This window comes from Mytilus galloprovincialis, chromosome 7 (assembly GCF_965363235.1).
Source record: "Mytilus galloprovincialis chromosome 7, xbMytGall1.hap1.1, whole genome shotgun sequence".
Lineage (NCBI taxonomy): Eukaryota > Metazoa > Mollusca > Bivalvia > Mytilida > Mytilidae > Mytilus > Mytilus galloprovincialis.
In genome coordinates this window covers 36558984-36631072 of record NC_134844.1, presented here as the reverse complement: position 1 = coordinate 36631072, position 72089 = coordinate 36558984, and the positions used below count along the sequence as shown (strand labels likewise).

The 72089-nt window shown below is 31.8% G+C and overlaps 2 protein-coding genes and 1 long non-coding RNA gene across 3 annotated transcripts; all 3 read left to right on the top strand.

Moving 5' to 3' along the window:
• The first annotated feature begins 14949 nt into the window (after positions 1 to 14949).
• LOC143082884 (uncharacterized) lies at positions 14950 to 23289 on the top strand. The gene is made up of 4 exons (XR_012980495.1): positions 14950 to 16033; positions 17535 to 17604; positions 20710 to 20786; positions 22846 to 23289. It is a non-coding gene; the product is annotated as an uncharacterized LOC143082884 (long non-coding RNA).
• A 4216-nt stretch (positions 23290 to 27505) lies between these two features.
• Positions 27506 to 41344, top strand: LOC143084194 (uncharacterized). The gene is made up of 8 exons (XM_076260606.1): positions 27506 to 27751; positions 31374 to 31503; positions 35902 to 36027; positions 36288 to 36629; positions 37859 to 37930; positions 38605 to 38748; positions 39477 to 39506; positions 41301 to 41344. The coding sequence occupies exons 1-8, from the start codon at positions 27506 to 27508 to the stop codon at positions 41342 to 41344; spliced, it is 1134 nt and encodes a 377-aa protein (XP_076116721.1).
• A 19097-nt stretch (positions 41345 to 60441) lies between these two features.
• LOC143081668 (uncharacterized) lies at positions 60442 to 68177 on the top strand. The gene is made up of 5 exons (XM_076257425.1): positions 60442 to 60632; positions 62592 to 63292; positions 64042 to 64132; positions 66314 to 66412; positions 67521 to 68177. Exons 2-5 carry the CDS (start codon positions 62765 to 62767, stop codon positions 67883 to 67885), a joined length of 1083 nt encoding a protein of 360 aa, XP_076113540.1. The 5' UTR covers positions 60442 to 60632; positions 62592 to 62764; the 3' UTR covers positions 67886 to 68177.
• Positions 68178 to 72089: the final 3912 nt, after the last annotated feature.

The window sequence follows — 72089 nt, the reverse complement described above, 5'->3', positions numbered from 1 at the left end:
GTTTAAATTTAATCTTTTATAAAGTATATAAAACCGAAAGTAAGAAAAAAGTAAAATATTTATAGTCGAAGTGCATCTTTTTTCTAATTGAGTATATCAATGTAAATTCCTTTATTATGCCTCAGTGTCGTGCTGTCACTGATGCATTACTCTGATAATACAGTTTGTTTTCAAACAGAAATTTTATTTAAGCCAATTGATTTAATTTGAAATGTCATTACACCACGCCAGGCGAACATATAAATCCTATCTGCATAGAATTCTTCACACAAATGTACAAAGTATATGTCGTGGAAGATATGTTTTAAGTATACTGTGATAATCGCCCTTTAATTATAAAATGGCATCTAATGAATCATTAAATACTACAAAAAGCTGGATAAGTATGGTAGATAATAACAAAACAATAACGTCACCAATTTATACTGGAAACGAAACTTTGTCGGAGCGAAATTTGTTGGTACCAATGTTTTTTTTAGGATGTTTGTCGGTAATTGGCGTTCCTGGAAATGCACTGATCCTGGTGGTATTCAATTTAAAACACAAACCAAGTGTTCATAGAACTATTATTCTAACATTAGCTACATATGATTTCCTTTTGTGTGGAATTACTCTTCCGTTTGAAATTTACGACATGAACAACCAGTTCACATTTCATTCAGTATGGGTGTGCAAAATTTTCAGAACAATAAATTACTTCTTTGCTTTCAATTCGGGATATACATTAGTTTTGATGACCATTGACAGGTATCGAAGAGTTTGTAAACCAATGAATATTCAAATGACGATAACTGTCGGAAGGATCTGCATATTTGGAATCGGTTTCGCCTCAGCAATAGTAACAAGTCCAAATCTTTTTATTAGAGGAATACATGTCATTCACATAAATGCAAATTTAAGTGGATATGATTGTACTATATCAGACGAGTACATTAACAGCAAAGTTCCTGCAATTTATCACGGGATTATTCTTATTTTATGTATGTTAGGAATTATAGTAGTTATATTTTTATATGTTTGGATAGGACATGCAATATTGGTTCATCTTCGGTATCAAAAAAGATTCAAAATTGATCGACGCCCTTCAACTTATTCCGTTAGTTTTGTAACTTCAACTTCGTTTACAGACATAACGAACACTAACAACAGTACTACAGAAGACAGGGAGACAACTCCTCCAAAAGTGAATCAAAGTAAACGTAGCACTGGCAACGAGAGAACAGACATACCGAACACGAACAACAGTCCTACAAAATACAGGGAGACAACAACTTCAAATGCGAATCATATAAGACGTAGCACTAGAAACGAGAGAAAAGAAAAGATAGATGCAACAAGCTTTAAAATAACAAAAATTGCCATAACCATCAGTATTTTCTATATTGTGAGTTATATTCCAACTCTCGTAGAAAGCATACTAGAAGGCATTTATGGAGATGTCGTAATGTCTGCATACTTATCGGTACCTGTAATGTATCTTATTCAGAAAACATTCGCCATCAATCACGTGGTTAATCCGATAATATATGGATTCATAGATACCAAATTTCGAAATGATTGTAAAGTGGTATTTTTTCAGTGTTTTAAAAAATGTAAATATTAAGCTTTGCAGTTGTTGCAGATATTTCTCTTTACAATTCATCTCAATGTTGTTTAAAGAAACTTTTTTAAAATAAAATATCGAATGATATTCAAATGTACAAAGAGGCCAACAAGAAATGGCTTACTCAAATCAAATATTGGTTCTGGTAAAGGGATTGTCATTCGATATAGATGTACGTATGTGGTCAGTAGAATGTCATATTTTAATTTGCTTTAACTGTTAAATAGAAAAGATCAATATAAACAATTCAAAAATACTAATATCAACAATTTTTGAGAAAGAATTTAAAAAAAATCAGCAACGCAAAATTTGCTGTCATCATACATTGTGATAAGAGGAAAGCTGTATTCGTCTGTGGCTTACAATTGATAATTACATAAAAAAATCATAAATATTTAAACGTCGTTTAAAAAGGTAAACGGTGAAATAATTATCGCTATCTGAAAATGAAAACACGACATTCGGGGTAATTTTAAAGTCGTTGTTGCTAATATAATATATATGGGTTCTATAATGGTATGATTCTAAACTCCTAGTAGGAGGGATTGTGCCAGATTTTCATATGACGAAGACATAATCTTTTATTCAGTTCAATTGAGGTCTGAGGCTGGCACGTCAATACCTGCCAGTAGTCCTTTGTTAATGTATGTAAGATTGTCATTTTGATAAATATAGTTATCAAAGGTACCAGGATTATAATTTAATACGCCAGACGCGCGTTTCGTCTGCATAAGACTCATCAGTGCTGCTCATATCAAAACAATTAAAAAGACAAACAAGTACAAAGTTGAAGAGCATTGAGGACCAAAAATTCCGAAAAAGTTGTGCCAAATACAGCTAAGGTAATCTACTCCTGGGATAAGAAAATCCTTAGTTTTTCAAAAAATTACTGACTACTGGGCTGGTGATACCCTCGGGTCCACTATAATGCTTAGTTACTTTTGTTTATACCAATCCTAACATCGGACTCGGATTTCTTTGAATCATAGATTTACTATGCGCATTGCTGTGTATTTGTTTATTCTACATTGGCAAGATGTATAGGGGAGGAATGAGATCTTATTGAACATGTTTTATCTCTCTAGCTTTATTTAGTCTTATATTTTTTTTATTTTGGTTTTAGTTCATTTCAATGTTTTGGAGTTAAGTGTGACGTCGATATTCACCGAACTATTTAACTTTTTTGTTAAGGGTCAAGCTGTAGTCCGACTACGGCTGCGGGATTTTCGCGCTGTGTTAACGACCCATTGGTGGCCTTTGTCTGTTTTTTCTGCACTTTGGTCGGGTGATTGTCTCTTTGACACATTCCCCGTTTCCAGTCTCAATTTTACTTAGCCAAACTTAAATACCAATAATGCATTGATTGTATTAAGATAAAAAAAAGATTGATGCATTTCTATCATGCTTTATTTACAAGATTTTGACATCCAAGGTTTGAAACTTAATGTTTCGTTGTGTTAAAAATCTATCTGCTACATGTAACTGCCCATATGAATTCATATTTTTCTTCAAATTTTACCGTTACGAATATCGACAAGAGTAAATGAATCTACTGTAGATACATATTTTTAAATTTTCATTGTGATACACTAGCTAACAGTTTAATAAAAATCCGCTTAAAGGGTAACTCACACAAATATCTCAACAATTAAAAAGACAAACAAGTACAAAATTGAAGAGCATTGCAGAACCAAAATTCCAAAACGTTGTGCCAAATACGACTGAAGCAATCTATGCCTGGGATAAGAATATCCTTAGTTTTTCGAAAAATTCTAAGTTTTGTAAACGAAATTTATAAAAATGACTACATAATTGATATTCATGTCAACACCGAAGTACTGACTACTGGGCTGGTGATACCATCGGTGACGATACGCCCACCAGCAGTGGCATCGACCCAGTGGTGTAAATCGTTATCAAATGTACTAGAATTATTATTAAGTACGCCAGACGCGCGTTTCGTCTAATTAGACTCACCAGTGACGCTCATGTCAAAATAGTTATAAAGCCAAACAAGTACAAAGTTAAAAAGCATTGCGGATCAAAAATTCCAAAAAGTTATGCCAAATACGGCTAAGATAATCTATGCCCACGATCTACGTTCTCAAATACACGGGTAGTGACCTCTTCATATCGAGGAGCGTTTAGTACAGTGATTTAGTCATAGTTTGGTTAAGTTGAACATGGTTAAGTTAAGGATGTTTTCTTGTGACGTTTCAGTCTCGTTGAAATCTCGTTTTGGAATTATTCTCCAAAACATATGATACTTGTGCATGTTGTGGAACAAGCGGAAAATATCAATGAATTTTAAAAATGTTATAATCAAACTTGCCTCTGTGAAAAAATGTGCATTTACGATAAGTAGTTTTTGAGTAATATTTTTTTCAAATTTTATTACCAATCATATTCGTCTTTTAAGCCAAAATTTTGATGAAATGGATGAGGGGTACATGTAATGATTATACCAGAAACATGTACATCCAATAACACATTTTTCTTTTTCAAATGTCTTAGATATGTATTTTTTCAATCATTTAAAAAGAAGTTGAAATAATATGCATTTTTTTCTTAAAATAAAGAAAAATCACAAATTTACAAAATTGACAACATGATAAATTTGACACGAAAAAGCATTAAAATAGAATTAAACATTCTTATATTATGACCTACCTATATTTTTTTAAGTTAAATTTATTCAAATTGGTCCACTTCGTAGCTATTGAAAGAATGAAAAACTGGGTAAAATTGATGAAAAATGAGAAAATCATCAAAACTGGGTACTTTATGAATTTGGTGAATTTAAGTCTATATGCAAATCTATTTCTATAGTTATTTTATATTTTTAAACATTGATCAGATGCTAAACTGAATATATCAAACAAGTATAATTTTACAATCTTTAATACATGGTAGATAGCTCCATTCATGTGAAAATTGTTGGTTGATCAAAGTTTTAAAATGTGGTGATTTAATAGTTATCCCATAAGGACGCGGTGTGTCAGTGTAAGATCACCCCGATGGCCGGAGGCCAGAGGGTGATCTAACACTGACACACCAAGTCCGACTGGGATAACTATTTTACATCCCAGCTGTTTTAGATTTTAAATCTAGTTTAGAACGCCACACAACCATAACAATATACTTTATATATTACTATATGAAGTATACCCTTTTTGACCCCCAAACACGATGAGTAGATATCAAACAATGTCAACTCGCCCCACTTGCCAATCGGCCCACGCTATATCGCCACTTTATAAAAATATCGTCCCAATCTTGTTTACCGACTTGCCCCACTTTGAAAAAGTTTAAAATCAAATTGAACAATCAGTCTGAAAACTTACAAATTAACGTAAAAGGTTAAAACCCCACTGAATAAAGGTTTGACAACTCGCCCCACTAATAAAAATATCTTGCTTCCTTTAAGTATGTCAAATTACTATTATTTCGTATCAAGTCATCCTGCTGTAGTGGTATGTGTCGTGGCTTGATATGCTAAAGGTCTTGAGTTCGAATCCCAGCATATCTACTGGATTTTTTCTACGTGAATTTTGATAGATAGTCTTTTCCGTAAAATTAATTATAAGTTTTATAGTGGATTTGACATTCCCGCCAAAATGTTACAGAACAAAGGAAAGCATGCATAACAAAGAAACTCAAACTAGGGTGATCTGGCAGGGGTGGTCCGGCTCAGATCACTCCTGTTAGAACAAAGGAGCTGGGATGTAACTCTTGTTACATGAAAAATCAGGCGTCATCAAATTATTTCTAAAGTGTTGTGGTTTCATGTTACATGGTTTTATAATTTAAAATCATTACTTTTGTTTTTTATCGTGTTCATGTGCCTGCAAAAGAAATATCCTACACACCGCCAAAATTTATAGCAATGTTTTTCCAATTAAACAAGTTCTGGCCTATCCACTATACGAATTAAATAAATAGATCATCCTTTAAAATATTTACACAAACAAGTGCTTGCCCCGTCCCATTTTGCACCGGCCCATCCATCGAATAAATATTTAACTCTTCTTACGTATTTCACAACTTAGTTGGTCTTAAAAGACCACATCAAACTTATGGCGTGATATACAGTTCCAGCACAATTTAATTCAGTACAATTTTTAAGATATTGATGAAAATAAATGTACGTGTAAATTATAACGTTTAGTTGAAACAAAGAATTAAATGAAAAAAACATTAATGTAAACATATTTCAATCTTTTTATAAGTGTTAATCAGTTGTATGCTAGACCTTAACATCTGGGTGAAAAATGTAATGTCTTTCCTCTAGTCATACATAGAACTCACATCTTGAATACCTGGTGTCTAAGTATTTCTACAGCAATATTTATGAAAAGTCTTTACATTGAAAACACTTGACCCTTTGTTAGGCCAGACATCAGAGGAGCTTATATTTGACAAATCATGGTCATATACGTATTGCTCATAAAAGCATAAAGAAAAAAACATTTTTCTAAGTGTAATAGATGTGTTTGTAATATTTAACCAATAACTGGATATATAAAATAATTAAAAAAAGACTTCGACTCATGTTTAGCACACAGAACCAATTGAACAATCTTTAGACTCGATACTGGATAATTTACACCTGTCATTTACTAAAACATTCTTAAATTAAAAGACCAGAGGTCAATAGGAATATTTAACCAAACAGAGGAATACCTATTAGAGAATTTTAAGTTTTAAACAAAACTTACGTAGTAGCTATATATAGGTAAACGCAACTAGAAGTAACTTAGGCTTACAAATATATTTTTCCTTTGATCTTCGAGTGAGTTTACTGTTAGGCAGCAACCATTTGATTTTCTGGGGGGGGCTATGGTTTTTTTTGGAAAAAAAAGTTTGTTTCCAGTTTTTGGAGAAAAAAATAATTTGTTTTTGATTCTGAGAAAAAAAAATTGTTTGTTTCACCCTCAGCTGCCACTATATGTAATGCTAAAATTGAAAGAAAAAAATTGTTTTCGACTTGTCGCGAAAAAAATAGATTGTTTTTCGCCGCAGGCGAAAAAAAAAATTTGTCCAGAAAAAAAAACCATAGCCCCCCCCAGAAAATCAAATGGTTGCTGCCTTATGTTTGAAGGACTGCGTTATATGAATAATGTTGAGTTATTACACCCTCAGTTTCCGCAGTGTGTCGCTTGTCAGGGGAAAAGCAAAGAATAAAAATAGCCAAGACCAGTTCTCTTACTTCCATATAAAGTTTGTTATTTCACAGTCAGCTCCGTATCCTTGGTATAGTTAACCACGACATCAATGACAATAAAATGTCTTAATAAATTCATACAGAATACATAAACAGCAGTAAATGCAAAAAAAAAAACAAAATTGTAAAAGGGGAAAGTAGGGGAAGGCTTTTACTAGCCAAACATGTAAACCTGATGCCTAAGGAAAGCTACAAAAAGGAAGAGTTGCTACAAGTTCACTATCATGCAAAGTGCACAACATTTTTGTGGTATCAACTGTCCTACAGTTTTATACTGTAGAACAATTGTACGAAATATTTTTTTTCAGTACTTCTTATTTTACATATATTGTTGAGATTCATCGGCGTCTATTTCAGAAATGTCTTGCATTGTCAGTAATATGTCTCCCACATACCGTCTGCTCGATCATATACTTGTACAACACAAATCCTATGTGATATATATAGCTTTTATTTCAAGCTCTATACCTTTGCATATGAAAATAAGGTTTTCAGGAATATCTGTAGACATAGGTTCCTCGAAAAAATATACAGGTATGTGATCTCAATTTGTAACACACGTATGGTATTTAAAAACAGTAAAACAATGTGGCAATAACATAGATTTGCTGATCAAATGTTTGCCATTTTGCTGAACATATCCAATTATTGCGTCATAGTATTATATACACAATATATTGCCATGTTTCTAGGTTTGGTGTCTATGACCGCGCAATTTCTTTGAATTTTAAAAGCCTGTAATAAATGTGATCATATTTGTCTGCAGAAATGTGTTGGAATATGATCTCAGTTTTGTCTAGAAACAGGTCGTAGAAATACAAAACAAAAATGTCAGAATTATCTATTTGTTCCTTTAAATAAAAACCAAATACAATCTACTCCCCGGTAGAAAATGCCAAACAAGTTGAATATAGTTATTTTTATCATGTCATGGTAAGAATGCCAACAGTTTGGTATTAAAACCATTAAGCGCGAAGATCATTCATTTCAAATTTAATAGAAACTTAGATTGGTGATTTTCATTGCAATTCTAAATCTCGTTTCGGTCAATTGTATTTTTTTATGTCCTTCACCATTTCGTACATTTTGTAGTTGTTTGTTGCGTTTGTACTTTTTGTGCATGTAGAAAGTACAAGCAGTCCAGTCAAAAGGTGTGGACATTTTTCTGGTAAGAACAGACTAGAAACAACATGGTTGATCATCGCCATGAAAAGTATATGTATATTAAAAAGGGAGATTTGTTATGATCGCCAATGAGACAACTATCCACCAGAGTCCAAACGAAGATCATGTGAGCAATCATAGACAACCAATACCGTATGGTCGGATATAAAAGTATAAATATATAAAATATGAAAATTGAAACAATTCAATTGAGAAAACCTACGGCCTAATTCATATTAAAAAAAAGTTTGCGAAAAACAAGTATATCAACCATATGCTCTTCTAAAATATCCGGCTGTGTTAACTTTCCATATAAGTGTATGCTTAATGATAGTAGGTGGGAAACATCCTCTTTTCTTGTTTCCACATAGACAAAACACGATTTCAGATGTAAATCGGATACATAATTGAAGACTGATATATTTATTAAAACAGGAAAGGCTACTACCGGGCAATAAGGTAAGATAAAGGTATTAGCTTTACATTTTTATTTTTAGTCTTTATTCTGCTGTTTTATGATGTAAGTGTTTAACTATCCCTGACATGTATACAGCCCTCACACGGTAGGTAGTACAGATTCTCTGCAGTATATTGTCATTTTGGATTATAAAAACACAAACTGTGTTGTTGTTGCCCAAATCTGCAAATTTGAGAAATATTTGCATTTTATGTAATTGAATATTTATTTATGTAAAGAAAAATGAACTATTTCTTACATGATCCAAATTATTTAAGCAAATACCAAGTATTTGTATTTTGTAGAAAAAACTTTTTTTTAAAATTTAGTGATATAAGTGGAGATGACTCTGAAAGTAAATTTTCAAACTTGATTGATAGTCAAAATTTATTTTTCACGTGTTGCAAGAAAACAATTTCGGTGACTCCTTTTTTTATATTTCTTAAAGCCTCTTATAAAGCTATCATCTCATACCATATTTGAAAACTGTCAGATGAAATATATACCGATGATCAATAATGATCAGGCGTCGTAGACGACTGTAATAATGACCAGGCTTAGGACTGAGAGAAACACTCTCTCTCCATACAGATTTAAATATGAACAAATTCAAAGCTTGTATTTTGCAGTTAAATCTATCTACATCAAAACGTGGTTTCTGTGGTTGTCCTAAGGGCCGCAGCTGCATTGAAGCTGGCCTTTAAGTCGTCAAGAGCGGTTGAGTTGGTCACCATTGTTTGCAGCTGGTTCCTATTCTGAATAGTGCGTGGATAGGGGGATTGTTTGTACTCTTCTGTTTTGATGTAGATCTGCCACAGTCTGTTAGCACCCTTGGTTCTATTGTCACTTTTGTTGATGATGCTATCGGATTCTGTTATAGAAGTCATTGATGGCATTGTGCCTGACCAAAATGCGATGTTCCTTACGTCGTGCTTGCAGCGATTCCTAGTTCAGAAGCTGAATCATGTTGGTGACACACCCAAGAGTTTTTCTGTAGTAATTACTCACATAACGACTCGGGCTCCCCTTCTTTGTACTTGTCTAGTCGGTTTTTGTCTACGACTTTGTATGGTTTCCATACAGCAAACACGTACTTCAATGTTGATCTGTATGATCTTTCTCGAACTGTTCAGTTACAATCTCTTATGTTGCGGCGCAAGACTCCTAATGTTCTTGAGGCTTTAGCTGAAGTTATCTTTGCTTTTTCCAAGTTAAATATCTGCTGAGAATAACGCTTAGATATTTGCCGCTGTCCACAACTTCGAGGTGGTATCCATGCTGATTGATCAGTGTTAAAGCTCATCTGACTTACATATTCCCGTTGCTCCAGGGCAGCCATATCTTGTTAAAGGTTAATTGCATCTGCTTGGTTCCTGATGTGCTCGTCAATAAACTGTTATTAGTAAAAAGGAAACTGCGGAATAATTATAGTGTGTCAGGCAGGTCGTTACTCGGTATTGTATACCAGGAACATGAATTGACCTAAAACGGTGCATTAGGGAAATCTAGAAAAAAACATCTAGTTTTTTTTAGGTTAAGCTTTCTACTTTCACTTTTTTGTGTCCGAGATAACAAAAATGATGATATCCATTTTCGGGTGCTTTCTCTAATCCTATAAAATTCTAGCTTGTAGAAAAGTCGATTGTGTGGCACTTTGTCAAAAGCTTTTGAAAAAGTCGAATATTGTGATATCAACTGATCTTTCCCTGTTATCAGTTTTTCTGTTATTCCTTGGATTGTTGATATCAGTTGTGATTAGCCTGATCTTTCGAAGCGGAATCATTGTTGACACGCCACTGGTACTATTTAAATTGTGTAATACAGTTGTTAATTTCCAAACTTTCTAAATTTCAAAAGGTTTAAGTCATATGTATTTTCAATAACATATTCCTAAATACCGAAGTTTGTTGTTCTGTTCTATAACTTTCCATTACTTTACTTTTACGACTGTTTGTCTTCACTGAATTATTACACTACATATCATTTGTCAAATTATGGATTAAACGCATAGATATTTAATATACATTTGATTATTATTGATATATTGTACACTTTCTCGCTGATTAATAAATTATAAATATAGTGAATTGTAAATTCCTGGATAAACAAAATGAAAATAAAGTATTAATAAATACCAGGATTAAATTTTGGATCTACGCTAGACGCGCGTTTCGACTTCAAAAGACTCATCAGTGACACTCGAATTCCAAAAAAAAAATGAAAAGGCCACTTGAAGAGCATTGAGAACCATAATTCCTAATTTTGCCAAATAAAGCTAAGGAAATATTTTCCTGAGGTAGAAAAGCCTTAGTTTTTCAAATATTCAAACGTTTGGTAAACAGTTAATTTATAATATGACCCTTTCAATGATAATTCATGTCTGCACAGAAGTGTTGAATACTAGGCTGGTGCTACCCACGAGGTGAAAACTCCAACAGAAGTTGCTTTGACCCAGTGGTTCTCCAGACAAACTATGTCTATTTATCTTCAGTTCAGTGTTTGTGTTTATAGGTCTTTTATAATTGATTTAATCGTTTATCTGAAATAGTGCTTTACTGAAATTTTTTTTATAACCGTCTTTTGTATACCGACCGATAAGGATTGGGTGCTCAACAACTAATAAAACAAAACACTCATACTCATAGACCGGGACCACATTTGCTTCCCACATTCATATTCTAATATTTCAAGTATACGTATCTAAAGTATTATAATAGTAAAGTGAATATGTATATTGTTGTAAGCACAGTCTTTGGGTATTATCGTAGTATGATCGCGATAAATGCGTGCTTTAGAAGTAGTAGAAGCATAGTAAGATCGTGTTATAATCGGATAAATCTTGGTATGGTTGTAGTGAGAACGCAATGAGCGTAGCAAGATCGTGATAACCGTAGAGAGGTCTCAATCATAGGTACTTGGGGATAGGACAATTTTTTGTGTCTATATAATATATCAGTAACTGCTGTGGATAGTAAACTTGGAATTGATAGAAAATACAAGTTATGTGTAGTTTATTTATGCTCTAATAATATAGAAAAAAACGAAAATAATTGAAATTAATAGAAAACGAAAAAAAAAACCCAGATTTTGGGAAAAGGCAAAAAGTATTGTCCTGTCCCTTAGTACATATGCGCAGAATAAGCGTGGTAAGAACGTTGTATGATCGAAGTGGGATCGTTATAGAAGCGTAAAGAGGAACTAGTAGTATCGTGAAAATAAACGACATTTTCATGCCACTCATATCACGACCTCACCACGACCGTAATTTATTAGTGAGTCATAAGGTTAAATTTAATGTACCTCTCCTTTACATCTATCTAATTTGAATGAGGTTAACTTTTGATGAAATGTATAGATTTATGAAACATTAGGATTATCCATATTTAAATAGTGAAAGTTTTTATATCCTAAAACTGGTCTCGATGTAGCGTACTCGCCTAAAGTGTGAGAAATTGTTAGTTAGACCGGCCAGGTCAACCTAAATTACATTTTTTTAAAATTTTATATGTCTATGTTAAGCCTGCGCTATCTATTAATGAGGAGAAAACACTTCTAGGCTTGGAGTCAGAATAATTTGATCTTATAATGTGACAAATCTTTACCGCAGGGTAACACCTTGTGAACTAGCACGTCAAAAGCACACTCGGTGTGTCGATCTAGTATAAAGAAGGGTTAATATTCAACATGTAACATTATGACTACTAGCAATTACTAACATGCCAGCTCCAGACCTCAATTAAAATTATCTAAAGATTATGTCTTCATCAAATAAACATGTTTTAGCCATCCTAATTTTTTTAATTTTGTATTTACATTGTATATTCAATGTATAATTTCTTTTGTTTGCTTTGCAATACCTCATTATTTTGGATAGTAATGTAACCTCTCCTGTAGGCTTACTAGCATCATTTCTGATGCTAAATTACTGAAATCTTAACAATTTAAGCATTTTAGTTACATTTTAGGCGTTTTTCTTCCTAACTGAAAGTGGCCGCATTCGTTTAATTCATAATATTGAAATGTAAGTTGTATTTGATAATATTACAAATCATTTATAAAGGCTGAGGATGAACACGGATGCGGCCACTTTCATTTTTGACAAAATCATCTGAAAAGCGACGTTTTTTTGGCATATTTGATAGATATTTCATATTCAAGCTTGAGTCAGTTAAACTCTTTTACATAAATTAATCGAATCTATTGAAATAGACACTTAAGTGTTTAAAAAGTGTTCAAAATCTTTCGTTAGATGAACCTGAAAATTGAGGCCAAATACGGCCCTTACCGGACATACTCCTTTTCTATTGTTGAGGCAAAACTGCAATAGCCCCAGAATTACTGTTTCATGTACATTAAATTCCGGTAAGTGGAGATGTTGGCGGTTTACGGCGATGTCCGGTACGTATAAGAGAGTTTAATGAGGACTGAATTGTACGATATTAACTAAACACAATCGTATATCCGCGCTTTAGTGTCATTTTGTTTTTTTCTGCTGTGAACGGTTTTTTTTTTGCACCAGTGACAAATATTATAACTTAATACAGAGTTGAAAGTAGATTAATTTGATAATTTATTGATAACTTTCAACACGACTATACAGTTCACGGGAAAAAGTCAACAATATCAAAATTTTCGGAACCAAAGGTTACATTAATTTTAATTAAACTTTTAATACATATTGTTTTATTCGTCTGTAATTTTAAACGCTTTTTAGTAACCTTGGGCCTGTTTATCGAAACTGTCCTAAGATCGGTCCTAAGAATTTCTTAGCACAGAAGTTAGGATAAAGTAAGGACCGTTACGACACGTCTCAGCATGAACTTCGAAGCTATCCTAGGATTATCTTTGCTAGGATGTCATTACAGTTTGAGATACGTAAAACATGGGCGTAAAATTGATTACTAGAATACACATGAGGGGTGGGGTTCTTCGTGTTCTCCTAAGTGTGATTAATGGGTTATAATATTTAATCGATAAATCTTTTGTAATGTAACCTCTCACATGTACCACTGGGTCGATGCCACTGCTGGTGGACATTTCGTCCCCTAAGGGTTTCACCAGCCTAGTAGTCAACACTTCGGTGTAGACAAGAATGTCAATAATGGTGGCTTTTTTTTTTTTTATAAATTTCCTGTTTACAAAACTTTAATTTTTTCGAAAAACTAAGGATTTTCTCATCCCAGGCATAGATTACCTTAGCCGTATTTGGCACAACTTTTTTGAAATTTTGGATCCTCAGTGCTCTTCAACTTTGTACTTGTTTGGCTTTATAAATATTTTGATATGAGCGTCACTGATGAGTCTTATGTAGACGGGACGCACGTCTGGCGTACTAAATTATAATCCTGGTACCTTTGATAACTATATATGACATTCGCATTAAATGTCATTATATTTACAACGATGCGTGAACAAAACAGACATTGTTTGTAAAATTGTCAAAATACTGGTACAGCAGCCATCACCATGTCACAATTTCAAAACAAACAAATATTTAACAAAGGAGTACAAAAAGAATCTTTCAAATTTAACAACTACATTTCATTGTTTCGCTTAATTCACGTCAGAAAATGTAGAAGGTAGGTTGGTTCTGATACAATTCGGATTTAACGGGTTTTAACAGAGCTTTTTCTATTTTATTTACCCTTAATTATATTTGCTTAATGTTTACAATACCGAGAAAGTAAATGCTATAAACGGTATGTTTTATCAGCAACACAATCTGGTTTTGTTGTCGTTTACGTCAAATTTACTTTATACACGTTGTTTTTTTTGTTGCCGTCTAAGATAGTCTTTTTCATTTAGTTGTGTTGTATATCAGAGATGTATGTCTTAACAGTTTTGGCTGATGGATTCTAATTATGGCTATATTAATTTCACATTTCAAATAAAGTTAAGATGTGGTATGATTGCCAATGCGACTCACTCTACACGAACCAAAATGACATAGAAGTCACTTCATAAATCTATAATTTTGAATGAAAGCCAACGATAAATCTAACGGGGTTACAGTATAAGAGTTTGCTTGGATTACTTACCCAATTTCGTCAATAAAACGAACCCTTTGAAAGGTTGGAGGTTCACTTGCTATAATAATAAGATTAACCAATCATTTTGTTCGGCAAATGCCTTCACCAAGTCGGAATAAGACAGTTGTTTATTTCTTATTGATTGATACCGTTACGTTTATTAGTTGTTACATAGTTCCATATTTTAGTTTCCCTTGAGGATCGATGTTAAAGTTATACTTATTTGGAAACGATTATTTAGAAAAAAATTGAAAATGTTAAAATAAGTTTTATTGATAATGGTTGAAAATTTTAACAACTTGATGTGTATTATATCTAAATAAACACTGTAATATTATATTTAAAGTTACCTGGTGCATAATTTAACCCATGTTGTCGCTGGTTATTGTTGAATATTATGTAATGGATATTGTGTCATAGATCTATTTATTCGTTCAGCGTACGTTAACTTGGTTTAGCTAATATTTCTTAAGAGCCATTCTCTGTAAGGACCAAAATTAGTGTTCACACCTATGTCACAGATTTTTACCATTCTTTGTACACATACTACATAACTAATATACTTAACAACTAACACTTTAAAAATTGATTTTGGGCTTTGTTACTATGGAAATGGCGGCCATTTTGATTTTGGGTTTTTTTTTCAATGAAAATTCTAAAAAAAATCCTAAATATCAATGCTTATTTTCCCGTTATCCTGACAGTAATTGATGCAGACACTTATCACATCTCAAAGCTGTTACCTTTGTCTTTTTAAAAATATATTACATATTTGGCTGACAATTGCGTACATATGCTTATTTTCTATTGGAGAAGGGGGTGATTCTGACATTTAAATGAAAACCAGATTTCACCAAAATTCATTGAAGCTTTGAAAAAATTTCCAAGATAGTTTTTTGAAAAGATTGTCAAAATCATAAAGATAAACCCCCCATTTAAAAATTAAAAAAAAATTCAGGGATGTGTTTTTTGATTTAAGAAAAAAAATGTGGATTGAAAACTTGAAAAAATCAACTATGTGTCTATGAATTATCTCCCCTTTATTGTTCTTCTTCATTGAAAACATAAAGAAACAACAGGAAGTACAAGGATTAATGCCCAAAATAAAGTGCAGACGAAATGCAGACACTGATAAAACCATTATAATGTTGGTAAAAATAAGATATTTCAAGGTAGATAGTACTATGGAGTGCAATTTCTCTCTAAAGTTTGTGGATTGTGATAAACTCATTTGATGAACCTCTTGCCAAACACTGAAACAGTGAAACACAGGCAGTACATACATGTACCAAATGTTTGCTATTTTTTCTGAGAATGGTCTTAAACCATCAGTAGCTCTAGATCTTCACATCAATATTGTATTTCAATTAAATGAAGAAGAAAAAACAATTCAAATTGTGCACGTCGCATGTTATGCCAACAAAAAGTTTTCATCCAGATATTGACCACATCAAGGATTCTGGACTCAAGTCGTTACCTTACAGAACTAGCCTTAAACTAGCAAGTAGTGGACCGAGGGAAAAGGATTTTATTCATCTTATTAACTAGACAAGAATGTGAGTAATGAAAATAAAATGAAATTGTCATGCCCCCCCCCCCCCCCTTTCCCCCTTTTATAGTTTGGATTAGTTTATGTAATATTTAGATTTTCATAATTATCATTCATCATTGATTATTTGTTAAACATTCTCAATTACGAAGACAATGCAAACATTTATTTAGTTTCAAAACAGATATATAATTTACAATGTACCTCCTTTCATGACTTTCATGAGTGTAAGAATTGGGGTCCTCTAATTTTTATGTATTATTTACTTTTTACACATTTTCTCAAACAAATACTTATTCTGTACAATTCTAAGGAAAATGATATTATAATCAAAATGTAGATTTCTGTAGTAATTTGATTTCTTTTTAATGTTTGTCCTTCATTCTGAGATTTATAATCTATCTTGTCAGTGGCAGATCCAGAGTGGGGCCCACTGACTGACCTAAGAGTGGGGCCAGCTTCAGTCAAGCTTCAGTGATTCCCTAGACAAGCAACTATTTTTTTTCCTAAAAAGGGGGGGGCGGCCCCCTGGGCTTCCCCTAAATCCGCCTCTGATTGTATTACCTTATTTTGTTTTCCACAGTTATTCTTCTTACTTTTGCATCCCATTATTCTCTATTTTAATTATGATCAATTATGTGTGCTTATTTACAAAATGTATCTCCAATTATTATGTTCATATTTATTTTTTAATTCAATAATTTGCTTATATTAATTATTCTTTGTTTGAAGCTTCTTAAATGATGTGTTCATGGTTTAATCTATTATTTTTACAATTTATGAATTATTTGTTATTGATTTCAAAACAGTACTTTAGCTGTAAAATTGTCAAAACTTTAAAACTCCTATTTTCATAACACCATTGTTGTGAATATAAATATTTGATTTGCATTTAATATCAAGCTCCCCACCCCCTCCCCCAAGATTAAATGTGAATTCTATATCCCTCCTCCCCATCTCTGAGATTTGATCAGGTTTTTAAAACATCCTAAATAATGAGTATCTTTTAACAATGGTTTGAAACTGTAAATAACCGGCTTCCCCCAAAAAAATATATTGAAAAAAAAATTGTATAATGATAGAAAACAGATGAGTACTCTGTTGCAAATAAAATCTGTGTATGGTTTATTACCTTTTACTTTAACATATGAATAATTGGTATGCAATATTACAGCTAATTTCTTAATGCATGTAGAATAAAATTTTGGTTAGCCTGCTTGCTTTGTTTGTATATTGTACACTCATAAGGATAACACCCAATTAAATTCAAATATGATATATAGGTTTAACTATGCCAATATAAATTGTTTAAAGATGTCATTCTTATTTATAAAGCTTGTATAAACAATTATACAAACAAAGCAAGCAAGAAAATCAAAGTTTTACTTTGTAAGCATTAGGAAATTAGCTGTAATAAATCTTGAACAGCAATACATGTATAGACTAACACAGAACTTGTTTCAATGTTTAACTATAGTTTTATAAATAATTGCTATCATTTTTTCCAGCATGTTGTACTTTGTTTCTGAAGAAAATAAGAATAGATGTCAATGATGCAGTACTTGAAGGTGAAATGAGGTAATAATAATATATTGTTTAAAAGTAATCCTTGTTTCTTCACCAAAGGTTCAGCATGTGTTTAGCAATAATACTATGATATACAGGTACATATTTGTCATACAAAGTCTTCACAAACACGGATAGAGACAGGTAGGCTAGAAAAATATATATTAGAGAGTCTTGTCCTTTTCACAAATTGCACCTATTTAAATTTATTTAAAAAATTATACTTAACTGTATCATAGTAAATTTTTTTGTCTATGAAAAACTAATCATTTTAACAAAAATTCAAACCTTATTTGCTGTTTATATTGCTGATTCTTATTTTTATTCTCCATTTATATACGCTGAATCAATTTAATTGTTGTGTAAATAATTATCATTCTTTAAAGAAGATTCTATTTATACTAAGAACTATAATCAACTTTGTATTTTATGCAATTGTTGAGCAATGCTAACTTACATCAAGACAGATTCAGATTCAATATTTTATTATAGTCTCACTACTTGGAATTCATATACAGTACATACAGAGTATATAAACAATATAAGACAGCCAATATACAAATATAAACCAGATGCTCCGCAGGGCGTAGCTTTATACGACCGCAGAGGTTGAACCCTGAACAGTTGGGGCAAGTATGGACACAACATTCAAGCTGGATTCAGCTCTAAATTTGGATTGCGATTAAATAGTTGACACAGCATAGGTTTCTGACAAAGAATGAATGTGTTCTAATGAACTTAAAATTTTTGTTTTCTCTTAGAGCAATTCACTATGCTGTTGAATATTAATCCTCTCAAAAAAATGTTTGAAGAAATTTTCTTTTTTATTTATGAAATTTCAAATGAGAAAAATTGAACCCAATTTTTTTAATCACATCCCCCTTTCCCTTATTCCAAAACTAATCTCAATTAAGATTTCTAATGGAGTTTGCAACAATAACTACTCATTTAAATACATCATAAAATATTAAGATGTAAAAAAACTGCTTGTTATCACTGAATGGTAAAGATTATTTTAATTTATCAGTTGGTAGTAAAAAGTGAATATACATTGTATATTGTATATAACAAAGATTTAAGTTGATTCTGGACAAAGAAAGATAACTCCAATTAAAAAAAAATCTTGCTATTGCACAATATTTTGCAATTAGATATTTCTTGCTTACTATTCTGGACAAAGAAAGATAACTCTAATTAAAAAAAAAATTGCTATTTCACAATGCTGTGCAATTAGATATTTCTTGCCATTGCGCAATACTGTGCAATTGAAAAGACTTGCTATTGCACAATACTTAATATAATAATTTTAGATCCTGATTTGGACCAACTTGAAAACTGGGCCCATAATAAAAAAATCTAAGTACATTTTTGGATTCAGCATATCAAAGAACCCCAAGATTTCAATTTTTGTTAAAATCAGACTAAGTTTAATTTTGGACCCTTTGGACTTTAGTGTAGACCAATTTGAAAACAGGACCAAAAATGAAGAATCTACATACACAGTTAGATTTGGTATATCAAAGAACCCCATTTATTCAATTTTTGATGAAATCAAACAAAGTTTAATTTTGGACCCCGATTTGGACCAACTTGAAAACTGGGCCAATAATCAAGAATCTAAGTACATTTTTAGATTCAGCATATCAAAGAACCTAACTGATTCATTTTTTGTCAAAATCAAACTAAGTTTAATTTTGGACCCTTTGGACCTTAATGTAGACTAATTTGAAAACGGGACCAAAAGTTAAGAATCTACATACACAGTCATGACAGTTAGATTCGGCATATCAAAGAACCCCAATTATTCAATTTGGATGAAATCAAACAAAGTTTAATTTTGGACCCTTTGGGCCCCTTATTCTGTTGGGACCAAAACTCCCAAAATCAATACCAACCTTCCTTTTATGGTCATAAACCTTGTGTTTAAATTTCATAGATTTCTATTTACTTATACTAACGTTATGGTGCGAAAACCAAGAAAAATGCTTATTTGGGTCCCTTTTTGGCCCCTAATTCCTAAACTATTGGGACCTAAACTCCCAAAATCAATACCAACCTTCCTTTTGTAGTCATTAACATTGTGTTTAAATTTCATAGATTTCTATAAACTTAAACTAAAGTTATTGTGCGAAAACCAAGATTATAATGCTTATTTGGGCCCTTTTTTGGCCCCTAATTCCTAAACTGTTGAAACCAAAACTCCCAAAATCAATCCCAACCGTTCTTTTGTGGTCATAAACCTTGTGTCAAAATTTCATAGATTTCTATAAACTTAAACTAAAGTTATAGTGCGAAAACCAAGAAAATGCTTATTTGGGCCCTTTTTGGCCCCTAATTCCTAAAATGTTGGGACAAAAACTCCCAAAATCAATACCAACTTTCCTTTTGTGGTCATAAACCTTGTGTTAAAATTTCATAGATTTCCATTCACTTTTACTAAAGTTAGAGTGCGAAAACTAAAAGTATTCGGACGACGACGACGACGACGCCGACGACCCCAACGTGATAGCAATATACGACGAAAATTTTTTCAAATTTTGCAGTCGTATAAAAACAAGTAACAAGACATCTAACATGAGCGATATTTTCAAATTAACAAAGTTCCATAACTCATCAGTTAAAAGGTAAAATTTGTCACAATCAGAAGTGCTGACATCCATTATTCCTGAGGTTGTGTAATCATTGTTATAAATCTTCCTTTCTCAATTTTATTCTTTAAAGAAATTTTATCAATGCAGACTGTTAATGAAAAGGTGTACAGAAAGCAAATGTTATATAAAAAATAATCATAAAGTGATTGCATAGAATTGAACCCCTAGAAACTATTACTAGCAAAAATAAAAATATATTTTTGCTGAATTATTGCCAATGAAAATTATCTCTACTAGAGATCAAAGAACATAGAAGTAAACAGTATAGGTCAGCTATGATCACTCAAAAATGTCAGAGTCAATATTTTATGTGCCCATAACTGAGTTATATTGTAGTAAGTTACAAATGTTCCTCATTTTTTTTTTTTTATCTTTTCAAAGCCAGATTTATTTGACATATTCCTTAGAATTAACCAGGGGAAATAGCAATTCAACATGATGTCATCAGAAACCTTATATTTTTCAGAGTGATGTAACACAGGCAAGAATTTAAGTGAATGAAACAGCATCACTTCTAAAAGTAGCATGGAATTTTTATCACAGGTATTATTTAGACAGACAGATTAAAAAGTGTTTTGCCTTGTAAATCAACAACAACAGTTTCTCAATCAATATTTTAAAATTGTGTTTAAACGTTTTACTAAACCCCTTCAAACTAGCTATATATAGAATCGCCCTTTTTTTTGGCAAAGGGGGGGAAGGGGGGTATTTATCTGATAAACAATCTGTTGTCCAGTTCCAGTCAAAAACATTTGGGAATCTAAACTTAATACCAAAATGTTAATGCTTACAAGTGATTATAACATCAATTGGCCAAAATTAGAGCCAAATTTTTCTTTTAATTAGAAATATCTATGCAATTGGGAGAAACATGACTCAGAAACATTACTTTTCTATAACTTTTTATAAATTGCTTATTTTTTGACCCATTTCAATGCGATTTTATTCTTGTATTTCGGGGCTTCTTTCATGTGCTGAATCTAAACATGTATTAAGTTTAGGGATTTTGGGTCCCTTTTTTTAAATGGGTCCATTGAGGGTCCAAAATTTAACTTTGTTTGATTTTATCAAAAATTGAATTATTGGGGTTCATTGATATGTCAAATCTAACTGTCTATTTAGATTTTTAATAGTTGGTCCCGTTTTCAAATTGATCTACACTAATAAGGTACCAAGGGTCTAAAATTAAACTTAGTTTGATTTTATCAAAAATTTAATTCTTGAGATTAATTGATATGCCCAATTTAACTGTATATTTAATTTTTAATTTTGGGTCCCGTTTTAAAATAGGTCTACATTAAGGTCCAAAGGGTCCAAAATTAGACTTCGTTTGATTTTTACAAAAAAATAATGTAAGGGGGTCATGCTGAATTTAACCATGTATTGTGATTTTTGGGCCCTGTTATCAAATTTGTCCATATTGAGGTTTAAAGGTTCCAAAACTGTTTAATTTCATCAAACCATTGAATTCCAGGGGTTCTTTGATATGCTCAATCAAACTGTGTATTTAGATTTTTGATTTTGGGTCCCATTTTCAAATTGGTCTACATTACGTTCCAAAGGGTCCAAAATTAAACTTAGTTTGATTTTAACAAATATTGAATTCTTGGGGTTCTTATATATGCTGAATCTAAACATGTGTTTAGATTTTTGATAATGGGCCCAGTTTTCAAGTTGGTCCACATCAAGTTTCAAAATTTAACTTTGTTTGATTTCAACAAAAATTGAAATCTTGGGGTTCTTTGACATGTTGAATCTATTTAGAGTTTGGATATTGAACCATTTTAGCTTAATTGTCAAATGTTTATTCACAATCCAAATTCAGAGCTGTATTAAGCCTGGTTCTGGCTATGCAAATTGGTTAAAAAGAAATTATATGCCCAAGACCTATTATGGTATACAAATGTCCTCCGTCTATCTGTCCAGCGTAAACATATCGCACCATAACATTAGAAGGACTTTTCCAAATTTCATGAAACATAATGTAGTTGTTACTTATAATGGTCAAAATGATCTGTATACGTTTTGGTAAAAATAAGATTAAACCTTTTTGAGTTACAGGACTTTGTAACTAAAAAAGGGGTGTGTTTTTTTTCACATGTCCCGCCGTATCTCAAAAATGATTTATGATGATTGCTTAAAACTGTACAAACTTCTTAGTTATGTTAATCTACAGATCTGTTTACTTTTTGGTGATGATTCAAAATGTTTATATTTTAGAGTTATTGAGTTTTCTGGTATAAAAGGGTTATTTTACACCTGTCGCGCTGTATCTCAGACAGTGTTGATGATTATTGCATAAAACTTACACTTAAGACAAAGGGCGTATCATACACTCATGGCGCAGCAGTTTATTGAGTTCATGTCTGACATGTTGATGACGGATAGACAAACGGACAACAGTATGCCATAATAGTCCTGTAAATGATGTATAAAAAGTGCATAAATAATGCACTCAAAAGTTAACCATGAAAGACACAAAACTATCTTTTGAATTTTGTGTAAGCATCAATCATTAGGAAAAAATTATTTAAACTAGTAAAAATTGCTTATATCTAATATTTGATTAAGTTTTTAAAATAAAATACTTTCTTTTATTTAGAAATAATCCAGCAGTTTCCAGATTATGAATTTCACCATGTTAATGAGTTTTACAAGCAGTTAGAATGAGGTGTTTTTCAGAAGAAGAAATGAGTTCCAAGAATATATATTCTAAAAGTTCCAAATCTGTTTATTGTAATAGATTACTTGAAATAATAAAGAACATTATTACAACTGTTTTTCCACAAAATACAGAAGATGTCCTTCATTCACTGACAATGTAATTGAGTTCTAATAACCAGGAACAGAAACCTCAAGCATTACCAAAAGGTTCATTTTGTTCTTTTGTTGATTCATTGAAAAAGGCTGAATCTTAGCACCACAAAAAAATACTGTCATTCTAGACACAGACCATGTTGTATAATCAAGTTTATCAGATGCTTCCAGACATATCTGAGAATAAATATTATGTGACATCTAGCTGCAAAATAAAACTGATTTCAAGTTTTCTGTTAATCTCTTTTGTTAATGCCAATTATTTTGTCATAGTCGCATCTCAAGTTGCATGTTTTACCTGTAACCTCTAGAAATGTATCCAACTGTTATACAAGTGAGTGGTTTAACTAGCTATAAACCAGGTATAATCCACCATTTTCTACATTAAAAAAAGGTCTGTACCAACTCAGGAATATGAGAGCTGTTATTCATTCTTTTGACATGTTTTAGCTTTTCATTTTGCCATTTGATAAGGGATTTTCCATTGTGAATTTTACCTTACTTTCATTGTGACCAAATCACTACTTTCACTTTAAACAATTTGTTTTTTTCAAATGTTTTACTTTTTCAATATATATATGCAACTGATAGGACCAATTAAATATTAAACATTTCAAAGAAAACAGTAGCCAGAATACTTAGAAAGAAATACCCCATATAATAATTGGGAACTATATTCAAAGGCCATGGAAAAAGGGAATTAATTGTGGTCTAAAGCCAACTGCAATGTTCTTTGTAATGTGTTTCCATAGCAACTGTTATTGATATTCATTTTGAATAATATAAGTTGTGTATCAAAACAATTCCTTATCAGTATGGTTTTACAAAGTTAAATAAGAAAAATTTTGAAATTGACGAATATAACCACTTACTTTCTTTTAATCTGCACAATGCAATTTCAAGTTTTGCCAAATTTCAGAAAATTTTGAACATTTTTTTTTTAAACAACAAAAAACACACAGCCAATTTTTTTCTTGGTAAAAGAGTGATATATGAAGATCATTTTGGGGGAATAACAAATATATCTGACGTTGGGATAAAAAATAAAATCATTTTGAAATTCACTAAAAAATGCCTTTTTCAGCAGTTTGAAAAAATGCAAAATCAGCACTTTTCAGATACAAGTTTTAATGTTTTGAATTGGTTCAAGACAATGTCTGTTTACTTTAATGTGTTATTTCAGACCTTTACTTGTTCAGTATACCTATGATTTAGGCTAAAAATGTATATTTGTTAAAAATAATGAAAGTTGAAAAATGATGCATTTTGAGATTTTGTTACTCTGTTTCTGGGCTTATATATATGGGACCTGTAACCATATCAACAGAAACCCCAAAAACAAAAATGAAAGTTATTTTTGTTATCAGGGCATCATATGGGCTTAATATTGAAAAGATATCGAAAATCTGTGACATTGGTGTAAACAGTCCCTTGAATATCTTTTGTTTTTACAGAGAATGACTCTTAAATATTGAGTTGAGCTTTTTTCAATTTATATTTTATAGTGTGCCTTTAACAAAATCGTCCGTAAATTTATCAAGGGTTTAAAGGATAACACGCAGGTAAACTATTTCTCTCAGGGTAAAACGCCGGTTAGCCATGCCTCTCAGAATATAACGCAGACTAATCTTTCCTCAAAAGAAAAGACGGAGGTTAGCCTTGTCTCGCAGGGTAAAACGCATATTTTTGGTTGTTTTTAAGACCTGACAAGGTTATCTGGTAGAAAATTCAAATGAACGAGAAATGTATTCACGCCAAAGGCAATCACACTGCTACTTACGTTTCGGTGTTAAATATTTTTTTTCAATCTTGAACTGATTTCAATAGTCTCGAATTTATAAAAACACAATTACAAGCTTAACTTAGCTGAACTATTAATAAAAACAGTTGTTGCCTTGAGACAGTTCAATAAGTCTTTTAATCCCGCTGCAAATGTTTGCACCAGTCCTAAGTCAGGAATCTGATGTACAGTAGTTGTCGTTTGTTTATGTAATTATGTACTCGTTTCTCGTTTTTTTATATAGATTAGACCATTGGTTTTCCCGTTTGAATGGTTTTGCACTATTAATTTTGGGGCCCTTTATAGCTTGTTGTTCGGTGTGAGCCAAGGCTCTTAGTTGAAGGCCGTACATTGACCTATAATGGTTTACTTTTTTAAATATTTATTTGGATGGAGAGTTGTCTCATTGGCACACACACCACATCTTCCTATATCTATTTTGCATGATATTCATACATAACGAATGACCCACAGACTAACATTCTAAAGGACGTCTCCGTTACAAAATAGTAAATGTTCGTTTATTTACGGTTAGAGAGAAGCCATAGTAGCACATGTATTATACCGCAGTTCAGTATAAATCTACGAATAAATGCGAATTAGTCATTTAGAATAAAAAGGGAAAGATTTGTTATAGTATAGGGTTATTGCATGAATATTGGGGAATATTGTCCCGAGTAGAATTTTATATTGCACGAGCTTGCGAGTGCAATATATGTTCTACGAGGGACAATATTCCCCAATATTCATGCAATAACCCTTTTATTGTATAGCAATATAATATTTTAAAGTAAAACTTGGTTTAAACTATAATTTAAACGTTGATGACGTCATGAATTTTGAAGATTTATTGCACTAGTGCAATATTAGAATTTATTGCACGCTAACTTTTGGTTACGTTCTGTGGGAAATATTATATTGCTATACAATAAAACAAGTTTATTGAATTAAATTGTCTCCTTTAATATGAGTTTAAGTATGTATACACATATTTGTGAAAATTATCTATTTAAACTCTGTGAAGCAGTTCATTAAGCACGATTTAAAAATCACTTTTCATGTTACCTATCAAATTTCCTAATATATGCTTTAGTTTTTTCCGACTAATGGCTATACCGTGTTTACATATTGAAATAATAAACAACAAAAAAACACAATTGCCAAATATTTGTATTGGAGTAATTAGTGGAGGAATAAAGAAATAGGTAATGTGTCAATATCCTTATATATATAAACCAACTAAAACTATAAAATAAAAATTTATTTCAAATCCGAATTCATTATTCCACTTTCGTTTTTAGAAAATCACAACAGTGAGCTTGACAATATATATTTTATTCTTTACGTTCAGCAGATAATTATATGTATAAATTATTAATTATGAGAATTTAAATATTATTTTTGATTTTTTTTTTATATAAAGTCACTTTCATCGATATTTAAAACCAAATTGAATCCGTATTTATGCGACTTTATAACCTTTGTTGGATAAACTTCGTATATGAAAAGCATGTCCTGCGATTGAAACAAACGTCACCTTAAAGGAAATGAAACTAGAGACGCGGCAACAAACATATACACACCATTATGTGATAATCCGTTTATTTAGATGAAGATCAGAAATATACACTATTTGTTGATACTTTATAGCAACCCCAAATTTTCCGTACTGCTTGATATCAAACTTGTAGATTCTAAATTACGTTTTAGTATATTTAGATCAAACGTTAGCAATAATGTATTGAAAACAATACATGGTCATACCTTTTGCAGCTACTGCACTATTGAAGTTTAGTTTTGATATCTGTCTCAGACTTAACCTACTATTTCCAAGTTCAAATATGATAGTTGTTTTTCATTTTTTTTGGTTGGTTGATACTATCTAACGTTTGATAAGTTCTACAGAATTCTCCTTTATGAAGTTTACCTTAAGGTATGACTTATGGCCCGGTGAGTGATATTGTTAATACTTTTATTCAAATGTAAGCAGTAACCTCTTTGTCATGCCTTGAAAGTTAGTAGTTATATTATAAACGTAAACATAAATTGTTTGAATTAATTATGATAAGTTTGTATAACTTTTTTGCTTAGGTATGGCCATATAACTGGAGACATTAATTGCTTCTAATTTGCATGTGGATAAACATATGCCCGTATAATGACTGTCTGCTAACATACCATACAACTTGTAAGATGGAATGGAAAATAACTTTCTCAAAGTGAACGCGAGGTTTACGAAATAACTCTGATCATGGGGGATGTTGACTCCGACGAACATCTACGAATATTCAAGTGTCTTATTGATACAGGATCCCATGTTCTAAGGAACGCTGTAGTGATTAAACTATTAAACAATAACTCCATCGGATTTGTTCAGTATCTAGAAAACAATAAGCATCAATTCTATCACCAGTTTGAGAAAAAAAGGTGGAGAAAATGCTGTCTGCGTAGCCCACATGGCTGTGTTTTCCCCGGAACCATGGATAAGAAAATCTTCAATAAAATGTACAATAAGACAGCAGAACAAAACACACAAGATTGTCTGGATCGATTTGAAACTAATGCTGGGATTTCTCTTGATGAATTAGATCTAAGCGATCTCAATTTTTTCTTATGGAACAGCAGTTCATTATCAACACTGGAAGGAAATTCACTAATGAACATAATGTCTATCAGAAGTGCAATTTGTCATCCATCATCATCACACAGTTACTCAGTAGATGAATTAGAAAAATATTGGAGTGATTTGGAAAGTGCAGTCGTGTTGCTTGCAGAACCAAAATGCTACAAAGACATTGTTGAAATGCAAGTTGAAACATTAAAGAATTGTAAATTAAATGGAATAGAATCTGCAAAAGTTATTGAAAAAATGAAAGCAGAGTCAAATAAGATCCTCCATGCCATTCAGACGGTAGGTTTTTAATTATTGGCGGATCGGGGGATGGGTTTGGGGGTTCCGGGGGTCGGAACGATCAATGCATTTAACTAGATCGATACCTCATTTTAAAACCTTTATCAAACTGATACATGTAAGCACTTTGGGTTATACTATTGCCTTTATCTTTTGTCTCGTCTACCATTTCCAACGCTTTTCAAAACATGTCGTCAAGTTTGTGCTTGTCCATTTTAAGTATGTAAAGGACTATGCCATGAAGCATTGTTGTTGTGATAAGAATACACGTAACCCTAACCTTGACCTTCTGATCCATATAAGCACATGGAATCTACAGAGCCTAGATTGCTTATTATGTTCTAGGATGTATTTTATAACAATTGCAATAAAATTAATGAAACTAACTATGTCGCCCTTTCTTTGAATATTAAACTTGGTAAAACAAAAAAATCCTGTGCACATAAATGCTTTAAACTAAAAACATTCAAATGAATTGAGTGAATAATTATCTTTACTTTTACATACGAATATAAAATAAGAAATAGAATCACAACTACAAACGATCTGACACAATCCAATATCAGAATTACATATAAAACTTTGTGATTAAGTATTACACATTAACGTTTGATACCAGCATTTCAATCAGCCCGATCATTCCATCGTTTCTATGACAGTTCGCATTATCAAAAAGATAAACCATAGCTCTAACAATCCTAATCTTTCAACGACCCTCCGTAGACAAAAAGAAGACTACTGGATTAGACAATTGGGAACTGCAACACCGTATGGCTGCAATGACAAAATTGATGGTACAGGTATTCTATCTAGTCCTTCGTGTAACTCGGTGAATGTGATGAATATTTTCAACTCGACTCCTCGACGTTGACGCAGTCATGGTCATCGTCATTATACATCACCTTCTCTGCATGATGTCTCTATTAATGACTTGCTGTCATTCATACAAAAGCCGTTAGGTATTCATCACATTCGCACGAAACTTTATTCATTACCCCTTTCAAAACTTCATTCTCTGTTCAATTTATGTTTGGAATCCACTGTTACAAACCCTCATTCAAACCAATACAAACTTCAAGCTATAATTTCGGATATTGAAAGTCACAGACTTTTCAAGCCAGTTCGCATTGGAAAAGACGAAAAAGAGAAAAGATCTTTTCTAAATCTTTCCTTTGCCAACAAAGGTCTCGATGGCGTCAACCTAGGCAATATCCTTCATCATAAATTAGTTCAATCGAAAATACCTCCTTATTTCAAAGACCAGTCTGTACCAATAATTTCTTATACCTATACCAAACCTATTGCAACTAAAATTTTCAATTACAAACGCGTTTTGCAGAATCTCGATATTGACGACTTCAAGTCTAAACCTCCTGATTGCACTTGTGCTAGTTCCCAATTCACATATAATCCTGCTGGCCACGTTTTTACCGGTGACCTTAACATTGTTAATAACACTTCTCTACGAAATGTGTTATCGAAAGGTCCGAAATATCGTGAGCCTAAATCCATCAATTGGAAATACAACTTTAAAATTTTGATGGATTCAGTCGAGGATTATGCCAGGCAATGGGCTAAACGTGAAAAGGAAGATGTAGACACTCTATCCGAATGGATTAAGGCAGTGAGGTCGTTAATACAAATCAGAATTAAGAAACTGAATGGGTCTATCAATGCCCATGCTACGTCAATCTGTAAAGACCCAAATGTTGCTAAACACTTATCCGACCTCCATGATAAATATGTTATTGTCCCCGCAGACAAAGCCCCAAATAACATCGTTTTTGTCTGTAAAAGTCACTACATTAATTGCTTGATAAACGAATTAGGTATAGACAATTCACTTGGAAATTCAACATATACCCTCACGACACTTACCAAAGAGGAAATCCTGGATAATCATAGGTCTGTTCTTTGTTCCTTTGGTATTTCAACCAAAGATGAAGAACTGGATCTTCCATCACTGTATTGGATACCTAAACTACATAAGTGTCCTTACAAACAACGGTATATTGCTGGGTCTTCCAAGTGCTCCACGACACCTCTTTCTAAATTATTAACATCTATTTTATCAGCAATCAAAGACGGGCTTCAAAGTTATTGTGAAACTGCCTATTCTAGAGGTGGCGTGAATCAGATGTGGATACTTAAAAATTCCAAAGCTCTTTTAGAGTACATACAATCTAACTCTCTTTCATCTTGTAACAGTATTAAAACATTTGACTTTTCTGCTCTTTACACAAGTATTCCACATTCCAAACTAAAAGACAAATTGAAAGAGTTGGTATTACTTTGCTTCATAAAAAAGAATGGCCAACGTAGATACAAGTATCTGGTCTTAGGGAGGGATAAATCATACTTTGTAAAGAATCACTCTGATTCAAACAAAAAATTCTCTGAAACCGATATTATCAAGATGCTTGATTTCTTGATTGACAACATATTTGTAACGTTCGGAGGACGTGTTTTTCAACAGACTGTCGGCATCCCAATGGTAACAAATTATGCCCCTCTACTTGCCGACTTGTTTCTTTATTATTATGAGGCTGACTTCATGCAGGAACTTCTTAGGAAGAAAGATAAGAAGTTAGCAATATCCTTTAACTCTACTTTCCGCTATATAAATGACGTTCTTTCACTAAACAATTCAAAATTTGGTGACTATGTGGAACGCATCTATCCCATCGAATTGGAGATAAAGGATACGACAGATACAGTTAAGTCGGCTTCATATCTTGACTTACATCTAGAAATTGACAATGAGGGTCGGTTGAAAACAAAACTTTACGACAAAAGAGATGATTTCAGCTTTCCAATTGTGAACTTTCCATTTCTAAGTAGCAACATTCCAGCAGCACCTGCATACGGGGTATATATCTCCCAATTGATACGATATTCCCATGCTTGCATTTCCTATCATGATTTTCTTGATAGAGGGTTACTGCTCACAAGGAAGCTATTAAACCAAGAGTTCCAAATGGTGAAGTTGAAATCATCCCTTCGTAAATTTTTTGGACGCCATCACGAGTTGGTTGACCGTTATGGAATAACCGTTTCACAAATGATATCGGATATGTTCCTTACGTCGTAACTACAATCCCCTTCCCTTTCATGAATGTGACCTACCGAACTAGACTATTTACCGGATTTGTAATCACATAAGCAACACGGCGGGTGCCACATGTGGAGCAGGATCTGCTTACCCTTCCGGAGCACCTGAGATCACCCCAAGTTTTTGGTGGGGTTCGTGTTGTTTATTCTTTAGTTTTCTATGTTGTGTCGTGTGTACTATTGTTTTTCTGTTTGTCTTTTTCATTTTTAGCCATGGCGTTGTCAGTTTGTTTTAGATTTATGAGTTTGACTGTCCCTTTGGTATCTTTCGTCCCTCTTTTGATAAATAAACACAGAGACACGTCTAATAGCACTCAGCAAAACAGTCATACTAAAATGTTTCTCTACAATAAAATGATTTCACAAATTAAAAGCTTTGATACTGATACAGAACTATTTCTGCTCCTGATACTAGCTATCATTTACAAATATGACATTATCTTATTTATAAGCACTATACTTCTATTGTGAATAAACTTTTTAATATATAATATCTCATTATCAATTTTAGGTCACCCCACTTAAAATTGATGATATTGAAAAACTTATAACGGATAGAAATTGTGAATTGGAGAAATGTCTCAAGAGTGAAATTAACAAGACGAAATCTTACATGAATGACACTTTCCAGGAGTTTAAAGGTAAACAGAATAATTACGCACTATTACCTTACAGCTACAATCTTAATCATATCAATATTATTTCAATCGGTCATCCTTTACCATTCTGTTATTTTGCTAGAACAATAGGATTTAAAAAAAAAATGCTGCCTTTTGATATCTTTTATGCCACTATTTAGCAATTCTGTGTTGGCATGAGTTGGAATTGATAAATTTCAATTTATTGTTTACAAAACACCGAATTTTCGAAATAATAAGGAATTTTATCTTAGCGCCATTTCGCAAACCATTTTTTAAATTTAAGGTCCTCGATGCACTTCAGCTTTGGACTTGATATGGCTTTTTAAAAATGTTTGATTCGAGTTTCATTGATGCGTCTGTCTAGATTAAATACGCGTCCGGCGCCCAAACTTTTAATCCTGGTATCTATGACGAGTTTATCTACTCATTTAAAATAATTGCACATTTCAAATATATATTCTTTTGTAACACTCATCTTACCTTCATATTAAGGTAGATCATAAAGTAAATATGTTTTGAGACAGAATTTCTTATAACTTGACAAAATGAAGATTTGCCTATGCTTTTTTCAAAAATATAATAAAACGTATTGGTCACCGTGCTATCTTTCAAGCTATGAGTCGTTGAAAATTGCCAAAATGTGGTACGTTTGTTTATGAAAAAACACATAACAGTGCATAAAAAAAGTTCTATGAGATAGAATTTTGAAATAAATTGTGAGAAGATAGGTTTTATAATATGTTTTAAGAAAATAAAAAGAAACATAGTGTCACCGAACTAGTTTTCTTGCCACAAGAAAAAAAGTTCCCTATAAGCCTAGTATAAATTTTGTGATTTAAGAGTTATCTCCCCTTAACTGGCTCATTTGAAAAAATGATTTTAAAAACCCAAAAGGTTGATATTTGTTAAAATATTTTGAATAATACAACAAATTAGCAAGTTTTCGTTATATAAATAAACAGTCTAACCATGAAATTGCAAATCTATTTCCAAATTTGCTGATTTGGGCAAATAACTAGACCGATTTTGTACTGTGATTGTACAATCCAAGATGGCGGTATACCATGAAACTACCTTCAATTCGTATATGTAAGCTTGTTATTAAAATTGGTATAAATAGATGTCATAGGTACCAGAAATATGAAAAATCTTCTACTCGGCTCCTCCGGTATGTCAATTTAAGTACACCAACGGACGAGAGAGATAAAAGTTAAGACAATATTTTAAACCATTCAACGACTTTTTCAGTTAATTATCTGTCAAAGGTAAACTCATAAAAATACTGAACTCTGAAATATCGAAATTCAAAACGTAAAGTCCCTAATCAAATGTCAAATTCAAATGATAAAACACATCAAACGATTGAACAACAACTGCCATTTCCTGACTTGGTACACGCATTTTCAAATGTAGAAAATGTTGGATTGAACCTGTTGTAATAGCACTAAACCTCTCACGTATATGACAGTTATGTCAAATTCCATTATATTCTTAACGATATGTGAACAAAACAGACATAATAGGTAAAATAGTCAAATATGATTACAGCAGTCATTACTGTGTCACAATCTCAAAACAAACAATTATTTAACAAAAGAGCACAAAAAGGATTTATCAGATTTAAAAACCACATGCATTGCTTCGCGTATTTTGACGTCATAAAATGTAAACGTCACATATGAAGAAAAATGAAATAATTTTGGCGTTCAATGGTTTTTCAAAAAAAATACAATTTCATATGGGGAATGGTGGTATACAGGGTTAAAAAATCAAAAAGTATGGTAGAACTCATTTCAGAAACAGACCGGGATTTGAGCAGAATAGTAGAACTATAACATAATGACATATAGTAGAACAATAACACATTGGAGGGATTTTTAAAAAAAGTACATAATCGTGTCATATAAAACAAAAGAATGCAAACTGTCACACACACAAAACACATCAATAAAAATGAAAGATAATATAAACACATTGACGGGATGTATAAGAACCGAGCCACGTCATATGGATATCACAGAACTGAAACCAAACAGTAAAAGTAATATTAATAATAAAACTAAGACAAATGAAAGAACAATATTACACGTTGTTAAGATGATAAAAAACGTCAGTACGCAGAATCTATACATCAAGACCATCATGAACTATTTGTGAAATTACTGTAACTTTAAGAGTAGCTTATTCAAACTTCATGAATATGAAAATCGAAGCATTGGTATTATTTAATGGAAATCTATTTAAACACTAAATAGGAAATATATTCAAAAGTATTGACTACAGACGGAATTAGAACAATTTGGCTTTCTGACTTTGTTTTTATCTTCAACCCCATATTCAACCACGGGAGACAATTGTACTCCTCGTCATGGCGACTGCATAAATTAGTTTGTGGGGAAGAATAAAAAAAGTTGACACTATCCTGAAACTCGCAGTTACGCTTTACAGATGATGTATATATTCGTAAGTCTGGTGATTACGTTGAACGCCTCTTTCACATCGAACTTTAGATAGATGTTAAAACCGATACAGATTAGTCTATTTCATATCTTAATGAAGATTAAAAATTGACAAGGAGGGTCAGTTGAAAACGAGTTGTGATGACATCTTTAAAAAACGTAGAAAATTTAAATTTACAGCCTAGAATCCTGAGCTAAATGTTTCCGTGTAGCATTCTTATATAAAACCAACCATAATAATAAACAAACGAACCCTTTAAATTATCGTATTATTTCTAAGGAATGGACTGCATTGTAGGGATTTTGACATTGACAAGAAAATTCACAATTGGTAAGCTGAAATCATATTTTTTGTCGTTCATTTTGTTTTCAACTGACCCTCCTTGTCAATTTTTAATCTTCATTAAGATATGAAATAGACTATATATAGATTTATAGATATATAATTGGTTAAAGGACTACACGTGCTGACTATGTATATTTGATATAAGGTGTCCCCAAAAAATACATGGTTAGTTACCATATGGGGTTAGTAAGGAGTAACTTTCCTTTCAAAACAAAAATGATGCCACAACCCTTCATAAAAACAACACGGTATTGCAGAAAAATCTGAAAGGATTCAACAGACGAAGAAATTGACGATGAAGGTTGAAACATTGTTAGTATTGGTATTAAGGGTTTCGGAGTGAATCTTCAGAATGTTTAGGAACCTGAATCTCATGAGCAATACTGGTTGAATAAACTTCATTCCCATATTTCTGAAAGCCATCTTTTACGGTACAATGAATGAAGTATTTCTAAGTAACGGAAATGATCATTCTCCGCATATCCATATCACCTCAGAGAATTCAAATTTATGAGCGAATATTAAAAATTAATTGAAAAAAGGAAAATAAAAATTATCATGAATATAGTTTTTTTCAATGTAGTTTTCAGCAACACAACTTTCACGAAAAGCTATAGATCTGTAGCAAATCGTTGAGTAAGGTGATCTGAGTTATTTGAATTTAAGATAAATGTGAAAATTTAATACTAACTGAACGGAAAAAGGAGAACGTCACTTATATATATATTTAATTATTCTGCCACTCATTTAAATATAAGAAGGTTATGTATATATTCTCTGTAAGTAAGATTAAGTCGACTTTAATGCAAACATATTTATTTCAAACATTATTTACCAATCAGAAGAACACAGGACTTCAGTGTTACACAGAAAGCTCTCTCCCAAATGGGCGTTTCCTGATGACATAAATTCATTCACTGAATTTACCCCTATGGCATTTAGATAATTTCCATCTATGAGTCATTGATATAGGAATATGTCCATATCGAAGTAAGATTTGACTTCTTGATCAAACAAAAACTAGATAATTGCATCTGCATGGGTATGTTCTTTTCTGTATTTGTTCTCTCTGTTTTACAATGGTATGGACAGACAATCTAGATTTACATTGCAGTTGCAATTAAAACCTGAATTTTCTGAAAATGTCAAAATTTGTGAACGAAATATCTATATGGAAGTCTACTGCATTTTAAACGACATAAAGCAAGTGAAAAATGTCTACAGACTGTGGATTTATTTATGTCCGTGGGTACCAATTTCCGTAGATAAAGGAAAACTTGTTTCTTTGTGGATATTCAATTTCGTGGTTTTGCCGAGGTCTGCATACAAGCCTAGAGAACATTTGACATTAGTTGAACATTTGATTTCGTGGTTTACTTGTACTCAGGAAATCCACGAAAATTTGTATCAAACGAAAGATATAAATCAACAGTATGTGCATAATGTTACAGCTAACCTATTAGCACACAAGAAGGTGAAAACGGCATTAAACGTAAGCAGCCAATTATTGCTTAATTAAACAAATATAAAAGTAAACATTTTGTTCCTGATATAATGTTTTATTTATCATGTTCATTTTGATCTTCATTTTAGATGAAGTTATGGATGTGAAGACAGACCTAAAAGAATTGATGACAATTATGATAGGTTACATTGATAAACAAAAGGTTGACCTTGTTATGAACACGGGTCAAATAGAAAAGTCTATAGAATCTCCAGGTAAGAAACTAAGATTGTCTGTCAACTAGAAAAAACAAAAGATATCATTTTCAAAACTACTATGAGTACTACAGACCATTATAAAATGGGGAAATGCGTAACATTTTATGTTAAGCAAACTTTATGCATTGAACAATAGGCTGTATTACGAAGTTTAAAAAAAAAGCAGTTTGATAGTTCTATATTCCTAAATTAGAAGTTATAAATTAGAAGTTATAACATCAAAGCTAAATAGCACACCTTAGACATTTCTATTTCAGATAACATAAAAGTCGACTTCACTGCTACAGTTAATCAAACACACGTGACTGCAGACAAAGAAAATGAAATCATTGAAAATCTTCCGCTAGAAATTAAAATTCAAACTAAAAATGACTGCTTATCAGAAGAAGCAGTGACAGAAACAATTGAAATTACTGGGAAAAAAGTCAACAGCATCATTTTAGAATTGAAAGCTACACCTGGAATTTTACATAGTGTAGAAAATTTTAAAGCAGCCATCCTTACATTAGTTCGAGTTATGCAAAAAGTGGGTGGAATTGACGCAGATATTGAAGATACTGTAACTGTTAATTTGAAGGTTGAAAGTCCTCTTACAGAAGGTATGCATCTCCGTACTTATAAAACAGAAATACTGGTTATATTATATACAACAAAGATAGGTGTTTTATTCTTAGCGGTGTATTACAATCAAATGAAGTAATAACATACTCATCGTGCTGTTTTAACTATTAAGTGGTGCATGTTTATCCTTTTGTTTTTGGCAATGAATGGTTAAAACATTTGAAAAAACACATTTTAATTTAAAATCGAAGGTATCAAATATGCCGCAGCAACGAAAACTTGAATTTGTCAAAAACAGGATGACAACACCATAGTTTTAAAAAAGCAGTGAAAATAACAGATGGAAGATAACAGAAAAATTATAAAAAAAAACGTTTTATGTTATTAGTGGGTCACTTTGGGTGATGCATGGCAAAAACGTATTCGACATTACTAAGACAACCAGATTTTGACATTTCAATTATAAGACACCTGCTTCACTAAAACACCTTTTAACTGATAAAAAAGAAAGAACTATTATATCTCAGTATAAGTTTTATCTTAACAGCATAATGAAATATTCGTGTTATAAAAAGTAAAATCACAAAAAATACTTAACTCCGTGGAAAATTAAAAAAGGAAAGTCCTTAATCAATTTTTTAGTATGCATTCTGTTTCCTAGTCAATACTTTCAATGTCTTATGTTTGCAATCACAATTTCCTTTTCGTGAATAAAATATTTAAACTCTGAAATATGGAAAACGATTCAGTCAGTATGTGTCTCTCATACATATTTTTAAATGGGTAATTGATATACTACCTTTGCAGTTCCCCTATATTTAATATTGTAATTGGAATAGACTTCACATGACTTCAAAGATAAACGATCCAAGTACATAAACAGCAGGAAAGGTTCTACATACAAAGTTATTCGAATTTGCCAAAGGAACTGAATTTCAAATTTATAGGATTTACTTATTATATAATCTTTATTGAATCATTATTTACAACACACACACATACATGTAGTACCATACCTTGTGGCACATTTTGTTTTGTTTTAGTCTTTAAAGTTTATGTATAAAGCACAGCTTATTCACAGTAAATCTACATGTGGTATGGGCTTTGAAGATTGTTGCAGTCCGTATGGTGACCTATAGTTGTTAATTTCTGTGTCATTTTGGGCTCTTGTAGAGAGTTGTCTCATTTTGCAATTATACCACATCTTCTATTTATATATATATATATATAACAGCGGTATTGAGTACTTTCGTATTGTGTTTTGTAGATCAGTTTGCAGTTGTAAAATGTTTATTCGCAAAAGAATGGAATGCCGACAATGATACAACACAACTACCTGGTTAGTATTTATCTGCAGGAAATGTAGAAGGAATTATGTCCCGACCGAAACTGGACACTTACTCAAAAAAAGGTACAGCAATCAACCAATTTAAAAAAAAACTGTTCTATAACTATTTACTGGAGGTGACATACAGTAAAACATGTTAGTCGATATTCAAACTGTATTTGCTGTCAAAGAAGGGGTCGAAAAAGACCAATTAAAGTAAAAAAAGTTCAAGACGTCAATAATATAAAATTATAGCTTTTTAAATATATCTATATGACAGCAACACAAGCGCACAAAAAGTAAATTGTAACATCACTCAACTGTTTGTTCAATTACAGATACGTTTAATTACATTACACAAGCATATATGATGGCAATTAACAAAAGTTTTAACTCTAGTTTAACGCTCATCCTTCCTTTAGCGAAACAATGTATTAACGTGCAATAGCTCATTTTATGTCATATAAAATAAGATAACTCTAAGGTATCAAGTGCCATGTCATGTATTATCTATATATACATTTTATTAATCGAAATGTAGGATTTCCAAAATATTATGAGGAATGATTCGTTTTTCAAAAAATAAAAAAGGGGGAAAGTGATGGATTCTAGTGTTATAATCTTCTTACCTTCACTTCCATTTAATATTTTTTATGAATACTTATCATTATCATTATTTTTGAAAGAAACATCAGAAGTTTTCCAGCTTGAAACCACAAAACCTTTAACTAAAACATTTTGTCAGTTGTGTGACAATAAGGACATGAGAATCAAGGCCCTAGAGGAACAGAACGAAAAACATGAAATAGTTATCATGAGAAATATGCTAGGTATGTACAATACACATAATAAATAGTTAAATTACTTAATATAAACATGTTCTTATATACAATAAACGTGTGATAATTGCAGTTTATTACAGCACTAGCGTTTATACAATGAATGTCTCTTCAGTAATATCAGAGACAAAATTATATTGCAGTTCAAATTAAAAAGATGCTCAACAAAATGGATAAAATATTTAGCAAGATCCAGCTGAGCAACAACAGCTTTAGATAAGGAAGTAATATACATTTAATATGAATAATTTCCATATTGTGAAACAGCAAATTGTCAATAACGCAAAAAGACACTCGTATTTTCATGTATGTACCAATGTATTGACTGCTAGTTGTTTAGAGGTAACATCAAAATCTACACAGCAAGATCGGATGCGTACCAGCACATACTTTCATATAAACACAAGTCTGAATTATTGAAATTAATCCCAAACGATTTGATACGATAAAAAACCTTGATAGACTTTCATATTTGCTACAGTTATCAATATACATCTATGAAGCATGGAAGGTGTAAAATTAACCCAATATCGTCTAACCGCAGTGACAGACGTTTTGACATATCTAAAGTAGTGCAATAAAAAGAACATGAAAATAACACTTAATCAATGGATTTTTAACTGCATGAAAATTTTAAACATATTAAGAAATAAGCTATAAATAGATTAAGTTTTTACTTTTTACTAAAGGGTCTTTAATTAGTCATTTATATTTTATAGATTTACAGGCGGAAAAAAGAAAGCTGGAAGGTAAAAAATCATTAAGATAAAAAAAAATAACCGTTCTTAATTGTATGTGCAAGAAACATAATAAAGAGTATAATTGCTTAACGTAAACATGTTCCTATATACAATACACGTATTTTAATTGCAGTGCATTTAACAGCGCTTCCGTTCTTACAATAAATGTTTCCTCAGATCGAGATACCTGAGGCCAAAATATTTGACAATTCAAATCATCTTAAAATCAAATTTAAGAGTTGCTCAACAAAATGGACAAAAGCTATATCCAGATCCAGAAAAAAATAGCATTAGCTTTAGATGAGAAAGCAATATTCTTTGAATTAGAGTTATTTCCCAAATTGTTAAACAGCAAATTGTCAATAACGCGACACTCGTATGTTTATGCCAGTACTGAAGTAATGAATATTGGTAGTTAAGTGGCGACATCAAATGTACAAAGCGAAATGGATGGGTATTAGCACCTACTATCATATAAATTTATGTACACATCAATGAACTCAATCCCAAACTGTTTGATACGATAAACATACCTTAATAGACTCTCATATTGCTGCAGTTATCACTATACATCTCTGAGGCATGGAAGGTGTAAAATTAACCCAATATGGTCTAACCGCAGTGACAGACGTTTTAAAATATCTAAAGCAATGCAATAATAAGTACTACGTTAAAATTACACTTTATAAATGCGGTGTGTCAGATACTCTCTTTCAAGAGTTTCAGCTGCTTGTGTAAAAGAAACATACAATCAATATTACTTACGGGTCTTTGATTTATGTATTATACATCTACAGGCGAAGCATAAAGGTAAATAATTATAGAGACATAAAAAGAACGTTTTAAGTTTATAAAACTAATGAGTGGCAAGCATAAAAAACAATAAAACGTTGAGCAAGTTTACTTTATTTAAATAAAAAGATGGCGTATAATTTCCAACCAATATAATGTTTACGTATTAAATTTAAGGTAGCCAAAATATAGCAACAATTCATGACAAACTGTGACATATTTCTGACTGGGAAAAAACCATATTGATTAGAGACAAAATTACAAACGAACAATTTATAGTAAAGAACATTGTTTAGTTCTGCTATAATCGCTTTTACGGCAGCTAAAAAATACCGAGGAAGCAATATTCTTTAAATTAGAGTTATTTCCCAAATTGTAAAACAGCAAATTGTCAATAACGCAACACTCGTAAGTTTATGCCAGTACTGAAGTAATGACTATAGGTAGTAAAGTGGCGACATCAAATGTACAAAGCAAAATAGATGAGTATTAGCACCTACTATCATATAAATTCATGTACACATCAATGAACTCAATCCCAAACAGTTTGATATGATGAACATACCATTATAGACTCTCATATTGCTGCAGTAATGACTGAAGTAATGACTATTGGTAGTTAAGTGGCGACATCAAATGTATGGGTATTAGCACCTACTATCTTATAAATTCAAATACACATCAATGAACTCAATCCCAAACAGTTTGATCCGATAAACCTACCTTAATAGACTCATATTGCTGCAGTTATCACTATACATCTCTGAGGCATGGAAAGTGTAAAATTAACCCAATTTGGTCTAACCGCAGTGACAGACGTTTCAAAATATCTAAAGCAATGCAATAAAAAGTACACAAAAATAACACTTAATAAATGGATTTTTAACTGCATGAAAATAATAAACATATTAAGAAATAAGCTATCAATAGATTAAGTTTTTATATTTTCAGATATATAAAACTTTATCAATATTACTGAAGGGTCTTTAATAAGTCATTTATATTTTATAGATCTACAGGCGGAAAAAAGAAAGCTGGAAGGTAAAAATCAATAAGATAAAAAAAAAATAACCGTTCTTAATTGTATGTGAAAGAAACATTATAAAGAGTATAATTGCTTCACGTTAACATGTTCTTATATACAATACACGTATTTTAATTGCAATGCATTTAACAGCGCTTCCATTCTTACAATAAATGTTTCCTCAGATCGAGATACCTGAGGCCAAAATATTTGACATTTCAAATCATCTTAAAATCAAATTTAAGAGTTGCTCAACAAAATGGACAAAAGCTATATCCAGATCCAGAAAAATAGCATTAGCTTTAGATGAGGAAGCAATATTCTTTGAATTAGAGTTATTTCCCAAATTGTTAAACAGCAAATTGTCAATAACGCGACACTCGTATGTTTATGCCAGTACTGAAGTAATGACTACTGGTAGTTAAGTGGCGACATCAAATGTACAAAGCGAAATGGATGGGTATTAGCACCTACTATCATATAAATTCATATACACATCAATGAACTCAACCCCAAACAGTTTGATACGATAAACATACCTTAATAGACTCTCATATTGCTGCAGTTATCACTATACATCTCTGAGGCATGGAAGGTGTAAAATTAACCCAAAATGGTCTAACCGCAGTGACAGACGTTTTAAAATATCTAAAGCAATGCAATAATAAGTACTACGTTAAAATTACACTTTATAAATGCGGTGTGTCAGATACTCTCTTTCAAGAGTTTCAGCTGCTTGTGTAAAAGAAACATACAATCAATATTACTTACGGGTCTTTGATTAGGTATTTATATATTATACATCTACAGGCGAAGCATAAAGGTAAATAAATATAGAGACATAAAAAGAACGTTTTAAGTTTATAAAACTAATGAGTGGCAAGCACAAAAAACAATAAAACGTTGAGCAAGTTTACTTTATTTAAATAAAAAGATGGCGTATAATTTCCAACCAATATTATGTTTACGTATTAAATTTAGGGTCGCCAAAATATAGCAACAAATCATGACAAACTGTGACATATTTCTGACTGGGGAAAAACCATATTGATTAGAGACAAAATTACAAACGAACAATTTATAGTAAAGAACATTGTTTAATTCTGCTATAATTGCTTTTACGGCAGTTCAAAAATACCGAGGAAGCAATATTCTTTAAATTAGAGTTATTTCCCAAATTGTAAAACAGCAAATTGTCAGTAACGCAAAACTCGTAAGTTTATGCCAGTACTGAAGTAATGACCATTGGTAGTTAAGTGGCGACATCAAATGTACAAAGCGAAATAGATGAGTATTAGCACCTACTATCATATAAATTCATGTACACATCAATGAACTCAATCCCAAACAGTTTGATACGATGAACATACCTTAATAGACTCTCATATTGCTGCAGTAATGACTGAAGTAATGACTATTGGTAGTTAAGTGGCGACATCAAATGTACAAAGCGAAATGGATGGGTACTAGCACCTACTATCATATAAATTCATGTACACATTAATGAACTCAATCCCAAATAGTTTGATACGATGAACATACCTTAATAGACTCTCATAATGCTGCAGTTATCACTATACATCTCTGAGGCATGGAAGGTGTAAAATTAACCATATTTGGTCTAACCGCAGTGACAGACGTTTCAAAATATCTAAAGCAATGCAATAAAAAGTACACGAAAATAACACTTAATAAATGGATTTTTAACTGCATGAAAATAATAAACATATTAAGAAATAAGCTATCAATAGATTAAGTTTTTATATTTTCAGATATATAAACATTATCAATATTACTAAAGGGTCTTTAATAAGTCATTTATATTTTATAGATCTACAGGCGGAAAAAGGAATGCTGGAAGGTAAAAATCAATAAGATAAACAAAAATAACCGTTCTTAATTGTATGTGCAAGAAACATAATAAAGAGTATAATTGCTTAACGTTAACATGTTCTTATATACAATACACGTATTTTAATTGCAGTGCATTTAAAAGCGCTTCCATTCTTACAATAAATGTTTCCTCAGATCGAGATACCTGAGGCCAAAATATTTGACAATTCAAATCATCTTAAAATCAAATTTAAGAGTTGCTCAACAAAATGGACAAAAGCTATATCCAGATCCAGAAAAATAGCATTAGCTTTAGATGAGGAAGCAATATTCTTTGAATTAGAGTTATTTCCCAAATTGTAAAACAGCAAATTGTCAATAACGCAACACTCGTAAGTTTATGCCAGTACTGAAGTAATGACCATTGGTAGTTAAGTGGCGACATCAAATGTACAAAGCGAAATAGATGAGTATTAGCACCTACTATCATATAAATTCATGTACACATCAATGAACTCAATCCCAAACAGTTTGATACGATGAACATACCTTAATAGACTCTCATATTGCTGCAGTAATGACTGAAGTAATGACTATTGGTAGTTAAGTGGCGACATCAAATGTACAAAGCGAAATGGATGGGTACTAGCACCTACTATCATATAAATTCATGTACACATTAATGAACTCAATCCCAAATAGTTTGAAACGATGAACATACCATAATAGACTCTCATAAAGCTGCAGTTATCACTATACATCTCTGAGGCATGAAAGGTGTAAAATTAACCATATTTGGTCTAACCGCAGTGACAGACGTTTCAAAATATCTAAAGCAATGCAATAAAAAGTACACGAAAATAACACTTACTAAATGGATTTTTAACTGCATGAAAATAATAAACATATTAAGAAATAAGCTATCAATAGATTAAGTTTTGATATTTTCAGATATATAAACTTTATCAATATTACTAAAGGGTCTTTAATTAGTCATTTATATTTTATAGATCTACAGGCGGAAAAAGGAAAGCTGGAAGGTAAAAATCAATAAGATAAACAAAAATAACCGTTCTTAATTGTATGTGCAAGAAACATAATAAAGAGTATAATTGCTTAACGTTAACATGTTCTTATATACAATACACGTATTTTAATTGCAGTGCATTTAAAAGCGCTTCAATTCTTACAATAAATGTTTCCTCAGATCGAGATACCTGAGGCCAAAATATTTGACAATTCAAATCATCTTAAAATCAAATTTAAGAGTTGCTCAATAAAATGGACAAAAGCTATATCCAGATCCAGAAAAATAGCATTAGCTTTAGATGAGGAAGCAATATTCTTTGAATTAGAGTTATTTCCCAAATTGTTAAACAGCAAATTGTCAATAACGCGACAGTCGTATGTTTATGCCAGTACTTAAGTAATGACTACTGGTAGTTAAGTGGCGACATCAAAAGTACAAAGCGAAATGGATGGGTATTAGCACCTACTATCATTTAAATTCATGTACACATCAATGAACTCAATCCCAAACAGTTTGATATGATAAACATACCTTAATAGACTCTCATATTGCTGCAGTAATCACTATACATCTCTGAGGCATGGAAGGTGTAAAATTAACCCAATATGGTCTAACCGCAGTGACAGACGTTTTAAAATATCTAAATCAATGCAATAATAAGTACTACGTTAAAATGACACTTTATAAATGCGGTGTGTCAGATACTCTCTTTCAAGAGTTTCAGCTGCTTGTGTAAAAGAAACATACAATCAATATTACTAACGGGTCTTTAATTAGGGATTTATATATTATACATCTACAGGCGAAGCATAAAGGTAAATAATTATAGAGAAATAAAAAGAACGTTTTAAGTTTATAAAACTAATGAGTGGCAAGCACAAAAAACAATAAAACGTTGAGCAAGTTTACTTTATTTAAATAAAAAGATGGCGTATAATTTCCAACCAATATAATGTTTACGTATTAAATTTAAGGTAGCCAAAATATAGCAACAAATCATGACAAACTGTGACATATTTCTGACTGGGAAAAAACCATATTGATTAAGAGACAAAATTACAAACGAACAATTTATAGAAAAGAACATTGTTTAGTTCTGCTATAATTGCTTTTACGGCAGTTCAAAAATACCGAGGAAGCAATATTCTTTAAATTAGAGTTATTTCCCAAATTGTAAAACAGCAAATTGTCAATAACGCAACACTCGTAAGTTTATGCCAGTACTGAAGTAATGACTATTGGTAGTTAGGTGGCGACATCAAATGTACAAAACGAAATAGATGAATATAAGCACCTACTATCATATAAATTCATGTACACTTCAATGGACTCAATCCAAAACAGTTTGATATGATGAACATACCTTAATAGACTCTCATATTGCTGCAGTAATGACTGAAGTAATGACTATTGGTAGTTAAGTGGCGACATCAAATGTACAAAGCGACATGGATTGGTACTAGCACCTACTATCATATAAATTCATGTACACATTAATGAACTCAATCCCAAATAGTTTGATACGATAAACCTACCTTAATAGACTCTCATATTGCTGCAGTTATCACTATACATCTCTGAGGCATGGAAGGTGTAAAATTAACCCAATTTGGTCTAACCGCAGTGACAGACGTTTCAAAATATCCAAAGCAATGCAATAAAAAGTACACGAAAATAACACTTACTAAATGGATTTTTAACTGCATGAAAATAATAAACATATTAAGAAATAAGCTATCAATAGATTAAGTTTTTATATTTTCAGATATATAAAACTTTATCAATATTACTAAAGGGTCTTTAATAAGTCATTTATATTTTATAGATCTACATGCGGCGGAAAAAAGAAAGCTGGATGGTAAAAAATCATTAAGATAAAAATAATAACCGTTCTTAATCGTATGTGCAAGAAACATAATAAAGAGTATAATTTCTTAACGTTAAAATGTTCTTATATACAACAAACGTATTAGAATTGCAGTGCATTTAACAGCGCTTCCATTCTTACAATAAATGTTTCCTCAGATCGGGATACCTGAGGCCAAAATGTTTGACAATTCAAATCATCTTAAATCAAATTAAAGAGTTGCTCAACAAAATGGACAAAAGCTATATCCAGATCCAGACAAAGAACATTCGCATAAGATGAGAAAGTAATATTCTGTTAAATAAGAGTTATTTCCAAAATTGTAAAACAGAAAACAATAACGCGACACTCGTATGTTCATATTTCAACCAAAGATGAAGAACTGGATCTGCCATCACTGTATTGGATACCTAAACTACATAAGTGCCCTTACAAGCAACGGTATATTTCTGGGTCTTCCAAGTGCTCCACGAAACCTCTCTCTAAATTATAAACATCTATTTTATCAGCAATCAAAGACGGGCTTCAAAGTTATTGTGAAACTGCCTATTCTAGAGGGGGCGTGAATCAGATGTGGATACTTAAAAATTCCAAATATCTTTTAGAGTACATACAATCTAACTCTCTTTCATCTTGTAACAGTATTAAAACATTTGACTTTTCTACTCTGTACACTAGTATTCCACATTCCAAACTAAAAGACAAATTGAAAGAGTTGGTATTGCTTTGCTTCGTAAAAAAGAATGGCCAACGTAGATATAAGTATCTTGTCTTAGGGAGGGATAAATCCTACTTTGTAAAGGATCACTCTGATTCGAACAAAAAATTCTCTGAAACTGATATTATCAAGATGCTTGATTTCTTGATTGACAACATATTTGTTACGTTCGGAGGATGTGTTTTTCAACAGACTGTCTGCATTCTTAGGGAACAAACTGTGCCCCTCTACTTGCCGACTTGTTTCTTTATTATTATGAGGCTGACTTCATGCAGGAACTTCTTAGGAAGAAAGATAAGAAGTTAGCAATATCCTTTAACTCTACTTTTTGCTATATAGATGTTGTTCTTTCACTAAATAATTCAAAATTTGGTGACTATGTGGAACGCATCTATCCAATCGAGCTAGAGATAAAGGATACTACAGATACAGTTAAGTCGGCCTCATATCTTGACTTACATCTCGAAATTGACAATGAGGGTCGGTTGAAAACAAAACTTTACGACAAAAGAGATGATTTCAGCTTTCTAATTGTGAACTTTCAATTTCTAAGTAGCAACATTCCAGCAGCACCTGCATACGAGGTATATATCTCCCAATTAATACGATATTCCCGTGCTTTCATTTCCTATCATGATTTTTTTGATAGAGGGTTGCTGCTCACAAGGAAGCTATTGAACCAAGAGTTCCAAATGGTGAAGTTGAAATCATCCCTTCGTAAATTTTACAGACGCCATCACGAGTTGGTTGACCGTTATGGAATAACCGTTTCACAAACGATATCGGATATGTTCCTTACGTCGTAACTACAATCCCCTTCCCTTTCATGAATGTGACCTACCAAATTAGACTATTTACCGGATTTGTTATCACATAAGCAAAACGACGGGTGCCGCATGTGGAGCAGGATCTGCTTACCCTTCCGGAGCACCTGAGATCACCCCTGGTTTTTTGGTGGGGTTCGTGTTGTTTGTTCTTTGGTTTTCTATGTTGTGTCGTGTGTGCTGTTGTTTGTTTGTCTTTTTCGTTTTTGGCCATGGCGTTGTCAGTTTGTTTTAGATTTATGAGTTTGACTGTCCCTTTGGTATCTTTCGTCCCTCTTTCATGCCAGTACTGAAGTAATGACGACTGTAAATTAAGCGGCGACATCAAATGTACAAAGCGAAATGGTAGGGTATTAGCACCTACTATCATATAAACTCATGTTCACATTTATGAACTCAATTCCAAACAGTTTGATACGTTAAACATACCTTAATAGACTCTCATATTGCCACAGTTATCACTATACATCTTTGAAGCATGAAAGGTGTAAAATAACCCAATATCGTCTAACCGCAGTGACAGACGTTTTGGCATAACTAAAGCAATGCGATAAAAAGTCCATAAAAAATAAAACTTAATTAATGGATTTTTAACTGCATAAAAGTAATAAACATATTAAGAAATTAGCTATCAAAAGATTAAATCTTTATATCTTCAATTAGTCATTTATATTTAATAGATCTACAGGCGGAAAGAAGAAAGCTGAAAGGTAAAAAGATCATTAAAGTCATAAGAAACGAATGACCGGTGAAAAATAATGTTCTTCCAATTCTTGAACCAATGCATACAAACATCATAAACTTAGTCTTCTGTTCAAGAATTTTTCATTTTTCTTTCGCATAAATTTCGTCTAAGAGCGTCAATTTTTTTTTCAATCGGTCAGTGTTGTTGTGAAAATATGGCAGGTAATTAAAGTTCGTGTTTTGAAACCGAAGTTTAACGATTGTCACCTGTTTGTCAACAATCAACAAAAAATCAACAAAAAAAACATGGAAATTGAGCACGTGTTTAACATGTAAATTCAGATAATAGTTTATTTTAAGGACATCCATGCGTATTGCGATCACCGGATTTTTACGAGATGGGTCACACTGAGGTCACTTTGCATACGGAAAATATGTCGGGGGAATTGCTTCCTGGAAGTAAACTTCTTCTAAATATGAAAAAAGTATATGTACATAAGTTTTATAATGAAAACTATCCATTGACTTATAAAAAAACATATGCATTATTTTTTTTTAATTTGAGGTTTCTTATGACTTTAATATAAACAAAAATAACCGTTCTTAATTGTATGTGCAAGAAACATAAAAAAGAGTTTAATTGCTTACCGTTAACATGTTCTTATATACAATAAACGTATTATAATTGCAGTGCATTTAACAGCGCTTCCATTCTTACAATAAATGTTTCCTCAGATCGAGATACCTGAGGCCAAAATATATATATTTGACAATTCAAATCATCTTAAATTAAATTTAAGATTTACTCAACAAAATGGACAAAAGATATATCCAGATCCAGACAAAAAACATAAGCTTTAGATTAGAATGTAATATTCTGTTAAATTAGAGTTATTTCCAAAGTTGTAAAACGGCAAATTGTCAATAACGTGACACTCGTATGTTCATGCCATTACTGAAGTAATGACTACTGGTATTTTAGTACTATCGACATCAAAATGTACACAGCGAAATGGAAGGGTATTAGCACCATCATAAATCAATATAGCACTATCATATAAACTCATGTACACATTCATGAACTCAATTCCAATCAGTTTGCTACGATACACATTAAATTACGTAAAAATTATTACACCAGTATTTTCGATATCACAAACTAGTCAAAACATTTACTAAATTTTATCATCGGTATAAGGGATTCATTCGTAAATATAGCTCAACATGCAGACTTCTTATACGTTCAGGTATTTCACATCCATTTTCTATGGAAATATTCTTTATAAGGCACAAAGATGTCAGTATTCACCTCAGAAACTAACAAACCTTTGAATAGACTTATTAAGAAGGGATATAGTTACGATGCTGTTGTCAGTTCATTAAAAATTGCGTATGTTGGTGTTAATATTGATTCACTTTTAGGGTCTTTGCATCGGAACTAAACACATTTATTTAAAAAACAGTTGTTGGCATGACATGGGTTATGTTCTTCTCATATATGTTAGGATGGTATGATACTAAACCCCTAACGGGAAGGATATGTGACTGATGTTCATATGTTAAAATCATAATCTTTCAGTCAGTTTAATGAAGTCTGGAGCAGTGACAGACATTTTAAAATACATAAAGGAATGCGATAAAAGTACAACGATAAAATTACACTTTATAAATGAGGTGTGTCAGATGCGCTCTTTCAAGAGTTTAAGTTGCTTGAGATAAAGAAACATACAAATCATTAAGCTATAGATAGAATCGAGTTTTTATATTTTTTTAATATAAAATTGATCAATATTACTTACGGGTCTTATATGGTGATTTATATGTTTATATAGATCTACAGGTGAAGCAAAAAGGTAAATAATCATAGAGACCAACAATGAACGTTATAAGTTTTGAAAACTAATGAGTGGCAAGCACAAACAATCAATAGAAATGTAGAGCAAGTTTGATTTATATAAATAAAAAGATGGCGTATGATTTCTAACCAATACAATATTTACGTATTAAGTTTGAGGTCGACAAAATATAGCAACAATTCATGACAAACTGTGACATAATATTGATTGGGAAAAAAACCCATCTTGATTAGAGACAAAATTACAAACGAACAATTTATAGTAAAGAAAATTGTTTAGTTCTGTTATTATTGCTTTTACGGCAGTTATAAAAGTACTCATTATTTAAATGCTTTTATAATTTATTAAAATCCCAGCTATATTTGATTTTACATATGAATAGCAAACCTAAAGTTGTTAATGTCTGTGTCATTATGGTCTCTTGTGGACAGTTGTTTCACTGGCAATCATACCACATCGTCTTTTTTATAAAGAATAAGATAGATATAAATGAATATAAACGTCAATAAAACTCTTCCAATAGTATTGTTGTACTTCAAAATTTAGTGTAAACAACCCACTTACATTTTTCATACTAAAACGTCGGCATAACAATTACCAAACCGAAATTTAATGATTGGTTCTTTAAAAATGTCTACATTCAAGTTTATATTTTGATTTCCTTTACATCCTCACCAATTTAAAAACACCTTGAATTCTGTCAAAAATGCATTTTGGTTGATGTAGATCTTTAATTTATGAGTAGTATAGATACATTGATACACTCCCGATATTATTTCTATAATGTTTTGCATTTTATAATCGACAATAGGTTTATTGATTCAACAAGACGATACCGATATGATCAGTGTGTCAGAAAAATTAGGAACGATACAAAAAGAATTAAGGAGCAGCAACATTAGTAGTTTAGAATTAGAAAACGCATATCGTAAGTACAAACAAAGGAGTTAATGATATTGATAATTCTAAGATTAGAATGAACATGATGAAAACATATTATTTAAATGATTATTTGGTAACGTTAGATAACACTTCATGATGATAAGAACAAGATATTCAAAGCTCTAGAGGAATAGAGTGTAGAAGCAGTTATGATTAATTTAACAAGAGAAATATGCTAATTATGAAATATAAACATAATGAAAGGTAAGCAGATTCTGCTCCACAAGTGGCACCCGTTGTGTTGCTCATCTTATTACTAAGCCGGTAAATATTCAAATTCGGCAGGTCAGATTCATAAACGTATTAAATGTTATAAAAATCTTATAAACAAGAGACGTGTATGAGAATTAAAGTTATATTTTGTATTAAAGTATAGGATTTTTAACACTTACATTTTGACAATAAAAAATGGTGAATTAAACCTGGTTCTATAGCGCTAACCCTCTGACTTACTATACTATGATAACACGTTACAAACTGAAGGTACTTTATTTTGCCAGTTGTTTTAGTCTTATAAGACATGTGCTTTTGATTTCATAAAAAATAAATATAACTAATGTATTGATGATTGGGATTGCTAGTTTTCCTGTCGGTGGTGGATTGTACCTAGGGCATTAATTGGGCCTAAACCAATAAAACTGGTCTCCGCTAAATAATTTAGTACCCAAAAATGCTGAATCGAAAATCGCGTCAAACACCAAAAATGCATCTATCATTTTTATACTACAATGTATGTATATATACATGTATGTAAACTATTTAGGTGGTGTATGTATTGTTTTGGCGAATTGCTTGAATTTCTATAAAAAAAACAATAAAAGTAAATATTAATGCGATAGTCTCTATTTATTTACAAGAATTACGTAGTTTGATACGATTAAATATCTTGAGTAGGCATACATAACATTTTAGTAGCTAGCTCATAACAATTTGCACTCCCTAATTCAATGCAAAAGCAGTAAAATCAACCAAGAAAACATATAAATATTAAAAATATTGAAATATCAAAACTTCCCTCTAAACGCATGAATGACTGATGTATTCTGTCGTTAAACCGTTTTGAACTTTAAACACTTGTTTAGCAAACCTAAAGTTGTTAATGTCTGTGTCATTATGGTCTCTTGTGGACAGTTGTTTCACTGGCAATCATACCACATCGTCTTTTTTTTATAAAGAATAAGATAGATATAAATGAATATAAACGTCAATAAAACTCTTCCAATAGTATTGTTGTACTTCAAAATTTAGTGTAAACAACCCACTTACATTTTTCATACTAAAACGTCGGCATAACAATTACCAAACCGAAATTTAATGATTGGTTCTTTAAAAATGTCTACATTCAAGTTTATATTTTGATTTCCTTTACATCCTCACCAATTTAAAAACACCTTGAATTCTGTCAAAAATGCATTTTGGTTGATGTAGATCTTTAATTTATGAGTAGTATAGATACATTGATACACTCCCGATATTATTTCGATAATGTTTTGCATTTTATAATCGACAACAGGTTTATTGATTCAACAAGACGATACCGATATGATCAGTGTGTCAGAAAAATTAGGAACGATACAAAAAGAATTAAGGAGCAGCAACATTAGTAGTTTAGAATTAGAAAACGCATATCGTAAGTACAAACAAAGGAGTTAATGATATTGATAATTCTAAGATTAGAATGAACATGATGAAAACATATTATTTAAATGATTATTTGGTAACGTTAGATAACACTTCATGATGATAAGAACAAGATATTCAAAGCTCTAGAGGAATAGAGTGTAGAAGAAGTTATGATTAATTTAACAAGAGAAATATGCTAATTATGAAATATAAACATAATGAAAGGTAAGCAGATTCTGCTCCACAAGTGGCACCCGTTGTGTTGCTCATCTTATTACTAAGCCGGTAAATATTCAAATTCGGCAGGTCAGATTCATAAACGTATTAAATGTTATAAAAATCTTATAAACAAGAGACGTGTATGAGAATTAAAGTTATATTTTGTATTAAAGTATAGGATTTTTAACACTTACATTTTGACAATAAAAAATGGTGAATTAAACCTGGTTCTATAGCGCTAACCCTCTGACTTACTATACTATGAAAACATGTTACAAACTGAAGGTACTTTATTTTGCCAGTTGTTTTAGTCTTATAAGACATGTGCTTTTGATTTCATAAAAAGTAAATATAACTAATGTATTGATGATTGGGATTGCTAGTTTTCCTGTCGGTGGTGGATTGTACCTAGGGCATTAATTGGGCCTAAACCAATAAAACTGGTCTCCGCTAAATAATTTAGTACCCAAAAATGCTGAATCGAAAATCGCGTCAAACACCAAAAATGCATCTATCATTTTTATACTACAATGTATGTATATATACATGTATGTAAACTATTTAGGTGGTGTATGTATTGTTTTGGCGAATTGCTTGAATTTCTATAAAAAAAACAATAAAAGTAAATATTAATGCGATAGTCTCTATTTATTTACAAGAATTACGTAGTTTGATACGATTAAATATCTTGAGTAGGCATACATAACATTTTAGTAGCTAGCTTATAACAATTTGCACTCCCTAATTCAATGCAAAAGCAGTAAAATCAACCAAGAAAACATATAAATATTAAAAATATTGAAATATCAAAACTTCCCTCTAAACGCATGAATGACTGATGTATTCTGTCGTTAAACCGTTTTGAACTTTAAACACTTGTGTTTTTCAACCTAATATCGACTACATACAAAATTATTTTAACAAAGAACAGAAGAGCAGATGGCGTTATTATGGGCAACTGCAAGGCTTTAACAATTGGTTGTTTAATTAACAAGGAGCGTTATAACAGTAAACTGATTATGTCAAAAACATCCTTAGGACTAAATAAAGTATGTAATTAGGTTTTATAGTGAATAAAAGTTGAATAACGGATAAAATATTGGGTTTTTATGCATTTTTGTCATTTTCAATGGAATTTCTGGAAAACGGCTTTATTTATTAAAAATTCGATATTAATATTCCAAAGTGCTTTTAATAAGTTACAAATAACATCTGTTCTAACGGATTTCCATATGTTCACACAGAATATTTTTATTCAGAAGACAGAATATGCAAAAATGATGACATTCTGTAAAATTAGAAGTTGTTTGTCCTTGACCTTTCGTTGTGATTTGACGGAAACTGCCCAATACGAATTTTGGACGACCGGTCAAAAAAGTTAGTACAGATAAAGTGCTTTCGAATGATACATGATTTAGCCGTATGTTAGGTGGGTGCATTAAAAATATCAGTTTATGGTTATGAACACTCGTCTAGAAGTTGAATTTCATGTCATTTATGCATCATCCACACACGAACTTGTCTCAGAAAAATAATATTTCTCTGTACATTAACTCAGTATCAGGAAAAGAGATATGTGATTTATTTTCTGAGACAAGTGTATTGGACCATCCACAAGAACTTGTGGTCATCCATTCAGTACTTTGATTATTTAATTTTACCAGCATTATCGTTCTTGATTTGCAAGCTCTGCATTTAAAATTCTGGGTTCTAAATGATCCTTCTTGGCTTTCATTATACTGGCATGTGCAAAGGAAAAGATGCACGATTCGCGGAAGTTTTAATTCCACGCAATGAATTTACATTTAATTAGGGGAATTTCAATATGTTTAAAAACTCGCGATAATTAGATATATCGCTAAGCTAGATACCAAGTCTTGTTTTGTAATTTGAAAAGTTTTAATAAACTCGCCAAAGGATCTTTAATGACCATTTCGCACAAACATTGTAGCAAGAATAGACATAAACCAGAAGATTATTATGCTACAATAAACATCAGTACAAAAATATTCAAGTAGAATTGTGAGAATAAAAAGTGTGGAATCATATGCATATTGTATATAATATAAAATGGAAAGTGGTAATGTGTCAAAGAGACAACAATACTACCAAAAAGACCACCAATACGCCTTCAAAACAGCGTGAAACTCCCGTACCCGGAGGCAGACTTCAACTGGTCCCTTAACAAAAATGTGTACTAGTTGAGGAAAATACTTCAGTTACCCATACAACGTTTGAAAAAATTGTATCGAAATTGGTTTATGTCATTACTTTTGTGACAAATTGAAGTAAAAAATATTTTATTGAATCTTATGTTACGACATCTGTATAACTGCTATAAATTGTAGTTTATGTCTCTGGTATATACAAGGTCGAACTTGATCGTTACTTTTATTTTTCTACAACCAAAACTTGTAAGTCTTCGACTATTTAGCACTACATTTCATTGCATATAAGAAAGTAACCATCACTGGAAGTAAACAGCCCAATTTTTACATTGTTATTTACTGGTTACCTGCTTTGGTAACTATGTAACCTTAAATTTCCAAAAGACCATCAAATAAAAAAAAACTTTATATCGCGATATATTCCTCGATGGTGACATATCTGGATGACTCTAAAATACATAACATGATAATTTTCAAATTTTCAACTTCTCCTTTCTCAGCAGTCACATACTTTTGCTCCATCTTACATCTACATGCTTCTATTATTTTGTTACGCTTTTGAATGTAAAACCAAACGGACTTCATTAACATGGGCATGCTTTTAACACGAAAACTGTTCAAACAGAGTTATTAGAAAGAACAACTGAAATCATTGAGACAAGATAGGTTTAACGATCACCATTACGAAATTGTTCACCGAAATAAAATGTGTCATGTTTTTGTAGTCTTGGATCCAAATTTACAATTAATTGAAGGATAATTGGATGATTAACGTCCAGCGGGAAATATTTCATGCATGTTCAGAACGAGAATATGTTAACAATAAATACAATAAGTAGGTCTTGTGAAAGAGGCCAGCCAGGATGATGGTTCGGGAAATTTGAACTGACACTGGGAAATGAAGGTATAGTGGAAAGGAACCGAAAATTTGCCTTGCAACATGCCACTTACGAACCCTTCAAAGAGTTGTTGTAAAGGTTCTAAACGTGCGCAGAGCGTGGTTCTCTCTTTACACAAGGAATCTAAGATGTAATGTCCCCATTCTGACCGGACGTGGCTTCAAACTCCTCACATCCAAACGTACGCCCCACTTTTGCAAGCGTTTTACTGCCATTTGGAAGAATGCCAAGTGACCATACTCTGTTCCCAAGTCATCTTTTGGGTCTAAAGATACAGGTATACTTGTCTGATCTGTTATAAACCGTGCGTGTCCTACACAAGGTTGTAACAAATTGAGTAAGTGTGAATTCGCATGGCGGGTATTTGATCATCAGTTATTAATTAATTTTTACACAGCAACATAAACAATTCTCTTTATTTAGATGTTGAAACAATTGATACGGACAGTGGTATAGGTAGTAACAGTCAAGCATCATCAGGTATAAATTTTCATTTTAGGTAGCAAAGGAGATCCTTAAAATAATTTTGAAACACAAAATGTATGAGGTAATGGTACAAAAGAGACTTCGTTAAAAATAATTCAGAAGGCAATACTATTTAGAAGTTTATATGATGTCTTGAAAAAAAAAAATTTTCCCACTATAATCATCATAATGCAAGGAGAAAAAGATCTTGCTTGTATTTTTCTTATACATAAAGTGTTCAAGTTCCAAATATATTAACCGTTATAAAACAGGTATAATATCGCAAAGAATGGAAACGATGTTAAAATGATCAATCTCGATATAATGGTAATTGGTATCGAAACAATGCTTGCATTTTATATTTTTTAGCATATCGGATATATAAAAAAATTAAAACCAGGACAAACCATTCAGAAAAAAGTAAAATCACAAAAATACTGAACTTAGAGGAATATCGATTCGAAAAGTCCATAATCACATGGCAAAATCAAATAACAAAACGCATCAAAAACGAATGGACAAGATCTGTCATATTCCTGACTTGGTAAAGGCATTTTCAAACGTATAAAATGGTAGATTAAACCTGGTTTATAGCGCTAACCCTCTCACTTAGATGACAGTCTCATCAAATTCCGTTATATTTACATTGATGCGTGTATTATTTGTGAAGTTGATACAGAATTTTTATCAACAAGGTCATGGTACCTTTCGATGAACTTTTTTAGAAAAAGTACGAGACGTTCATTGACATACCCCTGGTTCATCAACTTTCTACTCAGACACTGATAACGTTAAAGTCTGAGTAGGAGCTGCAAGCTCTTGAATATCGAATAAGTTGGGAAATATATATCCCATATGCAGGTGAAGTTGGTATATTGCTACTAAGGTGGGGGAAATTTATAATTTCAAAATTAAAATCGTCTCGTTTGTCATAGATTCTGGTACTGGGATGACTGTGTAAGTCAAAATCGAGATATAAGTCTAAAAATGAGGCGGATGAAGCCGTGTCTGTTGTTTCTTTAATCTCTAGTTCTGGGGGATATATTAATGGAACCCAATCAGAAAAGTTCGGATTGAAGATAAGTCTACTATAAGCTTAGCAACGTTTGAAATAAACTACCCAACTCCAATGTAAATTAGGAAAGGGGATGTCCTTAATGCATAACCAAATAAAACAATTGACTAACTCAACCATCGAAACTACTGAAAACAAATATAATTCTGACAGACAAAATTAGGAGAATAGGTTTAAACTGGTTGTATAGCTAGCTAGACCTCCAACTTGTTTGACATTTGTTTATGTTCGGTTGTGTTGTATGTCTGTGATGTAATTTTAAAGTTTTAGATGCTGGCTTCCAACTGTGTCAATATAACAGAACTTTAAACGACTGGTATTCTAGTTGCAGGTTTTGCTAGCAAGCAGATTTGTATTTTCGTTATACTTTTTTACTCAGATTTTGTTGGGAGAAATTCTAAGCACACAGAAAATTTTGGAAAGGTCATATGGTAACCAAATGTAACTCCTTTTACCTTTTCCCTAACACGTTTGCCTTTCTTCATAGTAGTCAAGACTTTGCGGTTTTTGAAACAAATCGACCAACCTAGCTGTTGTATCTATCATTTTCTATTCGCCAAGGAATGGCAACCGATTCCAGATGGATAATCAAACGTTAACTTCAAAATAGAATTGACAAGGGACTGGCAAACACGAAAAACGAAAAAAAAAAAGTTTATCAGTTCTTACACCACGTGGCAAAATATATTTAGATAGCTATCTAAACTACAGGAGACCATAGAACGTAACGTAGTAGGTAATACTAGCCTCGATGATAGTTTTCTATTCGCATTTGATCTATTTTGTGTTTTAGCCATAATGTTGTCTGCTTGTTTTCATTTTATAAGTTTTTAATGTTCCTTGGTTTCTCACGCCTTTTTTGTTTGCATTTGTTTGTAAAAATATCGGTGCTGTACATTACCCTCTCCCTTATTACATTTTGTTTGGAATACTTATAAACAGTATAGCCAATGTGTTGCTCATTTCGTCATCTGTATATATATACGAAGGAATGGGTGTTTTACCTGTTCTTATAGACGTTTTGTTTTCATAACTCCCCCCGTTTCTCTGTTTGCAGTATTTTTTACTTCTTTAAAGCAAAGCTATACACAGAGCTTTAAATTCAACCAAGTTTCGGAACAAATCATTTATACATACTATTTCGCACCCAAAAACAAAAATTTGATATTTACCTAGAAATTGACCAACACCTTACTATCAAAAGACGTAAAAAACATGTTTTGTTTTCGACAAATGATTAAAGTTAAGATTTAAAAAACATCTTTAGATATTACTTGTAAGTAATTGAATACAAAAAAAAAAAAAAAAAATTAGAATTTGAAATAGGTCAAGGTCACTGTCATTTAACAGTTGTTTGAAAATTTCAAATTTGCACCTTATATGCAAAAAAAAGTCAATCTAAAGTCATTTTTGGCGAAAAAAATATAAAATAAGTTCTAAATGTAGATACATAAGATATTTTTCGATTAATTAGTTGTTTTTATTTTGATCCAAACGCATAGATCTAGGAGAATCAAGCTATCTAAATGTGACTGGGCATTTTTCTTGAAATTTGCTTTGACCTTTGACCCTGATTTAAAAAAAAAACGTGACCACGGTAGACAACGACGACAACGCTATTTCGATGAGGCTTATTCTCTTCTTTCTAATGATATAAAATATAGCCGTGTGTTATTCCGTTATGGCAAATCGATAAAATTTGTTGATTGGGACCCTACTATTTCAACAAAATTGTTTTAATGAATGCTGTCTACTCATATGTTCCAGTGAACCTTCAGATTAAGAATATTTCCAAATTTAATATCGCGAAATTTTCCTCGATGGTGACATATCTGGATGACTGTAAACTATATAATATGATAACTTTAAAATTATCAACTTCTCCTGTCTCAGCAGTCACATACTTCTGCTTCATCTTATGGCGTCCACATGTCTCTATTGATTTGTTACGCTTCTGAATGTAAAACCAAACGGACTTCATTAACATGGGTATGCTCCTAGCACGAAAACTGTTCAAACAGAGTTATTAGGAAGAACAAGTGAAATCATTAGACAATTAAGTTTAACGATCACCATTACGAAATTGTTCACCGAAAGAACTTGGCGGTGTTTCAACTCTCAAATGTCATGTGTTCATAGTCTAAGATCCAAATATACAATTAATTGATAGATAATTGGTTGCTTAACGTCCAGTGGGAAATATTGCATGCATTATCAGAACGAGAATAAGTTAACAATAAATACAATACGTAGGTCATGTGAAAGAGGTCAGTCAGGATGATGGTCGAAGAAATTTGAACTGCCACTGGGAAATGAAGGTATAGTGAATGGGAACAGAAAATGTGCCTATCAACAGGCCACTTACGGACCCTTCAAAGAGTTGTTGCAAAGGTTCTTAACTTGAGAAGAGCGTGGTTCTCTCTTTACACAAGGAATCGAAGATTTAATGTCCCTATTCTGAGCGGACGTTGCTGCAAACTCTACATTCCTCACAGCCAAACGTACGCCTCACTTTGGCAAGCGTTTTACTGCAAGTCGGAAAAATACCAAGTGACCATACTTCTATTCCCCAGTCATCTTTTGGGTCTAACGATACATGTATACTTTTCTATTCTGTAATACACCGTGCGTGTCCTACACCAGATTGTAACAAATTGACTGAGTTTGAATTTGCATGGCGGGTAATGCATGCAAAAAAGTAGAGTCACTCATCCTGTCGACTCTGTATTTTCCGGTTTGAGCTCGTGTGATTTTCTCAGTTTATGTGTGTTATCATGATTGGTCTCTTTTAAATTGTTTTACGAGATTTAAACATCAGTTATTAATCAATTTTTACATAGCAGCATAAACAATTCTCCTTATTTAGATGTTAGAACAATTCTGTTCTACACTTCTATAAACATGATGAAAATGTTTTTTAGGCAGTTCAAGGCAAATCTATCGCAGAAGTCGAAGTGCTGGAAAGTCTTTGAAAAAGTCAAAAGATACGGACAGTAGTAGTAGTAATCTGGAGGAAAAGGATTTTGAAAGTAAGATTCAAGTATCGTCGTCAAAAGCTGACATCCAGCAGTCAGAACAAGATAGAACAGAGTACTCACACAATCAAGCATCATCAGGTATACATTTTCATTTTAGGGAGCAAAGGAGATCCATTTAACAATTTTGAAACACAAAATGTATAATGTAATGGTACAACAGAGCCTTCATTAAAAATAATTCAGAAGCCAACTTCTAAGTAAATTAAGAAAGGGGATTTCTTTAATGTATAACCAAATAAAAGTGACTAAATCAACTATCGAAACTACTAGAAACAAATATAATCCTGACAGAGAAAATGATAGGTAAACCTGGTTGTATAACTAGCTAGAACGTCAACTTGTATGACATTTGTTTAAGTTCAGTTGTGTTGTATGTCTGTAATGTAATTTTGAAGTTTTAGCTGCTGACTTCCAACTGTGTCAATATAACGGTACTTTAATTCGTAGTTATCAAAGGTACCAGGATTATAATTTAGTACGCCAGACGCGCGTTTCGTCTACATAGGACTTATCAGTGACGCTCATATCAAAATATTTATAAAGCTAAACAATTACAAAGTTGAGCTAGCAAATTTGTATTTTCGTTATACTTTTTTACTCAGATTTTGTGGGGAGAAAATTTTGGAAAGGTCATATGGTAACCAAGTGTAACTCCTTTTCCCTTTTCCCTAACACGTTTGCCTTTCTTCATAGTAGTAAAGACTTTCCGGTTTTTGAAACAAGTCGACAAAAATAGCTACTGTATCTATCATTTTCTATTCGCCAAGGAAGGGCAACCGATTCCAGATGGATAATCAAACGTAAACTTCAAAATCGAATTGACAAGGTACTGGCAAACACTAAAAACGAAAAAAAAAGTTTATCAGTGCTTACAGTGACACGGGTTATGTTCTTCTCATATATGTTATGATGGTATGATACTAAACCCCTAACGGGAAGGATTGTGCCTGATGTTCATATGATGAAATCATAATCTTTCAGTCAGTTTAATTGAAGTCTGGAGCTGGCATGTCAGTTAACTGCTAGTAGTCTGTTGTTATTTATGTATTATTGTCATTTTGTTTATTTTCTTTGGTTACATCTTCTGACATCAGACTCGGATTTCTCTTGAACTGAATTTTAATGTGCGTATTGTTATGCGTTTACTTTACTACATTGGTTAGAGGTATAGGGGGAGGGTTGAGATCTCACAAACATGTTTAACCCCGCCGCATTTTTGCGCCTGTCCCAAGTCAGGAGCCTCTGGCCTTTGTTAGTCTTGTATTATTTTAATTTTAGTTTCTTGTGTACAATTTGGAAATTAGTATGGCGTTCATTATCACTGGACTAGTATATATTTGTTTAGGGGCCAGCTGAAGGACGCCTCCGGGTGCGGGAATTTCTCGCTACATTGAAGACCTGTTGGTGACCCTCTGCTGTTGTTTTTTATTTGGTCGGGTTGTTGTCTCTTTGACACATTCCCCATTTCCATTCTCAATTTTACTTCATGTGGCATAATATATTTAGATAGATCCAACGGGAAATGTTAAACATGTAAACATTTTGATAAATAAGCAAAAATGAGGATGTACGTGTTTTCTCATTTTTATTATTTATTAAAATATTGGTATTATTATTTTTGGAAAACGAGATGAAATTGATTTTTTTAAAATATTCTCCTTTTATGTGGTGTGCATAACTTTTATTGGTGCGAAGCGCAGGTTACTCATAGTGTATCCCTTTTCAGTTCTATTTTAAGTCGAAGTGAAATCGTTTAAAACAAAATTATGTAGAAATTATTTGCAACCTATTTCCATTTAAAAGAACTTCATTTAAAAGAATTAAAAGATTAAAAAGTTAAAATATCAAATCATGAACTCTTAAATATTCGGCATTCAAATTTAATAATGTAAAAAAAGACAGCAAAAAGTATAACGATGTATACCGAGGACTTTTCTACACATTTAATCCAATCCTATAAACATGTATGCCAAAAACATATACACATTAATCCTATATACATGTATGCTGAAGACTAATTTTGATTTCCTCATTCAGATCCAGACCCACATACTATAAGTGAAACATATTTCTATCGCTTATGCGTTCTTTTAGTGGTAATTGCACAGGATGTTAGCAGAAAATATTTTTCCGTGAACATATTGAAGTCCGAAAGTCTTATAAATTATCTTGAGCGATACAAACACTGTTTGTTTCATCTCTATTCGAATATGAAATGTTGTTGCTTAAAATGTAACAATGAACAAACAAAAATATTTTCGAAAGAACAATTTGATATGTTATTTGAAAATGACAGAACCAAAATATCATCACACATCAAGAAGAGTTACGGTAAAACTGAGCAGACATGTATCTGTGGAATACAACCAAAGGAAGGTATTAATGTTGATATGTTAGATGTAACTTTGATTACAGCAATTGCTTTAACATGTGAAAAAGATACAAAGGCATTTGAAAGGCACTGCATAGAAACATGCTTAGGAACAATAGAAGAAACAAGAAATAAAGTTTTTCACTTTTCTGATATAAAGAAAATGTCAGTCGATGTATTTGAGTATTACTGGCTGAAACTTTCCGGGTCTGTAGAGGTGATATGTAAGTTTATAGATAAGAAATACCAACATAAAATTCAGAAAAGAATCCAGAAGCTCAAAAGTAGAGCGTTAGTGACATCTGATATGTTGAAACAAGAAGAACTATGCAGAGCAGAATGGAGACACAAATGTGCAGAATTTGAGGTCAGTCAAATTGAAAATATAAATCATTTACAGCTTAACGAAAGTCTTTATTATTTACGTCAGATAAAGTCTTTAAACATTCATTGAGATTCTACAATTTCTACTGCCATATTCGAATCAGACGATGATTAAGAAAATAATTATATAGATTTTGTCTATATATTTATTCAACTCATTCAAACTACATTATACCTGCATTACTATCTTGTTATGAACATTTAAAATACCCAAACAGATGTTTGTCACAATGCATATAATATATTAAGTAACTAAAATATCGATTTCGAAAGCTTTTGGTCATTTTGCATTAGTTGTTGCGATCGTTGTTAATTAGTTTAAAATTTGCAATATTTGCGAAGTATTTCACAGTTTTTGAAACCCGGTTTTAGTAGCTGATAAATTTACAAATGTGCAATCTCATAATGCGATAAAGAAGACAAATTATGGAAAACAAAAATTTGAGGGAATAACTAACAACACGTACATGTAGTCAAAGTGTCACTATCAGGAGGACACAATCAGGAAAATGGATACATTTTGTATAATGATTATTTTGAAATCTAGTAGAATCGATGAAGATCTAAATGCCAAATAAAAAATAAAACAAAAACGGTTGTGAATATTTTCGAAAGAGATTTCTTGGAATATTAACACAAATGTACAAAGCAATATGCCATTCGGGTATCAAGTTAGGCGAAGAAAAATCCAGGTATATTTCTACAGAAATAATGATTCCACTTACATTTCAGATTATAGCAAATAGTGAACTGTTGGAAAACGAAGAGTTGTATGCAAACTTCATGACTGGTAAAGCACATCATGAAATATTCACAAAGATAGGTAAGTAGTGAACAATACAGACGTAAGTATATAAAACTATCGTTAAAACTAAAATAACTTGTTAGCCGTTATGGCATTTAAACGACAAATCAAAGAAATTTTTTTTACTTTTATACATATAGCTAATATAGGACAATGGTGTTGATAAAAAATTACACCACTCCAGACACTTTTGTTTCCACATAATTAATTTTGTCAATAATTAACAAGTTCCGGGTCAAATCCGATACCGATACCAATAATATATTCACCTGTTACTAATTCCCTTATCTGTACGTTCCGCATCTGACAGGTGCACCACCAATTAAACGGTGTATTTAGGATTTGCTATATGATTTCAAGTGATGTCTCATCTATGTTAATCGATAGTTTATAGAAACAGTACTAAAGATACATGTGAATACGGACTGTTTGCTTGAAGGCTTCGATTGAGTTCCAGAAATGATTTTGCACTGAGAGTTTAGAAAAAGGCCCGTTTCTCTTTACGACGAAATTTAAATCTTTGTGCCGATTTAAATTAGGAACCTTGTCAAGATATGCTTGAAATTGATCCGAAAATATCATGAAAAGTTCATAAATTACAAACAAGAATGTATAATTGGCGAAATTATTCAAAATTAATGATGGTTTCGTAATAAAACATAAGTAATGGTGCATCACTGTTGGAATTATGGAAACGAGTAGAAGAGAGACGAAAGATACAAAGGGTCAAAAACGAACTGACAACGCTATTGCACAATAATAAAACAATTCTATGTCTATGTCAGAAACCTATTATGTGTCAAATATTTAATGACAATCCAAATTCAGACCTGTATCCTGTCCGAATATTGTGTCCATTTTTGTCCCAACTGTTCAGGATTTGAACACTGCGGTCGTATCCAGCTGCGTTCGGCAAAACAAATTATTATTTTCTATTTTAGAAATTATACCCGTGACATCTCTTTTGTAGCGTTGATACATTCGTGTGACGTACAGTTCATAATTATAGTGTGCTGTACTAATGAACTGTCGTAAATTAATGGGAGGTGTCAGGTTTTATTCTGTGGTTTACATTTTGTAATAAAATTGAGAATGGAAATGGGGCATGTGTCAAAGAGACAACAACCCGACCATAGAAAAAAACAACAGCAGAAGGTCACCAACAGGTCTGCAATGTAGCGAGAAATTCCTGCACCCGGAGGCGTCCTTCAGCTGGCCCCTAAACAAATATATACTAGCTCAGTGATAATGAACGCCATACTAATTTCCAAATTGTACACAAGAAACTAAAATTAAAATAATACAAGACAAACAAAGGCCAGAGGCTCCTGACTTGGGACAGGCGCAAAAATGACTTTTTGTACTCTTATATAATATTGATATATTTATCGTTCTGTGTGTTCTTGAATTTATTTGTACTGTACTCGTTTCATGTAATGTTGTCAATTCAGCGATATTTTTTAACACTTTCATATCAGAGCGAGGTTTGGCTAGCCATAAAACCAGGTTTTTAAAATATCCAGTACTGAGTTAGGAGTATGGTAGTTTTAATCAAATACCCATGTCTGTGTATGTTGGCGTTTGATTTGTAGCCGTTCAGTATTATGGTTTTCAGTTGTGTTCCTGTTATTGTTGATGTGTTTCCCATTCGTTTGATGTGTTTGGACTTTTGATTTTGCCTTTTGATTTTGGACTTCCCTTTTTGAATTTTCCTCGGAGTTCAGTATTTTTGTGTTTTTTACTTTTTCCTTCGATTTTTACTATGTAACCAGGATTTGTATTTGCTTAATAGATTTATGACTGTGGAACAGTGGTATACTAATAAAAATAATAATAAAAATAAAAATAAAAATAAAAATAAAATAACTGTTGTCGTTTTTTTTTTTTTTATACCTGAAGATTTCATCGTTCCAATGTAGTAAATAGACAATTATTAAGGATTTTCCTTTTAGTTTCACATCATATTTGTTAATGTTCGCCAGGTTTTGAAAAACACATTAGTTTTTAGATCCAAGCAGAATTTTTTTAATACTTGATTATGCGAAAATTTGATTTGATTTACATCTTCGTCTGAAGTTAAGGGAATAGACCGAAGAGAGGGACAAAATCACGTGGTGATAATCCTTCGAAAAAAGTATCTAGGATTTTGCATATGATAGCTTGAATACATGTTTATAAAATTTCGGTTTCTTTTTAAAGATCGCCTAAACTCGGACATTGAAAAAACACAGATACATTTTTATGGCAGTGAAAAAGTTTCTCAGATGTTGGACTTAGCTGATCCAGAAACCTATTCAGGTATTCATTTACATTTTAAGAACAATGTTTATAATGAATTCACTAACCAACATGTTTTGAAAAAAAATCATTATCATATCCTTCATCAATTATTTTTAACAAAAGTTAAAAAATACGAAAGTGTTACAAATTAAAGACAGTTCCAGTAATACATACACAATTAACTAGAATAAATAATATACAATTAAAAGTACCCTCATCAGGTAAAGAGATATGGCATTTATCATTCGATATTCATGTACTATTTGTCATATGACTTCAAGGAATTATTCAGACAATTGAATAACTGATTTGAAAAGTGAAGTCGATTTGTTGGTAAATCATATACATGCATGCATAAAAATTGCGGTTTTTATATAACACAATCATAGGTTTAAACGTTGTTTTCAATTTAGACTTGCATATATATAAATATAAGTACGTCTGAACCAGCGACATACGACTGATTTTATCCATCAGATCAACATTGATGGTGATACAAGAGCGAAAACACATTCTGTGTTTTTAATTCTTCTAAACAACAGCCTAACAACGTTAGATCTGTATTTTTTGTTCTTCCCTGGTCGGGATTCAAACTCATGCTACTGTCGAGCCTAAGTGGTCGAGTGGTCTTTCGCGCAGGGCAAAGTGCACTTGAGATTTTGTGCCACGATATCTTAGTAGCACGAGTTCCAATTTTATATGTACATAAATCTAAATTGAAAACAACGCTCAAACCTATGATTGAGTTGGATAAAAACCGCAATTTTGATACGTGTGCATGGAAAAGAAATTTCTTGCTAGAGGGGTCTAAATATAGCACAAACAAAATGTTCCAAAAGACAAAAATGTCATTAAGTACATTTTAACAACGCATTTGACTAACAGGTCGAGCAACGTATGTTCTTAAACCCTGCTGACAACAGGTTAAGTACACGTACCACGGCGTTTGCCAAACAAACGAATCACCAGATCTAAATTATTCATTTAATACCAAACAGAAAGCAACAAACTCGCTGAAAAGATAGTATACCGCAAACATGAGGTGCACAGATTTGATCTGTCTTTGCAAAAATCAATTTTTCGCTTGTTAAAAAAAAATAAATAGAAAACATTTTGTAAATTTTAGAAAAGGCGTATATCCCCGTCTTACTTTTACTGGAGGTTCCAGAAAAATGGAATAAGCAAAGAATAATGGATTCTGCATATAAAATGAAAATTGCAATGAAACAAGACAGGAATATTGAGATAAAATCATGTTCTGCAGAGGATCTAAACATTCTAGCCTATATCTTTTGGAAAATGTTTTCTGATATACAAAAGTTAAGACGAGAAATGCAGCTCTTCATTGGTTCAATCCTAACATTTGCTGGCATAAATACTACTAAGAAAGAAAGCATGCAAGTTTGTATGTTCATCAATGACCAACACAAACATTCACAACGAAGAAGAGGATACATCAGATACCGTAACAAGAATATAACAATGTTCTGAATTACATCTTTAATTTGCCTTTTGCAAAGTTTCCCAAAGAGAATAATTGTTTTCCTTGGAAGCGAATTTAGAGGACCATAATGAGTGACAATTCAGCACAATATGCATTAATATTCACAGTGAATACTTTTTTTTAACGTCATGGAACCCAAATTGCAATCATATAGAAAAGAAGAGCATCCGAAGTCTTACAAGTTTCTTTGAGAATTAACATGAATTAGTTTAGTTAGGATTTCAGTTCAAATGATGTGCGCCTTACAACATAGCTTAATATATGTAGATATACACAAAACGTTCACAGTTAAGTCTAAAAAGTAATATCTGCACTTACAATTCGTTGTCCACAAGAAGTCAACCTCTAAAAAAACAATAAATATACAGGCATCCATTTCTTAAAAAATAATACTAAGCATGAACTATTGTCAAATAATTCTAAACATTTGAAGAAAAAAAAAATATCAGTTATTCGATTTTTATGGACGTGAGTTTAAGCATTGATGCAAGTTGGGTACTCCTCAGTATAGAACTGACTATAACTTTTTTTTTTAAATTGTTTAAGGAATGACTGTAATATTTTTTCTGTCTATGAACATATAACATAAAAAATTTGGTGCACACTGATGAACGCTCGTAGCAGGTTATTTAACAGTGTGCACCACATTTTTTATGTTATTTCGAATAGACAGAAAAAATATTACAGTCATTTCTTATAATTTAATTCTAAATTCCATTTTAAACCGAAGAAAACGATGAAAAAACGTTGATGACGTCACGGTCTCATGACTAAATTATGTCTATGGGCTCATAACAAAATAACGTTAGCCAATCAGAAGACGCGTTACATCCAAAATTAAATTATTTCCAAATGTGAGAAAAATAAAGGTTTGGAAAGTGTTAGGGATGGGACCTAGTCTCTTTTCTGAAAATTTCAACTTGTTTTGTAAATTCTAAAAAAGAGTGTTAAATATTGTATACATTATGTACCTTCTTATGCAATATTTTAATATGCGTTTACTTGTTTAAATTGTGTGTCTTTAGTTTTAAAGTTGTTTAATTTATCTGTTTAAATTATAAGTTTTATATTATAGCTTTTAAGCTTACTTGGCCCAGAGAACCAAGAGAGCTTTTATTGTCACTTGGCGTCCGTCGTCCGATAATTTCAATTCAATTTGATAAAAATTGACGGGCAGATTTTTTATTCTCTATATAAGACTACAAAATTACAGTTACTTTCTCATACTTCATGGTTTCTCGGAACATTCTTGGAGGGTCATGGTCGACTTTGTTTTTAGAGATACTGTGTTGAGTATTAAAGTTTGTACCATTTATTAAGATAATCATCCACCCTTTATATTTCAGAATCACTTGAAATTTAGAAGAATTTAAAAGTTTAATGAATACCCATTAGAAATAACAACTGATAGGAGTTATTGATTTTGAATGTCGAATCATTTTTACAATTACACTAGTTAAAGAGAAATTTTAAATGTAGAAAAAATCACCAAGACATGATATTATTATTATAATATATTGGAGTGATTGCCAATTAATGACGATTTTCATCATTTTGCATAATTCCGGAAAAATAAAAATTTAAAGAAAGTTAGGAATTTAATTCAGCAAAATAATCAGCAAAGACAAAATCTACAAATTAGTAAAATTGTTGAATTCGTCTTACGACCCCTTCTTGCTGGTAATGTCCTTTAATAATGAGTTTTTTTATGATTTTCTTTTTGTTTTTTGAAAAAATCTATTTTTGTATAAATAAAGAAAAACTATTATAGAAAAGCTTAAATTAGAAAAAAAAACAACATTATTCGCAGGACGAGATCTGCAAAATAAATAAGATAACATGCTGAAAGTGTTTGACAAGATCTTATTGTATTTATTGTCCCTTGGTGAATATTCTTACCACCTTAACGTTTGTTTTTGCGTGTTTGACTCAAATCTAAAAAAAAAAACCATTTAAAAATAGATTGAAATTGAAAAAGTAAAGTCCTTGCTCTTTATTTTTTGATTTTTAAAACAATTATATATAGACATTTTTTGTCAACATTTAACAGTTTTGCCTATTATCTTTATATCTTTTACATACAAAAACTATTATTTTGCCAAAATCTTTTTTTGTAAGACTCTTTATAAGTTTGAGAGAAACTGTACAGAGAAATATATTAGCAATATAAAATCAACCAAAAGGACATGTTTGTCTAGATTTTTGAAGAAGCACATATCCATAGGAGAGTGACACAGGCTCTTTAGAGCATCTATGTTTTGTTTATATTAATTGGTTAAGTTTTGTGAGATGTTTGATGACTTATAAACGCGTTATTAATTTAATTTGGACCACTGTTGTACACGTAAATGTACTTTTACATTCATTTCTTGTATTATTTATTATAATATTTCTCTGATTGCTTTTGTTATATGATCCTTATCTGTATGTGCCATGCTTTGTGATGTTTGTACTGACTTTGTTGTACTAAATGGTACTGGTGTTATTACATGGTACATTGTATGTATCGTCGCAATTTTCGACATACAAAACAGCTGACCAGTAATGTATGGAAGCGTATTAGCGCCACACATTTTTTTTTTATTTTTCTTCCTATGTTTGCGTTATAACGCAAACCTTTGTAACGCAAACATCTGTTTTATCTTATTTCTTATTTAAGATTCAAAGGAAACAGTAGTTATTAATGGAGGAGGCTGTATATAATAAAATTTATCACCTTTGTAGTAATTGCAAAGTAAACTGCTTGAATAATTAGATCACATCAATGACTAATAATTAACAGAATAATATAAGAAGATGTGGTATGAGTGCCAATAAGAAAACTCTCCATCTAAGTCACTATTCGTAAAACTAAACAATCATAGGCCGAATTACGGTCTTCAACACGGAGCATTGGCTCACACTGAACAACAAACTATATATAGTCCCCAAAAACGATATCCAAGTTACTACTAGTATATATATTACAAAGAAAATTGAGTAAATTGAGGTTATACCTAAGAAAATAAACAACCCTGCATATATAGCTATAACCGAATATAAATATACTTCCAAAGTAAGCTCTCGTTTGAGAACTGTGTAAAGTAGGTTAGATTCAAACAAGCTACCCTTTGGCAATAAATGTATAGAATGAAGATGTTTTATTAATAAAATTATGTTCTCTCTATTCAAATTGCTACCAAAGCATCTTAAAAATACTTCATAATATTGAAATGAAAATTCTATGACTTTCTATCAAAGAATCTTGATCATATTCAAAGATTTAAAAAAAATGTTTCCTTATTAATAATTCATTTTAAAGCAGAAAGATCATTTTTTCTATTTGACTTGGAGGTTTCACAATTGTATGACATTATTTTTGATCTTTCAATTTTAATATGACTATATACTAAACTATATCTATTTTCTTGCTAAATTATATACTTTTCTGATGCACAAATCAGTCTTAATTTATGTGTAATTGCACTTCAATTATTCCACTATTCCTATGAATATTTATTATAATGATTTGGCCTTGTATGTATGTTTCTTTTTTATCTACTAGTAAATCACATCCGAAATGAATGACAGACGGACATATATACAAAACTTAATGAATAATTGAAATCAAGATTTTTGCCTTTTAAATCTTTCTGTTCGGACACCATATTGGTCCGACACCCCAATAGCCTGACGCCCTATTAGTCCGACGACCCATTGGACCGACACACGAATAATCCGACACATAATTATTGAGCAATACTTTGTATGAATAATATTTATATTTCAAGAGGATAATCCCAATAGTTTAAAATGATCCTACTGAGAATCCTCAAAACAATAACATATTGGAGTACATGTGTTAAAAATTTGCTTAATGTTCAGTGGCAAATATTACATGCATGTTCAAAACAATTGTTAAATAAGTACAATAGGTAAGTCCTGTAAAAGATGTCATCTGGGGTGAAAGAAGGTCAATGAAACTTGGACTGCCACTGGACAACGAAAGCATATTGAAGGTGGACAGGAATTTGCCCTCCTGCATATTCAGACAAAAGGCCACCCATGGCCTCTAAAAGAGTTGTTGCAATAGTTATTAACCTGCAGAGATCGTGGCACTCTCTTTCTATACATGCTATATGAGGCATCCGATTAAAGGTGACCAATCTTACATTTGTTGAAAATTAAACATCCCGCACAATTTTACTACCA

Bases quoted from the DNA above. Each gene is read 5' to 3' on its own strand.
- LOC143081668 (XM_076257425.1), top strand. From the start codon at position 62,765: ATGAAATGTTGTTGCTTAAAATGTAACAATGAACAAACAAAAATATTT. The intron at 64,133-66,313 runs GTAAGTAGTGAA...TTCTTTTTAAAG, and splicing joins TGAAATATTCACAAAGATAG to ATCGCCTAAACTCGGACATT. The intron at 66,413-67,520 runs GTATTCATTTAC...TGTAAATTTTAG, and splicing joins TGATCCAGAAACCTATTCAG to AAAAGGCGTATATCCCCGTC.
- LOC143084194 (XM_076260606.1), top strand. From the start codon at position 27,506: ATGTCTATCAGAAGTGCAATTTGTCATCCATCATCATCACACAGTTAC. The intron at 27,752-31,373 runs GTAGGTTTTTAA...TATCAATTTTAG, and splicing joins TCCTCCATGCCATTCAGACG to GTCACCCCACTTAAAATTGA. The intron at 31,504-35,901 runs GTAAACAGAATA...TCTTCATTTTAG, and splicing joins CACTTTCCAGGAGTTTAAAG to ATGAAGTTATGGATGTGAAG.